General features: G+C 42.4%; 1 pseudogene; it reads right to left on the bottom strand.

Moving 5' to 3' along the window:
* Positions 1–38,874: 38,874 nt before the first annotated feature.
* On the bottom strand, positions 38,875–70,910 carry LOC147427893 (uncharacterized; annotated as a pseudogene).
* Positions 70,911–72,089: the final 1,179 nt, after the last annotated feature.

The raw sequence follows: 72,089 nt of genomic DNA, 5'->3' as shown, positions 1-72,089 counted from the left end.
TTGGTACTTTTAGGTATTATTTGAAAGTGCTGCAAAAGTGGCTTTGGTAGTTTTGGTAGTCTTAGGTACTATTTGAAAGTGCTGCAAAAAGTGGCTTTGGTAGTTTGATTTTGGTAGTTTTGGTAGTTTTAGGTACTATTTGAAAGTGCTGCAAAAAGCTTGTTTGGTAGTTTGATTTTGGTAGTTTTGGTACTTTTAGGTACTATTTGAAAGTGCTACAAAAAGTGGCTTTTGGTAGTTTTGATAAGGTTTGGGTAGTTTAGTTCTACATTGAGAGTATTTATATGTTTTTGGTACTATATGATTCTCGAGTTTGGTAGTTTTTGGTAGTTTTGGTGGTTTTGGTAGTTTGGGTTCTGTTTGGTAGTACAATACTTAGAGGTACCAATCTCAGTATGAATTCTTGGTAGTTTTGGGACCGTTGGTTGTCAACAGGCTCAGTATGACACTTTGGAGAAAAAATGGAAGGAAGGTAAGAGCATACCCTATTTGTGAAGGAGATGTTGTCTGATATCAGGCCTGGGAAGAGGTTCCTGCTATATCCTAGGCCCTAGGTTAATGATTCAGTAAATGTGATCCCGATGTGTGTTGCATGCGGTGAGCCCTTGGAGTGCGCACATGTAGTCAGAACCTTCATGCTAGAGTGCCGACACCAGTATCATCCCTTGTGCTTCAGTGCTCTGTTACAAAGCAGGGATCAATCTGTCAAGCCAGGTTGTAATATGGTAATCTCTGATTTGGCAAAGTTCTGGGCCAGTGGGCTTCAAGTTGTCAAGAGTAAGTATGTGTGCATTTTTGAATACATATGCGCACTTGCAACTCAGTGAGGTTTTCGTACAAGTTAGTATGTACTGTCTTTCTTTGTGTTTGCAGAGGAGCAGGATGTTGCAGTTTTGCTGACCAGCACGCCACAAATTCGGCTGCAAGTCGAATATGGGACGTGGATGAGGTGACAAGGGAGATATCAGATGTTCTCCATGATCTGAAGCAAGGTAATTCTGTTATGAAAGACAATGTGACGAGGAGGCTAGAGATGATAAAAAGACAGTTGACAGCGAAAGTAAAAGTGAGGAGGAGGCCAGAGATGGTAAAAAGACTAAGGACAAGGAGGAAGGTAAAGTCCCTGTTGTCGTGGAGCTGGATGCCAAGGAAAGCCAGGATGCTTCCAACACAAATCTTGATGATGCAACGGCCAAGAAGGGAGAGGAAGAACCCAAAGGGACAGAGGAAGAAGCCACGAAGGGGGGTGTTGGGTAGGGGGTGGAAACCACAAAGGGGAGTGAAGGGGAGGCCAAAGAGGGGTCGAAAGGCAACAAAGATCAGAGGGAGGCCGAGGATGAGCAGGAAGAAGTACTTGCGAACGATATTGTTGTGGACAGCACCGACGGGGGCGTTGACTCTACTGCTGCCGATGCTGTTTCGAATCGGAGAGGTGATTCCCCTGATTCCGTGACCCTGCAGGAACTTTTCGGTTTGGAGAGAAAGAAGCGCAATCACGCCCGTGATCAATTATCCCGTGCATGCAAATTGTAGCCAGTGAGAATCTGTTGTATTCCGCACTATGTGATTTTTAGTGACTGAGTCAACTTGATTTTTTGGCCCTGAGCTTTATCTGTTCTCTCTATCTGGTTCTGTGTTGGTATGTTACCTTTCATTACATTACTGTTTCAGTTGTCCTCACTATATGTGCATTAAAGTACCAAATTTGGTACTTTTGGTACTGTTGAACTTGGGTGCACGTATGTCCACTATTACAGTACCAATTTGGTACTTCTTGAACTTGCTATTTCGGATAGTCTTTATCACTTGTGCAATACAGTACCAAATTTGGTAGTTTTTGGTCTAGTTTTCTATTTTATATATGATGTTTGCACTGTGTATTTTTCCCCACTCATTATGTCTTTTGGTGTTGTAGTAAGTTGGTGGCTAGACAAGACACCGGCAAGCACATTGTTGCAGCCTGATGTGGCTGAGGCTGCTAGATGCGGGCGGATGATTGTACTTGATCTAAATGGCGTGCTAATAACCAGCTGCAGTGAGATCCCTGAGAAACTTGAGTGCCTACCAAAGGAGCACATGCCACGGGTAGTCTATCTCCAAAAGGATGTAATTTGTCTTGTAAGGCCAGATGCGGAGCAGTTCATCCTACGGCTTAAACAGAAAGCAAGCCTAGTGTTGTGGTCTTGCTGTAGAAGGGAAAAACTGTTACACATGGTGAACGCGTGCTTTCCCAACCATAGAAGGCAAAAATATTTTGCAGGTAAAGCATGCCCACTTTGAATGTTGCAAGACATAAGTTACGCATACCTCTAACCTCGGTTTTTGGCATTAGGAGATATTCTCTCCCAAGAGGACTGTGAAATATGGCGGCCCCGTATGTCGGAGGTGCCGGTTGTGCCCAAAGACATGGGCGATAAGCCCGTTTTCCTGAAGAAGCTATGGATGTTGTGGGCAAGGCACCCGAAGTACGATGCCAGCAACACTATTCTTGTAGATGATTGTAGATACAAGTCTCTTAAAAATGACTATGAAAACTGTATGGCAATCCGATCATACGATCCCATGGTAGTAGGAACCAATTACCCATTTTACTTGCTATATTTTGTTTTGCCTTGGTTAGGTGTTGTTCATTCAATATGGCTTCATCATCAATAAAATGAGAACTTCCATGAAACTATAAAGTAATGGTAGAACTTGAAGTGTTTGATAGTGTCAATGTATCCGAAATGCCCAAAAACGTAAAAAAATGGATGTCTGCTTCCTTCATTTAAATTTTACCACTAGTTGATAGTTCCATGAATTTTATAAATTTTATTAATACCCAAAGCTATATTGAATGATCAACACCTCTACCTCATAAAAATGACATTCACATTGAATGAAAAGGTGACCATTTTAAACAGTATGAGAAGTTAGATTCACTTTTCAAAATGTCTAGTTGTTTTCTAGACGTTCTCAATAAATGTGACTGCATTTTGGGAAAATGTTCTAGAGAGAGAAATAGAATTTCTTACACATCGCTCTAAATAACCTCCAAAATATCCTAATTTCTTATACCTCAGATGCCTGCATAAGATATACCAAGCGATTTTGGTCTCCCCTCACATTCAGTAGCGATCTATAATGCATCTAGAAAGGCTACTCTCTAAAAAATATCCTATTAGCTATCTCACTTAGATCAAACTCTATCTCAACCAAGGAGAAAAATGCACATCGCATAGTGCATAAGATGAACCACTAGGTAATGGCAAGCATACATCTCCTGCTCCTACAATATCAAATGCCTTACCTTGGCCAAGTGCACACGACCAAGCCTCCCTCTAGAGATAGTGTTAAACCATCCACAACATGATATTCTATAGAAGATTGCACAATTATCTAGTAATTAGAAGAAGTGTCACTTGTACCAGACATGTAAGATAGAGGAACACTAGAGGTAAATGTGACAGCACCTCCATCCGCATACTCAAGAACCTCTCTATCTTGTGACAAAAATTCACATGCATCATGCATATATCTCCATTGATGTCTCATATGTCTAAAATAGTGATGCCTAATGTGCCTCTGTGATCACAATGCAAACATCTCATATATCAAAAACTACAAAGCTGTCGTCTCTCAATCAATATTAATATCAACTCTGAATTGTCACACATGATCAATGTCCTACCAAAATAACACATATGTATAGAAGTAAGTGGGAGATCACCTAAGCAATTTACAATCATAACTTGATCAACTGTATCCACCGGATGCTCACATATGCATAATATGGCTCTAGAATAATTATACAATGTAAAATCCACAGTTCTATATAAATCTACAAAGTAACCATGCATAAGCAAGCACCCACATGAGATATACAAGAATAAAATAGCACTAGTAGACCAAGTGAGCCCAATCCAGGGGACAAACATCTCTCAAGCATATCTCAAACAATCATAAAGACCATAAATATGTATGCAAGTAGAGAGCAAGCACAACCCTCAAAACACATCCCCAAAACTGCATGCAATAATCTAAAAATGGTACAAAAGCCTATAGAACCTACAAAGGTTGTGACTACTTGTAAGCTATATCCATAACTGCAAGCATATGCAAATCACTCGTGCAAGAGTGGATGCAAGAATACTAATTCCATATACATCTCAAAATATGCAATCCACATATATGGATAGTCTTCATCAGTGAGAATTGATCCATATCTATGTCTCAACATGCTTTCCAATGCTAAAAATTGTGCTTCTTGTAAATCAAAGAGCAATCAACATTCTCCTTAGTTGGGGCACCAGAATATGGAGAGGGGTATTGGGGAGCAAACTCAAACAAACACAAACATTCTCTCTATAGCTTAGGGTATTCACAGCACCCATGTCCTCTCAAAAACACCTTCAAAATATACAAATTACACTAGCAGAACCTCGTCTGCACTTCACTCAATGCTTACACACCCGACAAGACCACCTCACAACTAAAACACATTAGTATGGTTCATCATAGCACTTCTGACACACACAGCACCTCTATCTCACTCTCTTTATACAAACATCACCGATTTGAGGGGCCACACATATCCGCTATTGACATTGTAGAACACAAGAGCATAAGAAAGAGGGGGGAAGGGGAGAAATAACACTGAACATGGTGATCGAGGATTGATCTTGCTTTTAAAAAATCGTTTACAACATCCCCAAGCACCAAAACTATGGCTAGCTCTAAGAAAAAACTCTGCTTTGCTCCATAGGCACACTTCTCTATCAGAAAGCCAAAAAACAACCCCCAAAATGATGAAAAAAACCCTCTTTTCTAGAGGTGTTGTTACATTTTTTTAAATTTCTCTCTCATTTCCCCAGTTGCTAGCTCAATTTAGCAACTTGAAAGAGTCAGTGCTCCATAGCAAGCTCTCGACATCCCTCACCCACTCTCATGATCCTGGGGGACTATAGCTAGTACTCCCACTTTCCATCAATTAGAAAGAAAGGAGGTCCCATGGTCTCCCCTTGTGAACAAGCCCTTATAGTCTCCACTTGCCACGTGACCACCACCACAACTATTGGCAACACCTCCACCAATGCCAACACATACGAAAAACACTGCTTGGAGCCGTCTATGCAATGGCCACACCATGGCTGAGCTCAAGGGATCTATCTCTCCCTCTCTCGGATGTAAATGGGTATGACACGCTTTACCCTATGTACTCCATCCTCCTTTGTTGTCAACTAAGCATGTGGGACCATTTTATGGCCATGTGGCAACCCCACACTGAATTTCCCTCAAAAACCTCCCAAAGCTCCCTCAAACTTTAAAGAGGAAAAGTTGACTACACATGTGGGGCATTTTATGGTTATGTGGCAACCCCACACTGACTTTCCCCCTAAAACCTCCCAAAAATCCCTAAAATTTTAAAGAGGAAAAACCTTTTCCGAGCCTCCATGTATCGAGCATAACCTGTTTCTCCCGCATCAGATGCTCACCCTGTAAGACCTAGGTGGAAGCTCATCTTACTAGCCTTGACTCCCGAGGACTTAGATCCATTTTGAATCCTCCGTGACCTCAAACAACAATCTTCAAAATGAAAAAAAAACATATGATCATCCACCACCGCCGCTAGGGCATATCTTGATTACCATAGTCCTGTTTGACGAGCCGTCTCTTTCGATTGATCCCACATGCTACATGCTTCCCTTGAGGACCCTAACAAGCTTAGAAAAACACTTGATGACACAATTTTTGAGGTAGTCAAATCATCCCCAAACCAACACCGGACAAAGCATAACTTGTCCGTCTGGACTTTGATTGTCAATCCAAAAAGACCGGCATGCACCACAATGTCACGCACTTCAGTCCTATCACCATCACCTATGCTTCAAGGCTTTGTTACACTCACCCATCCTAGTGAAGATCTACAAACCACCTCTACCTTCATATTGCAATAACTTGCATCTCGTAGCTCGAGCCTCTGATTGAGGAGCCATCTGGACCTGTTTGGAGAACACTTCAAGGGCCACACTCTACTACACAATTCCAGTTAAAACTTGAGAAATCAAACTAATTAGCCTAGCATGGAGCCTACCTGGACTACAAAAGCACCACAGTCATACACGTCCAGATCCCCTTAGCTGCACTCGACCTTCATACTTGCTCTAGCACACGCACCCTCACATGCACTATAAGAACACATACCCATGCATTTTCCCTCGTCTAGCTTCTACACTCTTTGGCTGCACGAACATGGAAGAATCAAATTTCACCAAAACCACATTTAAATCTTTCTCTCATCAAGGACAACAAGTATGTATAGCCAAAATGTGGAGAAGTTGGAAAAATAGAGAGGTAGATAATAAGCGTACTTATTATCTTCCTTCTCAAAATTGACCCAACTTCATGATTTTTTGGTACAGCTTGTTAGAATGTGTGATCACAAGATCACCCACCAGGTTTGAAAGAATCTCGACATTCAATGTGCTCCCATTCATCGTTAGCTTCATAGGTAGCCAATGTCCCGGGGTCTTCACCAAGAATTATCGTATGATGTCACGTGAGTGTACAATAGGGGGGGTTTATAAAGCCAAAAAGGTAGATTTTACAAAGGAAGGTCCCGTATATAGAGGTAGTATGGCAGTTTTGGTGCACGCAAGTGACGTCTTCCTAGTACTACTAGTGAATCACCTGTGGCCAATGTGCTCCCATTCACAGCTAGCTAGCCACTTTCAAAATCCTTCTATTCCAAAAATCAAACTAACTCTCACATCAATGATCCAAATTCTTCCAAAAGCCAATCAATGTCTATCATGATGCCCTTAACACTAGGTTGGAAATGGGACACTTTTATGTCCTGGGACATTTTTATGTCCTCTTAAGTGACCATTTTCCTTGAATTATGTCAAGAGTTTCGAAATGGATTTTGAGGTGCTATGTGTCTAGAAAGTTGTCTCATGAGCTGAAAAAAACTTGTCATTTTTTTGGAATATCAATTCCATCATTAACATTGTCCTTGCACAACATTTCACACCCTAAACTGTGTGAAAACACGGGTCCTGCTTTTGTCTTTTTTCAACTTTTTGCAACTATACCACTCTAGAATTCATGTTTGTGAGGTCTATAACGCTAGAGAACTATCTTTAGTAGTCCTCAACATATCCTGATGCTTCTAGGGAGGAATAAATGTTAAAGTTGTAAGTTATGACCAAATTACAAAAATTGTCAAATCCTGTTTTTTAGCCAATTTTATCTCTTCTATGATTTTTTTGGTGTCTTTCATGATATCAAAATGCAGTTTTGATTTTCTATGTCGCATATTGTAACATAAAGCTAATATTCTTTGAGTTTTGGGGCACCTAATACCCTATTTTGCATAGTAGACAACGATGGTTGATTTTTTCAGTTATAGAAGAAAACAAAACATTCTAGTATATCAAGTATAGCTTTTTCAATATTGTTAGTTTCTTGTGACAACTACATGCATTTTGTAGGTAGTAACCATATCTAGTCATAAGGATCAAATTTGGATAGATATTGAATAGTTTCTATGGGATTCTACAACTCATAATGTTGAGCCCAGTTTTTTCATGTTTGCTGTATTTAGCACTTCATCTTTGTCCCCAAGATTCCCCTTGGTAAGAGATGTATTATTCTTTTGACATGCTCCATGGCTCCTTATGAACCTAAAGGACAATAGGGAACTAAGAAAACATGAATATATTATTTGTATTGAGCGTGGCTATAGAAGCTTTGATGATAGGTTTGCAGAATGGTAAAAATTCAACTTTTTTGTACCTATTTCTTTTGGCAAAACAAAAAATAGTGAGTGAGAAGCAATCATATGTTCTGATCACCAACCCATTGAGGTTAACTAGGGAATTTATCTCAAGTCCTACAAAAATCCCTAATCTTATTTTTATGCAACAAAACGTAAGAAATGACTGTTTTGATGAAAATGTACTGGTCCATCAACTTTGGAGGCTTGGTGTGACCAAAAGATGAGAAATTTTACAAGTTTCTTATTTTTTCCATGTGTAGTAGGCCTTGAACTATAACCTCATGAAAGGATTTTACAAAATGAGTGGATCTACTATGGTTTTGGAGGTTTTTTTCAAAACCCTAAAAGGACACTTTTATGTCCTGTTAGGTTACCAACCTAATGTTAATCCATGTATGAAAAAGTCATAATTCCATTCAAAAATTTAGTCCTAGATAATAAGCATTATTACTATCTTGCTTGAAAGTTTTTGTCCAAATTGGGATTTTTTGAGTTGCATCATGTTTACATGGCTTTACTAACATTCTTTAAGCATTAGAAGAAAAATTTTCAAATTCGAGATTCAATTATGTAGATTCATAGATATTCCCACTTTGAAATGTAATTAAGATGCTAAATACTATGTATTGACTCCAGGATCAATGCAAAGTTTTCCATCCATGCCCAAGAAAAATATAATGAAGCAAAAGATACAAGAACTACAACCATACAAGTCAAACATCCATACGAGTGGCCAAGAAGACATATGTTGGAGAAGCTTAATTGAAAGAGCACAATGTAGCCATCTTCCATGGTAGGATTAGAAATACAGATAGCCAGGCAGTGGAGCTGCAAATGCTTTTGAAAGAAATATATAATGTGGACCAAACTCCAGAGTCAAAGAATCACACCAAAAACTAGGGCTATTACCTTTCTATTGAATGGACTCCCACGGTGTCAATAAGTACCCAGTGCGGCTAGAAAAGCGTTGAGCCAAGCAAATCACAATTTCAAAGCAAAAGACACTTACTAAAAAAGAATAAAACTCTAGCCATGAAATCTTAAGTCTAAAAAAGAACCAATATCAACTCAAAACTCTTGTGTGTTTGAGGATTTGGTGTAGCCTCAACCCCAATAGCATAGTTGCAATGCATGTTTTCCCTAGCGAAACACTTGCTTCGCCCTTTAATTATTTATCAAGGCCATTTCATGGAAGCTTGAGGACTTTCATAGACAATCTCACGCACCTTTTGAAAGAGAGGAAACCCTTAATGTAACCCTCACACGCTTGAGGAATTTCATAGACAATCTCACACACCTTTTTGAAGACAAAAAACCCTAAATGGAACCCTCACGTGCTTGAACACGGGGTAGGAACAGTGCAGGACTATACTAGCACACCATGGAGAAGCCTATGTCTCCTTTCACGGAGAGGCTTAAAGTGCTGATATTACCCTGTGTCCTAATAGTCATGGCACCATGAGTGATGTGGCAACCAATTGTGGGCCACTTTTTACCATTTTTAGCCCAGAAATGTCCTTTCTTGCTAGCCAAAACGAGCTGGGAAAGATTCCTAAATTTGTGGAAATTTTTTCTTGGTCTCAAATATCATTTCAAACCTTATTTTCAATCGGCAAGCACATTAGATGCATCTTTATAGTTGCACATAAAACTTGCTATTTTTGGACGAGATCATTTGCATTGAACTTTCTAGACAAGATGAGTGTCACATCCGGATGCACTTGACATATGTACATTTTAAAAATATATTATGAATTTTTTAATGTGTAAAACATTCCATAGCGCCATGTCAGGGCTTTACCACTCTGGTAAGGTATGTATACAACTACATGTCCATGGCAACTGTTTTCATGCATATGATATTATGTACATTGTAGCATTTGGTTCCACGTATCAAAAATCATAAAGAGTAAGGTGAAAATTTAAATTCACATTGTAAACATACCACAACATGATAGTCACCCCTCTAAATTTGCATATCCTCCTACATGTGCCACAATAGTTACAATATTCCACATATTGAGGTACATCTTTTACATTCCTTTCCACCAATATCTGTTTTTCAATTTAGCAAATGTTGCCCATACACCTCGATGACCATCCCATATACTCTCATAAAAATCCTTGATAAGCTTCATTTGAGTGTCCTTGTCACATACTATCCTTTTTGGAATTCCACCTCTTTGTTTTCACACAAGTATCCATTCTTCAAAAAGTACCCATATGCCTTCCTTCTTATCCTCTTCAATCTTTGTTCAAACCAATCTTCTTGATTTTGCAAGGTACTTAAGTAGCAATCAATAAGCAACCACTCACCCTCAATTGTATCCTCTTAAAATGGCTCAAGTGACACTATTAAATGCATTTGATTGCCCTTAGCATGAGAAATGGTGTAAAATTTTGTACCTACACCATCTCCATCAACAATCATGTTCTCTTCATCTTCATACCTTGCTTTGGATAGCACATCTGCATTGGATTCTCCTTTCCTATAACATGCTTAAACTCCAATTCAATGAATCTATGTAAGCAACATCATGTGATTCAATGAATCTATGTAAGCAACATCATGTGATTCATCTTAAGGGATGGAAGCATCAACCTATTTGAAAACAACCTTGGAAGTCTAAACGTTTACTATGAGCATAGCCACTATAGAGACCTCTGGTGGTTACTCATCACAAGTTTTTTGTAGAATATGCACTCAAAGAAGGTCATCTATAGTACCCTTAGATATGTGTCATATTTACAAAACCCTATCTTCCTAAAGTATAAATAAAAATTACACTTTTTTAAAAAAATTGTCTTCTTGTGGTTTAACTCACGTGATCAAGTGATTATGGTGAACTATTGAAGTAATGCCTTAGGGAGAATGTGAAAGGGACTTTGAACTTAACACGATCAGAAAGAAAATACTTTTTTTTGTTTTGAAAAACTCACAATGATGAGTATAGATAAATTAAACAAAAACCAAAAAAAATACATCACTTACCATGCTCAAACTGATCCATGGCTCCATAGCATCAAAACATAACAACAGAGTTTCGAGGGCTTTTGCAAGGAGCCCTCTAACCCACAATACAACCAAGCTTAACATAAGGAAATAGTATGACTGCCATTGAGACTCATCCCGTGTCATAGAATCAAACCCCACCCATATATAGAAACCAAAAAGAAAAAACTTACAGCCAAAAGCAGGGTGGGCCCCAAGTCCCCATCACCTCCAAAGAGCGTCTGAGATGTCAAAGAGTTGCAGCAAGTTGTGGATGGATGCCACCCACCTTCCGACCACAACCCGCTAAGAGTCATTCACCAACAAGATTTTGTAGGAGAGCCTAGCACCGTCATAAACCACCCTTGGTTGCCACCGCCAAACCCAGCCCTACCACAGCGAGCATGGCGCCCAAGGACCAACTTGAAGCTTCAAGCCTTCCAAATCCACAAAGACAGCTGAAACCAACCAACCACCGGGAAAACATCTTCTCCTACAAAGGAAGAAGGGCAGCTACCAAGCCGTTTGCACAAAAAATAGGCCTTTCCAAAATACCATACACCGCAAGGGAGGGTGTGGGTAGCCAGGAGCCCTATCCCAGGAGTTCCCCTATCTACAGGCAAGTCCGACCCCCACCCAATAGCCCCAAAGTTTGCAGAGCACTCTGATCCGAGAGCACGTCCACCTTCAGGCCTCCACACAGCCCACCAAAGGGGACCCCAGCCCGTTATGAGAACATTGGGGTTGCTCCAAAGCAAGCACGTGCTAGGGTTTGGCATTAGCTTGTGCAAGCATAGTGAAGACAATCTTACTAGGAATCAATTATATTTAGGATATAAAATTTTATTGGTTTAAGATTAATTTCCAATATCTCGCTATTTAAAGAAATTTGGCCTGACCAAAAAATTACTTTGTTTTATTTTAGTTTATGATATCTCACTATTTGAAGTAATTTGGCTTAACCATAAAATGACAATGTTCAAATGGTGCTTTAGATTCTTACAACTCTTGCCTCTATTTGAATTCACTAGAGGTGGAAGGTATGAGCCTTTAACACTAGGGTTGTGTGAGCATGAACCACTTTTGTGGATATAAGCAACATTTTTGTAAATTCTTTTTCTCATAACCACAAAAAACCTCATCAAAACCTTTCAAGGATTGGTTCTTAAGGCATGTAGGGAGTTGAAAAAAAATAGAAGTAATAATTTCATGTAAAACTATTATTTTTTAAGAGCCATCTTTTAGGTGCAATCGAAGATAAATCACTCAAAAAAATTGATATTCCATGTAGACCCCTTAAAACCCTTCAAAACACATTGAAACTTTTTTAAAAATACATGGATATGTATACTATGAGAATATATGCATATATTATTTTTTTAAAAATAACTGCTAGCTTATTTTATATGCTGTCAAACTTAAAAGCCAATTTTGTGGCTTCTTACTATTTTTAAAAAATTAAAAATTTTAATCTTACACTTTTTTTTAATAAATGGTATACTAGAGTTTTCCTCTATGTCAATCCTATGATCATGGTTTATTGAAAAATAGATAATCGTAGAAACATTTTTTATAGATAATCGCAAAGCCACTATTGTGGCTTAAACACAAACCTACTGAATAACAATCAGTTAAGCTCAAGGCTTGCTAAATCATCAACATTCAAAATCATGAATCAAAAAGTAATGCCATGGAACTGCTTCAAAAGTCAAGTTGCTATGCTTACACTTATATATCTTAGAGAGACGAAAATTCCAATTTGTGAGAAGAAACTTTCACCTACTATAATCTACTCACGATTGTGAGTTTCTGCAAAAAAAAAAAAAAACCTTCACCTAAGTATGTTTGGTGTCTTGAATATATGCTGATATTGTATTCAGATCCCAACCACAAGTGAAGCACCAAAATAAATTTAGGTTAGCAGGGCTAAAATTAGGTTTTTAACAGAGAAAATTATAAAAACAATTTAAACAAGGTGACAACTCACGTTGGCATTCTAATGTATTTAAGTCGGTTGAATTTGTAAATCCCGGTTAGATCTCCGTGCTTTAAAAAACAGGCGTGTAATGTATTTAAGTCGGTTGAATTTGTAAATCCCGGTTAGATCTCCGTGCTTTAAATATCCCTCAAAACTAAACTTTTTCAAATAGAACGTTGAGGCAAAATCAAAAACATATCAATGTTGATATCATCTAATCCGTCTTTTCATGAGGGATTCCATACACTCTTCATATTTCAAATCTCACAAGATATGAAAATTCGCCCCCAGAATTACTATTTTTTTCTTAGGTGGCCTCCGATTAACCCCTTTACCCTGGGACGTGGGCAAAGCAGCTCTTAGAAAGCCAGCAAGTTTATAACACACAAAAAAAGTAATTGTTATTCTTGACAACTCAAAACATGATGCTCATTACCTCATGAAACCAATGAAGATCTTCCCAACAGGAATCATACAAATAAAGAATAGATTAGCCTCAAGCGACTAGTGTCAAATAGCTCCATGGCCACGCAAATGAATAATGAATGAAGTTAGAAAGTATAGCAGGATGGGATCGAAAGCATGGGCTGCCATTAGTGTGGTAACGCAATGATAAGTATTAGCTCTTAAATATTGGTATTAGGATAAGAAGCTTTGGCTACAAAATGAACCAGAGACTTATATGAAGAGCTTGATGTTGGTATCTCAATGATGGTAGGACTGCATGAAGATGAAAGCCACCAATGAGAGGACCACAGGGGCGCACAATGTGAGTACGGTTGGGGGTGATGCACTCTCCGGCTGCATCGGTGCCGGTGCGGGTGCATCCACCTCATCTGTTGCATGCACCATGGCTACACAAAGAGATAGCAGGCACACCACCATGATTGTGAGCATGCGAGAGAAGGCTCTTGCTGAGGGGGTCTCCATCGTAGAGAGAGAGAGAGAGAGAGAGAGAGAGAGAGAGAGAGAGAGAGCGCTCCTTCTGTCTTTCCTGTTATAAGAGCTTGAACACAATACTCTCTTGCTTGATTAGATTAGAGGCAAGAAGAGCTGTAGAGAGGGAGAACGATGAGCGAGAGAGAGGTGGGGAGACTAGATCTATTTGTAAGTGTGTGTGCGGTAGCAAGGTGGTGGAGAGGACCCGGTATGATGACCTTTCAGGTGGGGCCGGGGGAGAGAGAGAGAGAGAGAGACACAGAGAGAGAGTTTTACTCGGTCACCTGGTAATGGAGGCACATCCTTGCCTTTGCCGCCTTTGACAATGTGCATGCCACTTAAAATTTGCATTCGATCAATGACTGTGTGCGCGCGTGCGTGTGTGTGTGTGTGTTTAACAGCTCAACAAACGGGTGGGTGCTAGGTAGTAGTAGGTAGGTACCTTGTTTATGCCGGATGGGTTGGCCTCCCGCGAGCATCCAGCCTTGTCCACCACTTTAGGGCAGGGCCCGTTGCCCTTTCCCACATGGAAAGCACACATAGTGACCGTTCAGCCATGCGTCCGATCAAAAAGGGGCTGCCACGCAAGCTAGGCCCGCCACGCCCCTGTTTCAACCAAACGGCTCTCCCACCGTCTTCAATGCAATGAACACCCCCCCCCCCTCACCACGTTCATGCGAACGTAGAGACGTTCGTGTGGCGGGAAGAAAGCTGCATTGAGCGCAGGTATGCAAAAGCTGTAGCGGGCTGAGGTGGCGTTCATTGCATCGCTCTGAACCTGACGCAGTTTGTCAGCAGGAAATTAGCAGCATCGATCGTAGCGTTCAGCAGCACATGTGCGCAAGCAAGCGATCAGTGGACTGCGTTCGTAACGCCACCGAACGCACCTCTGAACGTCTCATGTGCGCTTCACATCTCTCTCTCTCTCTCTCTCTCTCTCTCTCTCTCTCACACACACACACACACACACACACACACACACACACACACACACCCACACCCAATTCACACCACGCACTATTCTACAAACCACCATGAAAATGGAGATTGTCAAATCATTGGGATTTTGTCCAATAAGAAAAGGAATTTGTAGGCATTTTGTAACTTTAGAACAAAAAATTTGTAGGCATTTTACAACTTTAGAACAAAAAATACAAAAATATGCTACTCACTCCTTATTGAGAGCTTATTGTGCTCAACATTGCCCATCGCCCATCCCCAATAAATGATGAGTATTTTCCCTACCCCCCCTTTCTCTGTGTCTCTCCTCTCACTCTCACCTACGTGGCTACAGAGACATCTAGATGCTTTACAACCATATTGCACATATTGTTGGAACCTCGAAAAGACCAAAGCTATGGTGTTTAACACCCCAATTGCATGGGTAACAAGATCAATTCACTTTTGGGGCGGATGTTATCGTGTATGTGGTTGTGATGTGTGTGAACACACTTAGGACCGTCAAGGCATTTTTTCCTTGATCACCATGACATTTTTTCCCTCACGCATTGTATATACGCCCATCACCCTATGACTAACTTATCTATCTATTTGTGCATTAAGCAATACACTCTCTGTTGTGTGGCTTGAGCTTCTTCATCTTGTCCAAGCTGTGTGTGCATCCCTGCAACCCTAATTCCAACAATTGGTATCAAAGCAGGTGGCATCCTCTCGGGCATAGTCGCTAGCATCCTCAACACCCCTTGATCACTTTCCCCGCATCGGGTGAGATTTAGTGAGTGTTAGCAAGTTGAGTAATACTTTGAGTAGGCTCTCTAGTAAGCTCTTAGAGCTTGCTGTGCTCAATATTTTGATACAGACTCGTTTCAGCCTCCGTTTCCACTATAGGTTCTAATGTACATGCAATTTTCAGCGGAACTAGTCCCTTACACTCTTCTTTAGGTTGTGCTATATAGCATGTGTTAGTCCTACTTCGTTTTTCTGCTTTGGGGTGGTTCTCACTTTGGGTACAGTCACTCGCCATGGGTGACAACAACACAAATGTTTCAAGATGTTTGTTATTGAGGTTAACTACCAAATGTGGGCTTACATGATGACACATGTTCTTGTGTCAAAGGGCATCTAGAATGTTGTGCAAGGCATTGATGTACAATCGACAGTTTCTCTTCTCGCTTTGTTGAGGATGATGCAGGTTCCTTCTTCATTGATCCATATATTGTTTCTCTCCAAGCTTCCAGGGAAGCCATAGATTTAGCTTCCTGTTGGAATGCATTTCCTAATTACCATGGCTTTTGTGGACACTTTCTTGTATTGTTTTATAGTTATTGATTTGTATGACAACCCATATTTGAATTGTACACTCTCGAACAACTACCTTTATCTGGTAGCTACCACTCAATAATGCCTGGCTACCAACTAGCTACCAAATTTTTTGGTTGTAGAGTTGTGTGCTATGGATGTGCTATATAGCAGTAAGTTTACTATGTATCCTTTTGTTGAGCCAGCAGAGGATCACACCCACATTTTTGCTCACACTCATCATTTTGTAACCATTGATTGTAATAAATGTCTTTTCGACATTGATTTTGATTTGAGCCATTCATTAAGTAACGGAACTCAATTGAGTTTCCAGCTTGTAATCCCGAAGTAATTTCACTTGCTGATGTAATTAGTTAGAGATGTTCTCACCTCCAAGGCTAAGGTATATAAGCCAAAGTTTTTGTAACCTAAGGACATTCAGATTATTAATCAAAGTGAGTTTTTGAGCGCCGTGACTGTGTCTGAGAGAGAGAGAGAGAGTCTTATCTACTTGCTACGCGAGCTACGGAGCCTCCATTGGAGAAGTGACACCGCCATTGTGTTAGCAACGGCGAGAGCTACGCACAGATACCAAGAGTGCACGCTATCGGCTTCTATGTGTGGTAAGTTCCTACGAGCTTCGGTGTGAGTTTTCTTCCAACTCGTGTGTCGGAATGGAGCGTGCAGCATATCTATAGAACCATAACGAGTAGAGCTACACATTGGTACCATCGGGGTCAAGTTTCGATCACCTGTATTTTTCGGCCTGTCTTTATACGCGTTTACCGCACGGAGTGGTTATAGGTTGATTTTGCAGTTCAAGTCTTTAGGGTGTTGTTCTTACCTAGTGTATAGACTTCCCCTTGAGTTTGAGATCGATTCAACGATTCTAGATCCTGTTTCGTATAGCATTCGTTCGCAGTACGGATTTCAATCACTTGCGTGTTTTAGAACTTAGATTTGATTTCCTTAGTAGTGATTGTCATTAGAAGGTCGACTAGGTGATTTGACACCCACCTAGTTGTTTCCATGCGCCTGCGGGTCAAGCTTCGTCCTTGTCTGACAAATTCTGTTGTTGGTTGAGTTCTCGCTATTTAGCTTCCGCTAGCGGCATAACCGCCTTAACATTTGGCGCCGCTGCCGGGGACGAGAGCCCTAAGTAGGTGACCTTAGACTAATCCTACGAGGTGAGTCGTATAAACTACTTTGTATACTTTAGTTAGAAAAGATCTAGGAGTGGTGGACTCCGAAGATCTCGAGAGATACTAGGAAGTGGGGTATTCCTATGTCTTCCGTGTTGACAGTATTTTTAGTTTAGCTTAGAATTGTTTGTTGTTTTGTTGGTGTTGAGTAGTTGTTGCTAGAAGAAGAATTTGCTAGTCCGGGAGGGCAGTGGATCTCTTTAAAATCACAATTACCAAACCCATTTTATGATTAGGAATAGCTTAGGTAGGACTTCATTTGATCCTGATCTAGAGCTAGTAATCATTGGAGTATTTGCTTGATATGGTTGATTACATGTTAGATCACTAAACCGTCGAGTTAGTAGTGAAACTTGCAATAAACAAAAGTCAGAGAAATTTTCTGTGTATCTGGGAGTTGCTGAGCACTTGAGAAAGCTTTAGGAAGGATTCTGTGCCAAAAAACTGGAAATCTGCAACTTTAGACATCATACGCGTATGATGTCTAAATGACCAAACAGAGACCAAAACAGAAATTTTGACTTTACCAGAGTGTTCAAAAGGGGGATTATACCCTAATTTCAACTTAAAACAAGAGCATTAACACTCAAAGAAACCCAAAAAAACAAGTCAGAGTCCAAGAAACGCAAAGAATAGGAAATTTTGGATTCAGATCTTGTTTTTACATTCAAACCTGACAAAACACTTGAAACTCAATTATAAACATTGGAGAAGGCTTAAAACCAAAAATAGTCAAAATCTGGGACAAAAGACATCATACGCGTATAATGTCTTTTAGCACATCCACTGCTTATTTTTTATATCTGACCTGACAAGATTGTTACAAACACTGTAAAAAGCATAAATATCAAGTCTTGACCCAATTGATGAAAAAGACATCATACGCGTTTGATGTCTTTGACCTAATTTTGGACATATTTTGATACTTTGCCAACACAGATCCATTGTAATAGCTGTCTAGAGGTTATATTTCAAGTTTCATCCCATTTGGATCACAATTGACCCAAAACAAGTCAAAAGCGGAAAATTGCCAAGAAAAGCCTAAAGCAGGAATCTCCAGAATAACCAACCAAAACAAGGGGAACAAGCAAGTGTCATATCAACCGAGGGAAGTGTAAACCAAAGTTGGGTGCAACCATTAGAGCCGATCTTTGAAGGAAGTGTTTCTGATACTTCTTCGGAGAGATCTTACGAGATTTTCACCGAACACATGGAACACTTGAACCTGAACAACAGAGAAAATATGGCAGCAGGATCATCAAACCCTTCCGCCACAATGAAGCTATTGTTCATAAAATATCAGTACGACAATGAGCAAGGTGCCAAGATCTACAAAGATGGAATGGACCGCTATTGTGTAAAGATAGAAGAGAGACCTAGTGAGTTCAAGGACTTAGTGCCTGTGAGCTATAGCGGAGATAGATATCTAGATGACGAGGGCACCATGTACTTGGTAGTCCTAAACCCTAACATTGTGGACAAGTGGGGATTGATGGGCACCAAAGCCAAAGTAGATGAAGAACTGGAGGAGAAAGCACCAATAATGAACTTCCCTGATGCGAGGTTAAGAAGAGAGAATGAAACTACAAGGATCAACACTGATAACATCTATGTGGGGCTATACAAATATAATAATGGGGAGCAAGATGTCTATTATAGATGTGAAGAACCCTACACCGGAGAGTTGACATACCAAAAAAGACTTTATGTCTTTACCTACACAGAGGGATCGGAAGTGAAAATTGCCGCTTACGACAAGTATGGGAGGCAATACTCAACAATGGGCAAGATAGAATTAGAAGGATATACATACTTTGGGGGACCACTACATCAGTATTATGTTACTTCTAGCTCACAAAGACCAGCACCAACAAATGGAGTGCAAAACCCAATGACGACAGGAGGACAAAGAACTCAGGCTGCTGACTCTTTCAGTCAACCTCAGTACTCGAAGCCCAGGCCAATGGGATCATTACATTCCAGAGAGTCAATGGATACGAATCGAGGTAGTGCAGTTCCAATCCCCACGTATACCACTCCAGGTCCAAGGTTCGAAGCGGAACCATCACAATTACCTCCTAGTAGTAGATTCAGAGCAGGGGAACCGACAAGGGTAACCCATGAAGTCCATGATGCTAGAGAAAGCTTTAGCCGGGACACATGAGCAATGAGATTGGTAGCAGACCAGAGACGTATGAGACCATCTCAAGTAGCCAAGTGTATGCCAAAGAAGTATGGTGGTTCAGGAGATCCGTATGCACATGTGTCACTCTTTAAGCAAGTCTTAAGAGCTGAGCAGATAACCGATTTCCATACACAATACGAGGGATTTGGTCTTACTCTGGAAGGTACGGCATTGACATGGTTTCAACCACTGAACATAGGGGGATTCCATGACATGGTCCATTTGCTAAGAGAGTTTGCTGAGGAATTCTCAAAACGAGGGATTAAGCACAATACGGTCTCACAAATATATGCTTTTAAACAGAGAGAACACGAAAAAGTGAAGGAAGCTTCACTTCGCTTCAAACAATACATTGAGAGATGTCCAGTACGTGAACGACCACAAGATGACAGACTGTCTGTTCTCTTTATTGAAGGATTGAGAAAGGACACTCTCAAGAAGGACTTGCACTTGAAAGCTTGTACAAGTTTCGAGCAAGTAACGAGAGAGTCATTGTACTTAGTGGATAACTGTACGGTTTATGGAGAGGTGTCAACGGATACAGATTTTGCATCCAGTAGGTCCTCCTCCGTAGCGAGCGAGACTACCACTAAAAAGAATGTTCAAACAACAACCATGCCAAATGTAGAGCAAATGATAGAAGATGCTCTAAAAAGGATGGCACCATACCAAAAACCATTGCCAAAAACACTGAAATGGTGTGCTATTGAACAAAAATGGACAAACCATCCAACATAGGAGTGCTATTACAACAAAGGGTATGTAAGGGAGCGTCAGTATGCACCTCCTGCTCAATTAGCACCACCTCAAGTACGTCCAGTACCTCGATACCCAACGGGAAATGTACCAGGACCTATGGGGATAGAAAGACCGCAACCGGTATTGGGACAACAACCACCTTTACCAGGAGCAAGACTAGTGGGCATTAAATATGCACCAACCTTAGAGAATCAGGAAGAACAAGCCCTAGTGCCTGTTCAAGCCTATTACGAAGAATCTGGTGCACACATGTCTCCAACTGTGTATTACCCACCAGAAGAACCCAAACAACCAGAACCATGGGGCATGATTGGGAATGTTGGAATACCAACAGTTACAAGTGCTTCTGATGAAGAGAGATACAATTTAGATGACTTGAGAGTCAAAACGGGAAACGAGAGATGAGCCCGGAAAGAACGAAACAAAAGAGTATCAAAGAGACAACGAGCTTAAGCTCAGGGGGATCATTGCTAGTCGACAAAGTACACGAACCATTGGACGCACTGATGAGAGCTTACGAAGCTAGGTTAAAGAACAACCAAACACAAGAACAGAGGTGGATGACATACCCAAACGCGGAATTGAAAAAGCAGAGACTTGAAATGTGCCAGAGAATGATCGAGACTGCACAAGCCTTATTAGAACCACAAAGAGAAACAATGAATTGTGGAACGGAAAACCCAATTCAGCAAGAGACTATCATTTCACGGGTAACTGAAAAGACTCCCAGTGCACAAAAGCCTGAAAATACACACAAGGATGACCGCATAGTATTGAACACAACCGATCAGGAGATAGAGAGTTTTCATCCAGTCATACAGAGGTCTTACGGAAGAGATGAGGATTACAATGAATTTTGGAAACAAGTGAGAGAGGCAAACTTTGCAAACGAGCTAAGTTGCCAAGCTAACCATACAAATTGGGAAAAGGACATCAGGAATCCTCCCATAGTGGAATTTGAGGCAGGATCTCAAGTGGACTTGGATCTGCAATCTTATTGGGGAGATGGGGGCTCTGTTAGAACAATGGAGAGCAAACCTCACTCACTGAATACCTTACCTTCATACTTAGGAGAGTATGAAGCAAAATCCGAGATTAGAGCACTTCCCTCACGAAGGATCTCATCAGAAAAAATCATGGACTCGCAAGGATTGATAGAGATCTTGTCAACACCAGTGACATGCACTATCACTCTAGCTGAGCTTTTGAGGCTAAGACCACATATGTGGACCACTATAGGAAAATGCTTGGAGAAATTTGGGATAAAAGACCCAACATCGAGACTGCAAGAGGGTATATAAGAGCTGAGCAAACCACAAAAGAACGCTAAGCCTGTACCCTTAAACAAGGTCGGAGAGTATTGCGAAGGTGAAGAGGGGAATACAACCTTACCAGTTGAATTCCAAGGCGTGAACACGATGGCAATACTAGACAGCGGAGCTGGGGTAGCCATTGCTACAAAAAAAATCTGGAAAAAATGGGGGAAACCAGCAATAAGGAAGACTAGGTTGAAACTCCAATTAGCAGATGGACACATGGAGAAACCTATGGGGTTATTAGAGAAAGTCGTAGTGACTTCTTGCGGCATTGAATACGAACATACTTTTGCGATTGTTGATTTTGGCAAGGAGAATAACTATGATATCATACTGGGAAGACCATTCATGAGACAGTTGAAAATGGTCCAAGATTGGGGCTACGATCACATATACCTGAGAAATATGGAAACCACTACACGTGTGAACCTGAGAGACCATAGCTACAAAGATGTGGACCGAACACCGGTAGAGGAGTTTGATTCAGCTACTTTGGCGGGATCTGAATTTCCAGCTTGGTTAGGTAAGCCCAAGGAGTTATGGATGTGTGGAGCCTCGAAATGTGGAAGTCTGAGGCGAGAAGAATATGTTTTAGAAAGGGCTATCGCAGACAAAGCTTATATAGGAGAACCCTTTCCAGAGGGCACGCTTGAACCATTAGAATGGACACACATTCTAGCAACCCTAGATGTTTGTGCAATTCCGGATGGTCCCACAAGGAAATTTTGCGACAAGGACGGGTACGACGTGGTTCCGTACTTCATGTTGAGAACTATACTCGAAAAAGAAACTGAAAAGAATGATACACTGGAAAAGGAAGATGAAGAAGAGGTGTTTCACGACATTCCCGATCATCCAGAGTGGGGAAATGAAGCAGACAACGAGTCAACGGACAATTCAAGCGGAAACGAAGAAACTATAACGGATGTCCGATTTTATGATTTTCTGAACCAAACTAAACAACGCCAGAAACGCTATAGAGCAAAGAGAAAAACAAAGGGGGTTAGACCCAATCCGATGCCTAGAATAAGAGGAAAAAATCAATTCCTAATGCTAGTAAAGGCGGAAGATTGTGTTAAGGACAAGATTTCTGGAAGAATGAGAGGCAATGATCAAAAGAGCTTACGAAAAGACAAAAGAAGCTCAAGAAATCAAGTTCAAAGGAATGGAACGAAAACTGAAACAGAAAAATCAGAAAAGAACAAGTGCAACAGAGAACACACGGAGTCCAAGTTAGAACGTAGAAACAAGTACAGAGAGCTCAAGAAAACTCTGAAAGAAGTTTGGACGACAGAAATTGAGAGTGGAGAGGACGAAAACGCCAAAATCAAGGAAAACATGGATGTTCCCTCTCACTACAGGAAATTCACAATTGAGGATAGGAAGGTGGTATTAACCCAACCTATTCGAGAGAGAAGGGAGAACGAATCTTATGACGGACCGGAGGATGCAAAAAAAGTGGATTTAGCAGCTTCAGGTGAGACACCTAGACCGGTGTACATAGCCACAGATTTGTCTCCAGGCGAGGAAGAGAGACTTTTGAGTCTTCTCAGAGAGTACAGGGATGTTTTTGCATGGTCTTATAAGGACTTAAAGGGAGTTGACCCATCGATATGCCAACACACAATCCCACTAAAACAAGACGCAAAGCCTAGAAGACAGAGACCATACACATATAATGATACGTTTGCTAAGCGAATCAAAGAAGAGATAGATAAGCTAATGGAAGCTGAATTCATATACGAGATTGAACACACCGATTGGGTATCTCCGATTGTGGTGGTACCCAAGAAGAACAGAAAACTCCGAGTGTGTGTCAACTTAAAGAAAGTGAATGCTGCAACAATCAGGGACAATTATCCCCTATCGATAACTGATCATGTTCTAGAGCGTGTATCATGGAAAACAACATACTCCTTTCTTGATGGTTTTTCAGGATATAACCAGCTAGCCATAGCACCGGAAGATCAACATAAAACAGCTTTTGCAACGGAGTGGGGAATTTATGCTTATCGGGTTATGCCTTTTGGTCTAACCAATGCTCCCGCAACCTTCCAGAGGCTGATGACGCATGCTTTCAAAGAATACTTAAGGTTGTTTCTAGAAATATACATGGATGACTTATGTGTACATTCTCTTCTGAGAGATGAGCATCTAGAACACCTAAGAAAAGTATTTGAGAAATGTAGGACATATCGCATTTGTCTCAATCCTGAGAAATGTGTGTTTATGGTCCGACAGGGCAGAATTCTGGGACGTATTGTCTCACAAAACGGAATATCCACGGATTTAGAGAAGATAAAAGTTATAGTGGATATGCCTAGACCAACCAATGCGAAACAAGTATAGAGCTTTATGGGACATTGCGGATATTATAGACGATTCATTTACATGTACGCTATAATAGGTCAACCACTTTACATGCTAGTAGTGAACTTTGAATGGACAGAGGAGTGTGAGGAATCCTTCAAGAAATTGAAAGAGGCACTCATTACTGCTCCAGTCTTGAAATCACCAGATTGGGAGAAGATATTCCATGTGCATATAGATGCTTCGGCATATGCAACAGGATGCATTCTGGCTCAGCCAGAAGAAGGAAACATGGATTTTCCTATCTGTTACGCCAGTCGACAGCTCAACAATGCAGAGAAGAATTACACCACAACAGAGCGAGAAGGATTAGGAATGATATATGCTGTGAAGAAATTTTGGCATTATCTTCTAGCCAACAAGTTTGTGTTTTTTACGGATCACCAAGCCTTGCTCTACCTAGTGAATAAACCATGTAATACCGGGAGAATAGTGAGATGGTTCATTATCTTACTGGAATTCGACTTCACGGTAGTAGTAAAGAAAGGAAAAACACATCTTAGAGCTGATCATCTTTCGCGATTGACGAATGGGGAAGACCCTATAGGAGTAGATGACGACATGCCAGACGCGTACTTGTTCAACATAGAAATGATACCGAAGTGGTCTCAAAATGTCGTTAGCTTATTAACCTATGGAGGAGAGTTTGATAGAAGAGAATACAACCAGAAACATATTGCTATTCAGCAATCCAAGAACCTTCAATTGGTTGCAGGAAGGTTGTATCAATTGGGAAACGATCATGTTTTACGACTATGCATCAATCCTGAAGAATATAATATATATCTGCGCGAAGCACATGTTCAAGAATGTGCATTTCATTGTTCAAGAAGGAACACATATAGGAATTTGTTACAATTGGGAGTCTATTGGCCAGGAATGAAAGAAAGCGTACATGAATATGTCACTGTATGTATTGTATGTTCATCAAAACCGCCAGCAGAGTATTCGACATTATATCAGATAATGATCGCTCCGGAATGGAGTCAGTATATTGTTGAATATCTCACAAATAGAACTTTCCCAGAAGGAACGTCAAAAGCTCGTCAGAAATCTGTAGAGACAGAAGCTAGAGATTACGCTTTAATAGCATATCAACTCTATAAGAGAGGTAAAGACAACCAGCTTAGGATTTGCGCATCAGAGTCTGAGTATGTGATAATCCTGGAGCAAGCTCATGGAGGAGTAGGTGGAGGCCATTTCTCAGGTGATAAGATAGCAAAACTTGTCTTAGCCGTAGGAATATGGTGGCCAACATTACATTTGGACGCTGAGGAATACGTTAAACGGTGTGATGACTGTCAGCGGACCAAAGTACCACTTAAAAGAGATGATATGCCGCTTAGACCAATGATGGGGGCAAGAGCTTTTGCAAAATGGGGGATTGATTATGTCGGACCCATTTCACCTCCTGCATATAAGACTCATGCACAATACATCGTTGTGGCTACAGACTATCTAACAAAGTGGGCCGAAGCAAAGGCAACTCAAAAAGCAGATGCCAGGACCACGACACAATTTCTATATGAATACGTCTTTGTACGATATGGATTGCCAATAGAAATTGTGAGTGATCGAGGCACACATTTTATAAATGAAGTGATAGAGATCCTTCTAGATGAATTCATGGTAATCCATAGGAAATCAGCCCCGTATCATCCACAAGCAAACGGACAAGCTGAAGCAACAAACAAAACCATATGCACGGTCCTTACGAAGATTGTATCTGAGTCGAGAACTGACTGGGACCAGAAGTTGCATTCAACATTATGGGCATATAGGGTAGCATATAAAACATCAATAGGAACGACCCCATATAACATGGTTTTTGGGCTAAATGCTATCTTACCAATAGAATTCTTGATTTCAACCTTAAGGGTGGCTAAGGATCTAGAGTGGATAGGGCACGAGCTTTCTGATAGAATAGATGACCTGGAAAAGCTAGACGAGCTTCGCCTAAAAGCAGTAGCTTCTATCTACGCTCAAAAAAGGCGACAAAAGGAATTTTTTGATAAGCATGTGCGGACTAAAGAGTTTAAGGTTGGGGACTATGTCCTAGTTTACACTCTGAAACAGCATGCTAAGAAGCTTAAAAAGCGAGGGATGGGACCTCTGTTGATTAAAGATCTATCACCAAGTGGAGCCGTCAAGCTTGCTACATTAGACGGAGAAGAAATGCCCAATTGGATTAGTGGATGCAGAGTGAAAAAGTATCTGTTGCCGCTAACCCAAGACATGCTTCTCAAAATACATCAAGAAAAGCTGCGTGTCCAGAAAAAGAAAATGATTTTGGAGGCGAGGCGAAGGAAAGAATGGAGAAAAGAAGACTACTACGTCAGAAATAGCGCAATGAAGGAGTAATACGAATAAACGCAGTCAGTATAACAAAAATGGATAATGACAAAGAAGAACCCATCATTGAATGCAAAGTAGGAACCAACCAAATCAAAGCCAGAGCACTATTGGATTCAGGAGCTCAAACTAACCTACTTTCACTCAGTTTGTATAGACAATTGACAAATGACACTAAACTACAAACTGCCAACCAAGAGTTAAAGAGTTACTCTGAGAATTCAATCAAAACTGTCGGATGCACAGTTTTACATATACAGATTAACCAGTATGTGTATCCTCATATGTTTTACGTGGTTGAAGACCAAGCTACACAACATCCATTATTGCTAGGACAACCATGGCAGAAGCAATACAATGCAATGATTGACTGGAGTTCTAAATCAGTGCTTATCAAATACGAAGGTGAAAGTCAATCAGTGAAGTTCACCAAAGGATCAGAGACAACTCCAAAGGAAGAATCCAAGAACAAAGGTAAACAACAACCAGAGAAAAAGAAGAAGCAATGGCAACCAAAAGTTTCTATACAACTGGATTGCTCTTCGATGAGGAATTCTCAACATTGGATAAGGAAGACAAGCAATAATATAACAGCTCAACCTTGGAAAAAAACGGAGTCAAAGTTGGTATGGAGACCAAAAAAGGTTGTGCCAGAGAACACAAAGGTGGAGAACAGAGTCTTCAATACCAGACAACAGAGTGATTCCAGACAATCAAGGACAGTGAAACAGATCTGGATTCCAAAGAAGTTCATGACGGCACAAAGCTATAGCAAGCAAATTTGGATCCCAAGGATTTGTAAACAGGAACTCCCTTCAGTACAATCCACGGAAACTCCTAGGTATTTCAAGGCGAGGAAATCAACACAAAGAACAAAGCAGGTTTGGGTCGCAAAGAGTTTGTGGCAAGCACAAGCGAAGCGGAAGCAGATTTGGATTGTGAAAAAGAACAACAAGGTAAAGAAGAATCCATCTACTGATTCTACTACCGAAGTGCCAAAACCAACCCAAAACCCGACCACCAATCCTTCAATCAAACAAAGAGCAGCTTTATTGGAAAGATTGTTGTATCATCGCTCTGCAATTGCATTGGGAACTTATGACCAAAACAACTACAATGCTTTGACCACAGACACTTCATAGTCGTCCGGGAGGACTCAGACTAGGAGGGGGGGAGGTATACAGGTATACAGGAGCTACAAAGCAGCTACAAGCGACAAAAACAAAGAAGAACAAAAATTATATTACAAGGGCAGTGTCTTACATGATTGTGCAATTTTTATGTTTGATTGCGGATATTGATAATATTTATGCCCTTATATACCTTGTTTTGCAACAAGAAGAGATCAAATGATGAATTGGGTCTCTAGACGTGTAAATATCACTAAATAAGAGTGTGTTTGGAGCTAAAAAGCGGAAAAAAGTGGTAATCCAAGTCCAGAAATCACAAATAAGTGTATATTCATATACACAGGGTTACCAGCTATTTATTGTGTATGTTTGGAATTTTTTGGCTTCAATTTGCTATTTTCCTTTATTTTTTATGATTTTCTTAATAAAAATAAAAGAAAAATAAAAAAGCAAGTGAAACGAGATCAAAAAAAAAAGAAAAGAATAGATGGTGATGATCCTAATGACAAGGGCAACCCATGGTAAAAATTGAGTACAATTCGGAAAAAGTTGCGGAAAGCCCGAAATGACAGAATTTTGGCAAAGTGGACAGATTTCTCAGAAACAGGTCAAACGGAGTCCAAATTGAGAAATTTCAAATCCTACAGTGCATTTCACGACGAGATAGGAGCACATGTCAACTTTGGTAACAAGTGATCCGGGAAGTCCGAAGTTAAGTATTTTTCACTTCACTTTCAAGCTCATTTCCACTATTACCTTCTTGGAGAGAGCAAAGAGCACATAGGAGCATCCAACCTTCTACAACCTTCTACGACTGCTACGAGAGCTCAGAGGATACCAAACATGAGAGGTAGACTCGTTGCCATAAGCTTTTGATGCTTATCATTAACTTTTGTCGCGAAAACTGACCAAAACCAAGAAACAAGAGCAGACGGGGAATGCGGTAGAATGCTAGGTAGTGGCACAACCGCCTAACCAAACCTTGCAAGAATTTATAGGTGGGTTACCCTAGTATAGAAGATGGGTTTCTAACAATCAAAGCTCGAGAAAAAACGACTGAAAAAACCCTAGGTCAACAGAGCCTGCAAGAGGCAAACAGGAAAAAATTGTCGAAACGACACGAAACTTCACAGGAAGTTCAACCACATCAAGGAAAATGCAACCATAGAGTATCTCCAGGTTTGGACCACCAAAAGTAGGTCGGAACAACCGATTCGGCTGCGGACACACAAAGCGTCATTTTGGCATAATGGCTGAAATTGATGACCGAATGAAATGAAACTTCACAAGCAGCTTCAAATATACATGGATGACTTATGTTTGCAAGCAAAACCCAAAAGAAAGCTGATTCACTTACCGATGGTGAAAAAGACGCTTTCAGGCAACCAAATGGAGAAAGATGGAGAACGGGGAGCCAAAGTCAAGTTCAACCAAATAGATGGCTTCACAACATATCCAATGAGCTGGAAATGAAACTCTCGAGAAGAAAAGTTGAAGAAATTCAACTCCAAGGCAAGACGACTTCGGAGACTGAGATGCCTATAAGGGGGATTTTTAGCTAAACTGATGACTTTTTAAGTTGAAAACTAGTTAGCAGGGCTTAGGGCACTAGCACAAAGCATTCTTTGCACAAAAAGACCAACATTTCAAGAAAAGACATCATACGCGTATGATGTCTCACAGCATGAATTTCACATCCATTTCAACATTTGAGTGCATAGCCTCCTTCCACATGTTAATCACATCCTATGAACCAAGTATCATGAGAATTGGAGTTAGAAAACCCAAGGAAAACCAAAAAGACGCAAAGTAGGCCATAAAATTGATTTTTGGTCCTAATTTTGTCAAAGTAACTCCAAACTCATTGAAACTTTGTAGGATTGTTGATTAACACATCTACAAGCTATCTGGAACCAAAAAGCACCATTTTGACACAACAGACATCATACGCGTATGATGTCTATTTGCACTTACAGAGCCAAAACTGCTCATTTGTCATCATACATCCATTATATATATCTAATACATACTACATATGAAATTTGGAACCATTTGGTCAAGAGGATCACCCCAGTAGCCCAATTGAAGAAAATCCTTCACCTAAAGCCTATTTTTGGCCCAAATCCAACATACTCAAGTCCAAACCAAGATTTGAGTAGATATAGTCCTTCACTAGTACATGGGGAGTCCACAGAACCAATCCCATGCAAAATTGATGAAAAAGACATCATACGCGTATGATGATCCAGAGCCATATTTAGCCCAAAATCTATCCAAACTTCATAAATCCACTGAATAAGCCTATCTAAAGCCAAATCCAAGCTTATAGAGAAATTTGGTCCAAAAATACACTAAAAGATATCATACGCGTATGATGTCTCACTATGTGATTTTGGCACCTCAGGGCTTCAACCACCAAACAGAAGTGATCTACATGCCATTTGAAAGTGAACCACCAAGTTTTATCCAAGTTGGATCATAAAATCCAAATCCCTTTCAAAATTTTGCCAAGAGCCAGAACTGGACTAAACTGGCCAAAACTTGACCAAATGGTATCCAAACTCAAATCCAAGCATATGATACTCATGTATACACTATCAGCTACAAGCACAACCAATATAAAGTCATATTGACACAAAAGACATCATACGCGTATGATGTCTCCAGCATGATTTTGAGCCCATTTTGCATATTTTTTCACCTACCTTGCATCCTTAGGCCCTGAATAGCTCATGTTTCAATTTTCAAGTCATTTGGATAGTTAAAAGCTTCATTTCGGCTTTCAGTACTAAAAAGACGCTAACTTCTGAAATTGGAGTTATAGGATCCATGGATTCCGCCAAGTCATCGGCAACGAAGAGAAAAAGACCGACAATCAAAGATGCTCTTGCAGAAGCGGAACCATTTGACATTCCAGCAGAAACCCTCAAGTCAACAAAAACTTGGGTGGAGGAAGCAGTATTGGAGAAAGAGGGAATAAAGATCTACCAGGGGACTTTCAGAGATTCTCAAGGGCAAGCGGTGGATGTACCGATGATCCCACAGGAATTGGTAGATTATAGCAGGTCAGAAGACATCAGCAGGTACCTAAAAAGAGCAGACTTGCACAGTTTCTTCACCTCAAGACCATCAGGTGTGGATACAAGAAGAGTGTACGAGTTGGCAACATCCATTCAGAAGGATGGAAAAGCCACATTGACAGCCATGGATGGAGAGAAAGTAGAAGTACAGATCACTCCACAGCTCATTGCAGATGCATTGAAGCTGCACAACAAAGGGAGCTTGGTCAGGGAAAGAAGGGAGGCCATAGAGGTCTATGGGCCCAAGAAGCAAAATGCAACCTATGGAGATATGGCGGACCCAAGAGCGGCAACCCTTTGCCGACTGTACAACCAATTTCTTCATGTTTGCAGTAAAAGACCGCAAAAGTATACGACACCACCCCATGCCATTGCGACCACCATCACATGGGCATTAAAGAGCAATATGCCAAAAGAGGTGAATTACGCTCAACACATCCACGAGCAAGTAATTGCCATGCACAACGAGAAGCCAAGGTACATAGGAGGAGCGGAAATTCTGACAAGAATAGCTTATGAAGCTATTGGAGCTAGAGATTAGTGGCCAAAGGTTCCCTCCCAGAATGAGTGGCTTAGAGAAGCCGACGAGGAGGAAGAACAGCCCGAAGTATCCAAGAGGGCATCCACAAGAGCACGCCGGAAACTAGAAGTAGTTTCAGAACCTGCAGAGGATGTGGACGAGCCACTTAGGAAGAAAGTAAAGAAGAAGGTTGCTCCCAAGCAAACCAAAAGTCAGAAAGCGGCAAGAATGGAAAGACTAGTGGAGCAGTTTAGAGCGGAAAGAGCTCTAAAGGGTGACTTTGAAGAAAAGTGGGTGCCAGACCCCACTAAAGTTGGAACTAGCTCATCCAGGCAACATATTGATCAATACGATCAATATATTAAAGCTTATGAGGAGTCGGAGGCTATTCTGGAGTAGCAACCTGTCGAGCCATACACTGAAGAGGAGGTACAGCAATTAAAAGCTGAGCTGAAAAAAGACGACAAGGGGAAAAGGAAAGTAGATGAGTCTACTAAGCCTCAAGAGATAGACGGGCAAGCCGACAAAGGGAAAGCCAAGGAAGCTGAGGACAAACATCCCTCTTTTACTGATGTACCAAGCCCGAAGAAGACGGAAAAAATTGTGGAAGAGACCACAGTAGAGGTGGACACAGATGTTATGGAAAAGCCAGAAGCCGAGACCAAAGAAAGAAGATAGATCCAGTTCAGCAAAAGAGAAATGATTATGAGGATCTGGTAGCGATAGGATACACTGAAGAAGAGGCCCTTGAGGCAGTTTATGGGATCACCCTACAAAAACAAGATGAACGGAGAGGGACGGAGGAAAAAACAAAGAGTACAAAAGAAAGTGAAGAGAAACTGGACGAACCAAAAGCACTAGAAGAGCCAAAGCCAGTGGAGGTGGTGGCAGAAGGAGCTTTAGAGTTGACAGATGATGATGAAAAAGACATGCACATGGTGCATAAACTGCTCAGCAAGATAAAAGAAAGGTCCAAGGCAAAGGAAGTAGAGATTGAGACAGCCAAACAAAGGGAAGCGGAGTTGCAGAGAAAATTAGAGAATGCTATGACTGAATCTGAAAGTCATAAAGCATCACTCTATGACGCGGAAAACGAGAGAGACGGCTTGATACTCCAGCTAGCCGAGGCTTCAAGAGAAGTGACAAGTGCACAGGAAGCAAGGGAGCGGCTAGAGGATGAGTTGGAGGCGGCCAAGGATGAGCTTATTGAGCTAAGGGAGAGAGTCGAGCTCCAAGAAAGAACAATCACTAGACTCAGGACTACCCCTAGAGCTAGCAGAGCAGGAACCGAACAAGAGGGAGTTATCATACCAGCTTTGGAAGACCAGGTCCGAAGCTGACAAAGAGAGCTGAGATTAGAGCAAGTGCAAAGGTTGCACATTGCGGAGGGATCATTGGCCGCAGAGGAGAGGCTCACATTAGAAAATCAAACACTACGGACAGAGAATGAGGCCCTCCGCAAACAGCTCCAAGATCTACAAGAGCAACAAAGAAGAGAGACAGAGACACCACACGAAGAATCAGGTGGAGCAGCCATAGAGCTACCAGAAACTGGAGAGGCAACCACAATTGAAGATCCAACCCTAGCTCAAGAGGTAGCCTCGACTTCAAGAATGTCTGAAGAAGAAGAACAAAGGCTCCATGACCAAATAGAAAAGTCAACAGAGGAGAGTGCCAAGGTGGAAATGGAATGGGAGAGGAGACTCCTAATCTCCATTAGACTTCAGGGACTTGACACAAAAGTGCTCCATGAACAGTGGATGCAACCCAGCCTGCCTTTCCCTTTGATGAAATTTGAAGTGCTAAAGACGAAAAAGAGAATAGAGGAGGAGCAGTATGTCGCTCTTTACGAAGGCGACATCACAAAGGAGGAACAATCAAAGAAGATAGTAGATTCACAACCTAGATGGAGGAAAGGTTGGTTGAACAAATACCCACCCTATCTCATCTACTTGGTGGAGGCACTAAAGGAGATTCGGGAGGATGCAACCTTCTGCCCAGTGCCAAGAGTCAGAAACTGGAAAGAGCATGGCAGGATTGCAGAAAAGAAGCCAAATTGGCTTAATTATCCCAGGATGCCAGGACCAAAGGCAGGAGAGAGAATAGGTAAATCCTACATGGTGAAAACCCTAACGGGCACCATCAAGCTCTTTACTGGCTCTCCTGACCTTTCTTTATTGACTAGCAGAGTATTGTAGTTCCTACATGATGTCAATTGAAAGGTAGTCTTTAATATTAAAGTCCATAGTCTCTTTTGCATAAATGAACTCAAGTTTATTTATATGCACATGCCACCATTGACGGGATTACTTGTAGATTTAACTCTTATATTTTGTTCTTTCTTATAGTGTTAGGTTGATTAAGGATTGACAGTAAGGAAAATCCCATAAAGGTATATCGATTGGTGTAAACCAAGCTAAAATAACACACAATAGATTTTTACTACACCATAGTGTGTCCTCAAAGAACCATCCAAACCATATATGTAAGATATGGGTATAATACTTTTTTTCACAATAGCTCTTATAAATAAAAAGGGGGTATCATAATTACTATATACTAATCACAACTAGAGGGGTTTTCTAAAACCCTTCACTGGCAGGTGGCATGCCTATCTCTATGAAGAGTGGATCCTTTGGGGATGGATTTTATGCTAGTACCTCTAAAATACTCTTCACAAATAGAGATTTACTTTTACTCTCTCCAAATTTCTCACCTCATTCTTCTTGAAGGGAAATCTAGTGCTTTCCCTATGTATCAACACATCTTTCAAAACTTTTGGGTACAGCCCTCTGAAAATCCCTTTCATTGCAGCTTTGATGTTAACCTTTGAGTATAGAGACCATAAACATAGATTGAACACCTGACCGTATGCCTCAACAAAGTCACATCATCACCCTTGACAATGCATATGTGGACTGGTGTGCACATACTCACGGGCAAAATGAGCTACAATGTCAAAAGATTTTAAAACAAGATATTGTTTTGATGATACAAAAAATTCAATCTCTAAACTAAATGAGGGGCAACATAAAAAATGAAGAATTACATGTAACATCTTATGCCAATTATGAGACTTCAACCCATACAATTGAACGCTTCTAGCTTTCTAATTTGCCTTTGTGAAAGCTCCCTTTAGTGATCTCATGTATCATGTTGGTGTGCGACTAGAGGCAATGGAACCCTTCACTTGATCAAGCTCATACTTGGTTAGAATCCATGGGGCTTTAGGAAGAAAAATATCTCCATTTGGGCCTCATTATGGAATGATGGATGCGGAGAGACACTTCAATCCCCTCAACTCCTCCCTCAAGCCCAATGAGTCACTTTTTCCCGTAATGGGATCAATTTCAGTCCTAATAAGGGTTAATAAAAATTAGATTATTAATCATAATTAAAGATTAAGTGATCATCAATCTAAAAATATATAAGAGATTAATTGATAGTAAGGAATGGGCTACTCTAACTAATATGTTAATTAGAAAAATTAGACATAAATTAATGTCACTCGCTAATTAGTTGAAATCAACACTAATTATCTTGCTTAGTCACTAGATTTTTTTCTCTCTAAGTGATTTCCATGTAGTATCTCTCTAAGAATGAGAGAGTTTTGACCATCACTCCAAGTCTGAGTGAATTTGTGAATCATAGGGCCCTATTTATAGTTTTTCTAGGTCACAAGGGCTGAATCTGGCAGTTCCTTGTAGCCCAAGTAGACTCCCAACTGAAGGTAGTGCCACCTATTTCTATTTCAATATCTGGAAGGTCAGTGATTCCCCTCCCCAACTCTTGCCTGCTTTAAATTCAATACTCCTAATTTTCAATCCTATTTTTTGCTTATTTGGTAAATATCTGGAAAATATCTAGGAGGCCATAATAAAATTCTTCTGTTTTAATGATTACTAAAACCTTTTAGTTATATTACAAAATTAAAGTATCTGGTAAAAACTTTTTGGGGTTATAACGAGGTCAGTTTTTACCCAAATTCAGTTTTGAAAAATCATAACTATAGTATTGTAGTGCTTAAGATTCCAAAAATATTATCCTTTGCTATAATCGGGCAAGTTCTTACCGACGTTTTAAAAATCAAATGTTTTTAATTAAGCTTTGTACATTTCTCTTGGTCTAGTGCTCTTAAATACGAAACACAGTAGAGCATGCCACATTTTTTGACATACCTTGCTCTCTTCTTCATTTTGCCATCGATTTGAAAATCCGAGCCCTCCCACATCTCTCCCTCTCAAGGCTCACACCCCTCTTCTTCCCCCCCCCCCCCCCCCCCCCCCCCCCCCCCCCCCCCCACCCAATTGTTTTAAACACACACACACAAAGACAAGAGTAGACATAGAGATTTCTTGCCTCTTGCATGATCCCTCTGTTGCTTGGTTGCATTTTGCCTACTTGCTTGCGGTCCGTGTGTGATTAGTGTAGATTTGTGTGTGTGTGTGTGTGTGTGTGTGTGAGAGAGAGAGAGAGAGAGAGAGAGAGAGAGAGAGAGAGAGAGAGAGAGAGAGAGAGAGAGAGAGAGAGAGAGGACAAGAGAGGGAGGAAAAAGATTCCTTGGGTAATGTAGATTAATGCTTAATGGCTTCTTGATAAATGTAGATTAATGTCTTACTGAGTGAATTTTTTTTTGAAAAATGTTTAAGTTTGAGAAAAAAATTCAGTATAAAAAATAGACATAAAGTGTAAGCATTATAATGCATCAAACATTAAAAAGGGAAAATGAGAAGAGAGAGTCTAAAATAAGATTGGATTAAAAAAAAGTGGGATGTTTTAGTTGATCAAAGGAGGGAAAAGATAGACAGTGGGGAAAAGTGTTAATTAGAGAGAGAAAATGAGAGGAAAAGTGTAGAAATAGTGTAGGTTAGATTAGAGAGACGAAAAAAGTGAAAGAGGATAGAGAGACACAATAGAGAGAGAGAGAGAGAGAGAGAGAGAGAGAGAGAGAGAGAGAGAGAGAGAGAGAGAGAGAGAGAGAGAGAGAGAGAGAGAGAGGAGGGGGGGGTATAGAGAGAAAGAGTAGAAAGAGATAGTTAGAGAGACAATAGACAGAGAGAGAGAGAGTGGAGAGAGATATGTATGCATGTATTTATGTGATTATATATATGTATGGCATATATATACATGTATGTGTGTGTGTGTGTGTGTGTGTGTGTGTGTATTCACCTATTCTACCTCTCTTTCTAGACCCTTTCTATCTACCTTCATTAGGTAGAGAAGTAGAGATGTAAATAAGGTGTAGAAAGAGAGGTAGATAAAGGGATATAAATCTATTTACCTCTCTCTTTGCACCCAATCTACACCTCTGTTTCTATCTACCTTGAGCAGGTAGAGAAGTACAGGTGTGTAGATTAGGTGTAAAGAGAGAGGTAGATAGATGGATAAAAATCTATCTACCTCTCTCTCTATAACTAATCTTATATTTACCGCATCCTTGTTATTCTCTTTCTCTTCCCCTCAAAAGTTTGATGGCTACATGTTTTTGACAAAAATATCCACTTCTTTTTTAGTGAGAATTGGCAATGAGTTTGGACTGGAGCCTTGCTCTGATATGCAAGGGAATGTATTCTTAGGCCTAGTGCCTGAAAAAATCCAAGACGGCTCACTTGCAAGGCCCTTGGCCTACTGATGCATATGTTTCACTACTAGATCAGATAGTTTAGTGACATTCGAGGAATCCCAAAACTCGAGCGAGATTTTTCGAGCAATCGCTAAAACGAGCAAGACAAAGCAAGGCATCCTATACAAAACAAAAACCAAAAATGATTTCTTAGGTGACTTCAAGCACACAAAAAAAAATAAAAAAAATGCACCTATTTTTAATGGTAAATTGACCACATACTTTTGACAGGCAAAACCCATTGAACAAGGGTTTGGTAGAATGTTTCCTTTGAGGGGCTAAAGAGTTGGAACCATTACAATGGCATGTTGATATTCCTCTCCTTGAAACTTGCTGTCCCCATGTCCCCAGATATTGGAAGCTTATTCCTACCACCATTGATCCTTGTTGGGAATAGTGGCACCATGATTCCAATGGATATAAATCTCCTATTACTACCTTCCTTACACGTAGGACCTCATAGAGTTTGTTAACAATTTGGGTTTTTATACATTAAGCATCACATATGACACATTGGTGCATGTATAACATGGATGTAATATGTCGTAGTTCCATTGCTTCCATAAAAAGGGTGATGAAAAAAGGTTCCTAGTCTGCTGACTTATCCATCATGCCTCGACCCAGATTACTCACCCAACGCACGATGCCCCTATATTGAACACACCTCTTAGAGCCATGGTGTATGACTGTCATTGTAGCCCTCTCTATTGCTTTTCCTAGTGCGGCTCAACCCTCAATTTTTGTCCGTAATCTATCTGCTGTTTGGGAGTTGTAGGTTTATCAATGCCTTGTAGCAACTCAAATGGATGGTAGTCCAAATTTGCATCTATCTGCCTATAGAATGATGTGGCCCGGGCCTTGATCAACCATCCTTACATCGCCTATTGGCCCTTGGGACATCAAAAACCATCTTGGGGCAGTTTTTCACGGGCATAGTTCCACCCAACCTACGCACGTAAGCAAACAAAGCTTGCAAGACCCAACTGTGCCGATCTCGACAGAGTGGGAAAACCACGTCTTCTACCCTCGCCTTGTAGATGGCTGAAGAGTTCACACGCAAAGCTGCTTCTTGCCAAGTTTTTGAAGCATTTTTGTTGTCTCCCATCAAATGTTTCTTGAAAGCGTATGGCATTGTTGTATAGCACAACCTTGAGCATGGCTTGCATCTTGTCGTGAGACACCAAGCTTTCCACAATCTTTCATCAAGTGTAGCCAAAAGCGTGTGTCTTCCTTCTTATATGGCGACAATCCAACAATAACTTGCACCCTACGATGCTGTCTGTAGCCGAGTATCATCCCCACCTCTCAATCTGATTGTTAACAGCATCGGCGGGTGGTTGCCTCTTTTGAACAGCAGTATATAGAGCTACTTCTTCAGCATGTGAAAATTAAGACTGTATACAGCTTTCTTGCGAAGGGCACGCCAGCTTCCATGGACGTGCTGATGTAGGTGCTCAACTCTTCTTTAAAGCAGGGATCTCGTCCCTTTATTTTTATGTCTGTTTAGCATAGCCTGCTTTGTTATTCGTGATCAATAAGCTCTTTCGAGGAGAGAGAGAGAGAGAGAGAGAGAGAGAGAGAGAGAGAGAGAGAGAGAGAGAGAGAGAGAGGGAGAGAGAGAGAGAGGCGCCTAAATAATCAGCTTCACAGAAGGCTACGTGAAGATGGAGGAGGAGAGCGTCGACCTCTCTCTATCTAGCAAGAAATTGAGCACGAATCAGGATTAAATACACGGGTGTGCAGACTAGGTGCGAATAAATGCTTGGCATGGCGGCATGGCATGCATATGGGAATACTCTCAGCAAATACTCTCTCTAGCCATCCACGCCGGCGCGGATGGCTATAGAGAGATCGGATATCAATATTTGTACAGTGTGCAAACTAGATGCAACTAAATGATTGGCATGGCATGGCATGCATGTGCAAGTACTTTCTCTCTGCAAATACTCTCTCTAGCCATCCATGCCGGCGTGGATGGCTACAGAGAGATTGGGTTTCAATATTAGTCTAATGTTTTTTAAACGTAACTAGTGGGACTTCCTCTGCCGTGCTGCCTGCGAGCAATAAGGGAAAGATATTACAATTAGACACAGAGCATAGCAACATCTCTCTCTCTCTCTCTCTCTCTCTCTCTCTCTCTCTATCAACCCAACATTTGAGATCTATAAGCGATGCAATGAAGCCTTGATCCGCCACATAAGAGGACTAAAGGCCTTCCCTTCGATCTCTCACACTTGTCGTCTACCAGTTCTGCGATGCACGACTGGGTAGCAAGGAGCTCGGCAAGGTTGAGGAAGATGAGCGGGTCGATATGCAAGCTCTTATGCAGGCCCCTGCAAAATAAATAATCTCTCTTTTTCTCTCTCGTCCTGAGGATTCGTTCTATTCCCCTCGAAATGCGGGTGCCAACTCAACACAAAAACCGGAAAGAAACCTTTGGCAATCTAAATCCCACATGGAAGAAGCCTTTGGCAGACCTCTCAGCTCAGCATAAGCACTTTCCCAATGCATCAATATCTGTTCTAAGAATTTGTACACTCAGATTTAAGGTCCTAAACCTTGACTCTTGCCGTAGATCATAGCATTGCAGCTCATGTTGGATCCGTTTAAACAATGAATCTTGTGGAGATTCATCTGCCGCTCTACTCAGACCATCATCTTGGGGCTACTCTAATAGAACCACAATATTGTCAACATGTTCCTTTCCATGTGAGTGTTTTGGGAATTCGCTATCAATTGTGCTCAAAGAGAATTCAGCTATCATTGTTGCAAGAGGGGTGAGTTGCCTATTTGTAACATGTTCTTCGAGCTCCGTTGATAGGAGAACCTCGACTACCGGTGTTGGAGGTATTTTGACATATCCCCAATTCACAACATCCTTCAAGCCTCTTAGTTTTCTTATGATGGCAAATTTAGAGGCATAGGGTGCTTGACTTTTGCCATGTTGAACCCACTATTCTAGCACCACTGTTGGAATTCCCAAGAATCAATCGACTGGCATATCTCATAGATAAGATTTTTTTATCTGGGTCATCAGATCTTCTGGAGCAGTTAGGCCGAACCTAGAGTTCTCAGCTTCTTGTAGTTGACTGATGTCGGAGCCGCTTATAGTGGGGTAAAAAGCCAAAATATCAATCCATGCTTTGTTCTCCCATGGTTTAGTGACATCCCCTCCAAAACGCACCACAGCACCAACATTGCTTCAAGAAGGATGTCCAACAATAGCCAAGGTGGTAGCACTCATAATCATTGCAAAGGGGTGCATAGCCTCACTTGCAGCCTGGTAAAAAGTCCAGATGGTATGAGATGCATTGAAGTTTCCAGACATTTCAGTCTCCTCCCAAAGAAGGCTTCATGTTTGTACCTTTCTGACCCGCTGTGAGGTATTAAATCGGGTACCACTTTTGGATATACAACCTGCTTTTGCTTTACCAATGCGGGGAAAAGCAGCATCTGTGAGGTGTGAGCATCATGTTTTGTGCTTGTTCTCTCCTTAAAGAAAAGCACCATCTCTTCAAGCTGGTACTCATCCTTGCATCCTTGCTTCCTCAGTAAATCTCTGATCTCTCTATCCTCCATAGTGACCGATCGTGCACTCTTGAAGTATTTCCAGATGCTCTTTTCTTCTGGACAGTCGGCTGCGAAGAGATTGCATATGAACTTATAGCACTGACAGATCTTCCACACTTGAAGTATTCCTAGATGCTTCTTGTGTCATATAGGCTGCCAAGAGATTGCCTATGAATTTATTGCAAAACCAACCACTATCCTTACCTCGTGTTCGGCTAATTGGCTTGTGTAGCAAACCACAATATGCTGGAATTCATAAGGGTGCCAATAATGATTGGCAAAGTGTTGTCTTGCCTGAGTGTAATTGTTGATCCCAGTCTGCCCTTGATTCTGATACAATTTTAGTCAAAACAATGCGCATAGGGTTTTATTTGTGGCCTCACTCTGTCCATTTTCTTGTGGATGATATGGAGCAGATTTTTTATATATGACCATGAATTTCTTTAGCAGGTATTCAATGAATTCATTAAGAAAATGTGTTCCTTGATCACTGACAATTTCTATTGGTAATCCGTATCTTACAAAGACATTCTCATACAAAAATTGTGTAGTGGTCCATGCATCTGCTTTTTGTATATCTTTGGTTTCAACCCATTTTGTGAGATAGTCTATAGCCACGATGATATATTGGGTATGGGTGCGATACGTAGGGGATGAAATAGGCCCCAAAAAATCAATTCCCCATTTTGAAAATGTCCGTGCTCCCATCATTGGCCGTAGTGGCATCTCATCTCTTTTCATCGGTACTTTAATGCGCTGACATACGTCACAACGCTTTACAAATTCCTCAGCATCCATGTGCAATGTAGGCCACCATATCCCCGCGGTTAAGACAATTTCTGCCATCTTATCACCTGAAAAATGGCCTCCACTTATTCCTCCATTTGCGTGTTCTAGAATCAACAGGTATTCACTTTCACTTACACAGATTCTAAGTTGATTGTCCTTTCCTCCTTTGTAGAGTTGATTTTCAATTAAATTAAAGTCTCGAGCCTCCAACTCTATAGCCCTTTATCGTGCTTTTGTTGTGTTTCTGGGAAATGTCCTTGTTGTTAAGAAATCAATGATATATTGACTCCATGCAGGTGCAATGGTTAACTGAAACATTGTCGCGTGATCCACCAGTCGTTTGGCACTACATATAATACATTTGTTAACATAAGCATGTGTGTCAGCATACATAGTTGGCCAATATACTCCTAAGTGTTTCAATATTTGGTGTGTTTGCATTGTTGAACAATGAAATGCATAGTCTTGGATGTGTGCTTCCTCAAGATAACACTCAAATTCCTCTGGATCTATACATAAGCGCAGAATTTTGTCCGAGCCTAGATGGTACAGTCATCCTGCAATCAACTGAAAGTTTTTTGTTTGGCGAAATGTTTGTTGTGTGGGTCCTTCTTCCTTTTTATCAAAGCTACCTCCAAAGGAAAGAATGCTAATAATTTTCTAAGACCATTTGGGTATCATTTCAATATTGAAAAGATAAGCATCAGGTATGTCATCATCAATTCCTTCAAGAGATTCCCCATTGTGTGGCCTTGAAAGATGATCCGCTCGTAGATGTGTTTTACCCTTTTTTACTACCATTGTGAAGTCAAACTCTAGCAAAATAATAAACCAGCGCACAATTCTCCCAATATTGCATGTTTTATTTACTAGATACAGAAGATCTTGATGATCTTTGAAGAACACAAATTTGTTTGCAAGCAGATAAAGCCAAAATTTCTTTACAGCATATATCATTCCTATTCCCTCTCTTTCAGTGGTGGTGTAGTTCTTTTCTGCACTATTTAGCTGTCGGCTCGCATAACAAACTGGGAAATCCATTGTTCCGTCTCCCAATTGAGCAAGAATACTCCCAATTGCGTATGCAGAGGCATCAATGTGAACATGGAATATCTTTTCCCAATCTGGTGCTTTAAGTACAGGTGCTGATACATGGCTTTCCTTAAGCTTTTTGAATGAAGTTTCACACTCCCCAGTCCAGTCGAAACTGACTAATAAGTGATATAGTGGTTGTGCAATGACCGCATACATATATATGAATCTTCAATAATATCCGCAGTGTCAATGAAAGATTGTACTTGTTTGGCATTTGTAGGCCAGGGCAAGTCTACTATGACTCTAATTTTGTCTAGGTCAATAGTTATGCCATTTCTTGAGACAATATGTCCTAAGATGCGGCCTTGCCTTACCAAAAAAATGCACTTTTTTGGTTTGAGACAGATTCGATATGTTTTGCACTTCTCAAATACTTGTTGTAAATGGTCAATGTGTTCTTCTCGAATAAGAGAGTGGACACAGAGATCATCCATATATATTTCTAAGAATATTTTTAGGTATTCTTCGAATGCATGAGTCATTAACCTTTGGAAGGTGGCTGGGGAATTGGTTAGGCCAAAAGGCATAACTCTATATGCATATGCCCCATTCTGTGGCAAATGCGGTTTTTGTTGATCCTCTATTGCAATTGCCAATTGGTTGTGCCCCGAAAACCCATCCAGAAATGAATAGGCTTGTTTTCCCGCTACCCTCTCAAGCACATGTTCTGTGATTGGCAAGGGATAATTTTCCCTTATTGTTGCTGCGTTTACCTTTTTGAGGTTCATACACACACGTAACTTTTCGTTCTTTTTGGCGACAACCACAATGGGTGACATCCAATCTGTATGCTCGATTTCATAGATGAATTCAGCATCCTTCAGCTTGTCAATCTCTTCTTTGATTCGTTTAGAAAATGTGTCATTATATGTGTAAGGACGTTGTTTGCTTGGTTTGACATCTGACTTTAACGGAGTTGTATGTTGGCATATCGTTGGATCAACTCCCTTGAGGTCTTTGTAAGACCATGCGAAAACATCTTTATACTTCTTGAGAAGCTGTGTTAGCATTTCTTCTTCTTCAGGCCCTAAATCAGTTGCTATATAGACAGGTTGAGGTTATTCCCCTGGTGCAGCGAGGTCAATTCGTTTTGCATTTTCCGGTTCTTCGTAAGATTTCTGGTTTATTCTTTCCCTTATTGGTGGTGTCATTATGATTTTTCTATCTTGGATGGTGAATTTTCGATAGTGGGATGGTGATAGCCGACTTTCAAAAATCAAAGAAAAAAAAGGAAAAAAAAACTTATTCCCCCCCCCCCACCCTCATTACCCCCCCCCCCCCGGCTAGGCACAAGCTTTGAGCACTCACCCTTGACCCCTCTCTCGTGCTCTCTCTGTGTGAGCCGCATGGAAACCTCCCCCCCCCCCCCCCCCCCTCTGCTCTTAAGCTTACCCTAACCACACTGGGATTACCATAATCCAAGTAGCCAACACCTATAAATTGGCACTGAGAGGTCACTATCGGGGGGGCAAGTCATGAGGAGCCAAGCATTTGGTAGAGTGTAGTGGAAAGGATTGACACTATCACCATCACGAGGAGGGGGTTTGTGTGTTGGGTTTGCCTTGGGAATTGCACCATGCGAAGGGAACCACACCCATCTCTCGACTCCAATGGTCGATGCACACACATATACATGCTCTTGGTAGTAAGTATTCACAATCATTGAGTCGTCTTAGAGAACGCACCAAGTAGGTTGCACCACCTCCTCTCCCTACCTCTCTACGACCACGGCATGCCATTTTATAAATATTGCAAAAATAATTCACCCTCACACCCCCAAGGGTTTTCATCATTTGCAAATCTCTCTGTGTGTGTGTGTGTGTGTGTGTGTGTGTGTGTGTGCGTGTGTGTGTGTGTGTGTGTGTGTGTGTGTGTGTAAGTTCGTGGTGTTCCTATCATCGTGGTTTGCATCCTAGCCGCTAAAAGTTAGGCGGTGCCCCCTGTTCACTTTACCGTGGGCAAGCTCGAGGCGCGCCATTCGGCCCCCGGCGTTTAGAGGCCGTCGGGGTTCGGGGTTCGACATTTGGTGCCCCCACGGAGGAGGGCTTTTCTAAGACCCTTCAGTTTACAATGCTAGAAGTGACGCCCACCATCAATCATGGACGAATGGCTGAAGGATTTTTCTAACTGGAGGACGGAAGAAGAGGAGACGAAGGAGGCACTAGCCGCCTTCATTGAGGTGCTACTGCCAGGCTGCAGAGTCATCAGCATTCAAGAGGTAAATTCTCCATCTCGTGTTGCTCATTCTAACTATAAATCGAAAGCATCAAGTGGGAGGTCGTTGAAGTGCCATCACTATTGTCAACCAAGGCACACTGTCAATGAGTGCCAGCAACAAAGGTAGCGAAAGGGCTGAAGTCATCTACATCGACATTCATTGCGAAGAAGTCATTCACGTCAAGGAAGGGAAGCAAACGGTGAGACCTCTTTTCCCTAAAGAAACTGCAGTCAAAATTATAACTCCAAAGTGGCCTAAAGGGGCTGCTCGAGCCAAAGGCAAGGAGAAGATAAGCCAGTCTGGAAACACATGACCCCGAAGGGGGAAGCATCTGGCCAAGCAAGTGCTTCAAGCTCAGAAAGCCGGGTTGTACCCACTTTTTCAAGGAAGAAGTCATCCAAAGCTAAGCAGCGGAAGGTCACCTACCGATTTGCACGACGCATGCGAGTGTTACTAATCCACTTCAACAATCCAGAAGAAGAAGTGGTAAGAAGATTCACGTGTCCTAGAGAAGAGTGGTTCAGCTACTGCTCTCGCTGTTTTGGAAAGCGAGTGGAGGACCTTCCTCCTCTCCCTGTACAACTTATCCTGAAGAAGCTCTCTACCACGGGAGAAACCCAGTGGATTGGGGACGAGTTGCAACTGAATGGAGTGGAATTCATGCAGCACGCCGACTACGGACATTACCTGTAATTGCTCTTAGCCAAGAGGCTGGGAGTGGTCAGATGCGTCGCCATCACCCCGTACGTGCTGAGCAACAAAGGAAAGGTAGAGCCCATGAAAGGAGACAACCTCTTGTGGATGTGCCGACTCATGAACACTAGCACGGTAAGAGTATAAGTAAGTATTCCACCCTCTGTGCATGATGGAAAACAGGCCGACGGCATTCCCGTTCAGATTCCTACAGCATATGCATGTGAATATCTATGTAGATAGGAAAGTCTTCTACCAACAGAAGATCGTATACCTGTTCGGTGCGGCGGTACAAGGAGAAATCCTCAATTCCCCGAACCCCATCATTCTCCCCATATTAGATTACCATCATTCCTTTAATGTCTCTATCTTTATCATGTTTTAACCTATCCACCCACCCCTATAAAAAGCCGCTATTAGCCGCTACTGTTAATGTAATGTTTTTAAAAAAAAGGAAAAAAAAAGGTTTTGTAATTTCCTGAGTCACCACCATGGCAAGTGTTTCTTTCCCCACGTTCAGTGAAAGAAGGGAGAGGATCTCACCACCGACTTTTTGGATAATTTCGACATTGCTTGTGTCGTCTCCAACAAAGATGACGACGTTTCACGACTTAGAATTTTTCCTCTACTGATGAAAGTAGAGGCCAAGTCCTGGTATAATGAATTTCCCCAGGCTACCAAGAATGCATGGGATGTGTTAAGGGCTGCTTTTGTAAAGAGGTTTGGTGGAGGCACAACCTCGGAGAAGCTATGGCAGCTACTAACAGAATTAAAGCAGGGAGGCTTGTTGGAGTATGCCACCTACGAGTCCAAATTTGTGGAATTATGGGAGAGATGGGTTGCCTCACTGGAGGAAGGTGAAGGAGTGCTTAATTTCCTAAAGAAGGACCGTTTCATTGCTGGTCTATGGTCATCGCTTAGAGAGAAGGTGAAGGAAAGGTTTCCTGCAACATATGAGTTGGCAGTCGAAGTAGCCCGCCTTAAAGACAAGAAGCTGTGCATGCAAGCAAGAGTAAACGAGTCAGAGGAAACAAGCTTGGCTCGACCAACCCCAGTGGTTGCAACAGCCAATCATAGAGTCCAACCGCAGGAGGCATTAGAAGAGCAGCAAGACCTGCTGAGTCACATCACCACCCAACTAGAGAGTTTATATGTGCATCTGGTGCAGCATGGGCATGCATCTGGCAGAAACCCAGAACAAGGAAGGGGACAACGAAGGCAGAACCCAGAGTACCACTGTTACAAGTGCAGGGAAGATGGCCATGGAATGTACTACTGCCCACACCCGAGGAGGCAAAATTTCAATAGAGGGGGTAGACAGAATCAGATCTCTCCACCAAGAGCAAGACCACCACCACCTAGGCAACCAGGACCAATCCCACCGGTCCAAATCCTTCGACCACCTGTACAATAGCAACCACCACCCCAACCTCTCATTGCGCCACTACCCCCACCACCTGCTATGAACCAAGCAGTGAGTGTTATTAGCTTGGAGGCTAAAGGGAAGGCGAAGGTAGAAGAATCAGCTCGAGAGAAGCACAAAGGAAAAGAGAAGGTAGAAGAAGTGGATGATATGGGAGTGAAGCGTGCAAGGCACGAGGAGGCATCTCAAAGAGAAGAGAAGATGAAAGGAAAGGCCAAGTCTAGCAAGCAAACAACTAAACCACGGCGGAAGATAGACATCGTGGACTTCTCACTAGGTGAGTATGCAAAACCCTATGACTTAGTTTAGGATGTGTTAATGTAGGGCCCGAAGATAACTTGGCCCCAATTACTCCACCTTGCACCCAGAATGAGGAGGCAATGGACGAAAATGGTAAGTACCAGGAAATCAAGACCCAGGATAGCTGGGGCTGTCTCTGGGAGGGATCTCGATGACATCCTGCCAACCATGGATGCTCACATCAAGGGGAAACGAATTTCAAACGTCTACATAGATGGTGGCGCGCAAATATGCGTCATGAGTGAAAAGATGATGCACCATCTAGGTCTAGAGGTAAGTAGGCCGGCACACTGCCGAGCCAAGATGGCAAACAATGTAAGAGTGAAATGCGTAGGCATTGTAAATGCGGTCAAAGTAAAAGCATTCAATACAGAAGTGGAGGTAGACATCTTCGTCATGCCACACAAAGGGGAGGGCTACCCCATCATTCTTGGGAGGCCTTGGCTTATGGCTATGGAAGCTAAACAAGACCGGAGCACCGGGATGATCCAGATGAAGGATGCTAAAGGGAAGTCCATATTCTACGACATGAGGACTGGAAAGCAGCGCAACCATTAGGAAAAGTTTGGACTCAAAAATGGGCCTTGTAAGAATTGTTGATGTGGCATAGCTTTCAAAAAGTGGGGATCAGTAAATTTTTTTGCAAATAAGATCCAAAATTGTCGGAAGTTGGATATTTAGAATCTACTCTTCAAATCCTATCTATTGATATATAGCATGCATGTATCGGACATTGCCTTCCTGTAGATCTAGAAAAAGGTGATTTTAGATTACCGTAACGGTAACAAAACCTGGCTGATTGAAAAAAATTGGCATAAATTTCATAGAAGTCATCCAAACTTTTCGGACCTTGGCTCTTTAGAATCCATTTTTCAAGAACTTTCCAATGATAGGTCATATCATGGGGTTCTAAGCAATATTTAGAGGGGTCTATCGGGTTGATTTCTTTTGTACAACTTTGATGATGTGGCACTCTTAAAAGGCCCAAAAATGAGTTCAAAATTTTCCTAATGATGATCTTGGAGGCTTCAGAAGACGAGTCCACCAGCGACTACTCGTCTACCTCAGGAGAAGACACGACCACCACCGACGGAAGTGACAGTAGCATCGAAGTGATGGGGGTCATTCTTAAAGACCCAAACAGATTAACACAATCTGAAACAACCTCGACAAACCAAGAGGGATCATCAAGCATGCAGTCCTTGGAGGATGCAGGTAAGCTACAAAAAATGCTCTCAAATGAGTTAACCAATGAAGAAAGAAAGGAGTATGTCTCCATGCTAGGTAACTTCACTACTTTGTTCATTGATGTCTATGATAAGATCACAGGAATTACAGTAGTACAACACCACATAAAGCTCAAGGAAGGTAGTAAACCCGTAGTACAAAATCTCAGAAGACTTGGAGTAATCCAACAAGAGGCATTGCTTAAAGAAGTGAGAAGTTTGCTACAAGCAGGTTTCATCTATCCTGCCAAAGACTCTGAATGGGTCTCCCCAGTAGTAGTCAACCAAAAAAAAATGGTAAGTGGAGAGTCTATGTGGATTATAAACCTCTCAATGCAGCCACGAAGAGGGACCACTTTCCCCTCCCATTCCAAGATGAAATACTCAATGAAGTGGTAGGTCACGAGCAATACACAGTATGCGATGGCTACTCAGGATACTTCCAGATTAGCATTGTAGAGGAGGATGTTTTTCCTACAGAGTGATGCCGTTTGGCCTCACTAACGCCCCGGCCATGTTTCAACGCTATGTGACTTTTGTTTTCCAACCCTACTTTGGAACATCAATACGGGTTTTCATAGATGATTTTTGCATTTATAGCTGACGAGCTCTTCATTTAAGCAAAGTCTATGATGGCTTGACCAGGCTGCAAACCTTGGGTGGCCAACTCAACGTGGACAAGTGTCACATTGGTGAGAGCAAATTCACTCTCCTTGGTCATGTAATTTCAACAAAAAGAATCGAGGCAGACCCTAGCAAGATTCAGGCCCTGGTATCTTTATCGTCACCCACCACCGCCAAGCAGCTGGTTTCTTTCCTTCAGAAGGTAAGATACTTAAGCAGGTTCATTCACCTGCTATCTCAATGAAGGAGTACGAGCGAAAGTGTGATGCAAGAGAGAGTGCGAGAAGAAGAGCACGACGATATAGTGAACTCGCTCTACTGTAATGCGTAGAGCATAGTGAGTTCTTATTAGGTTTTAACAAAAGAATATGTGTACATACCTAGCAGCCCGCCCTCTTACCTGGGCGACCACATTGGGCTTTATACCCCAACAACCTCCCACTTAAAGTCCAATGTGGTACTTTAAGTATGAGAGAAGCTACTATACAAGCTAATATACAAGAGATGTAGAGAAGTGATGTACTACCCTACACCTGTTGCGAAAATGTGCAAAGCTCTCTGAGGGAAGTCCTTTTGTAAGTAGATCAGCAGGATTTTCTGTGGTGTGAACTTTGACAAGGTGAAGTTGCTTATCCTCAAGCATTTCCCTGATGAAATGATACTTCACATCCACATGCTTTGTCTTTGAGTGATAAACTGGATTGCGAGCCAATTGTGTAGCACTTTGACGATCACAATATAGCACAGGCATCTCTTCTTTGATTCCCAAATCTGTTACTAGTCGATTAAGCCAAATTGATTCTTTGCATGCCTCTGATGCTGTAACATATTCAGCCTCTGTAGTAGACTGAGTAACACAATCTTGTAATCTAGAACGCCATGATACAGCTCCACCAACCAATGTAAAGACATACCCTGACGTAGACCTTCGGTTGTCTAAGTCACCTGCATAATCTGAGTCTGTAAAACCCTTTACACTTAGCTTCTGACTCCCATAGCATATACGCATACTCTTTGTAGCTTTCAGGTATCTCAATATTCCTTTCACTGCCTCCCAATGTTTCTTGCCTGGGTTTGACATGTATCGACTTACTACTCCCACTGCAAATGCAATGTCTGGGCGAGTAGCAATTATTGCATACATCAAACTACCCACCGCAGACGCATATGGAATCTTATCCATTTCAACCCGTTCTTCCTCTGACACGGGACAATCTCATTAGAAGATTTCGGAGGTCTTTTGGAGGGCCTTTTGGAAGAGAGAGGAAAATAAGCTCCTCCAATGAGAGAAGAGCCTACGTTACGTAGAAAAATAGATTGATATTAACAAAAATATAAAAGGTGTCCCTCTCCTCATTTAATAATCTAGTGGTCCTTAAAGACGATCACTCTCTTTCATTTAATGCGAGCACTTTTTTCAGAAGGTAGATGCGGTGCATTTGATACGGCTTACGTCATCACTAGAATTCAAAAAGTTACAAAACTATCAAGTGGTGGAAGATTTTGAAACTTTTGATACTGTCAATGCGTCCGGAACGCCCAAATATCCTAGAAATGAATGTCCAATTGCCTAGCTCCGACATCCAAAGAGGCAAAGAATGTCAAAAACCCCTAAAAGAACATTTTACTAACGGCGCGCGAGGGGGCATTCCAAAATTTTGGAATGCCTCATCGTGCGCCGTTAGTAAAAAGCCCCTTTTTTCCTCTTTTAGAGAGCTTTTTGAGAGGAAAATGTCAAAAAATCTCTAAAAAGGCCTCCATCTATTACATAGGTTTTTTCTTCATCATCTTAGCCTTAGAGATCATAATTTCGGGTCTATAAGAGTGAGCACGCACACCCATTGTTACAATTCTACAAAGTGCATTTTGATCACACACACACACACACACACACAGACAAATATGACATACACACAAACACACAGAGACACAAATATAACATACACACAAAGACACACACACTCACAAACACACAGACACACAAATATAATATACACACACAAACACAAAGAGCCTCTCTCTCTCTCTCTCTCTCTCTCTCTCTCTCTGTGTCTCTCTCTCTCTCTCTCTCTCTCTCTCTCTCTCTCTCTATACTATAGGCGCGCGTAGAGAGGCACAACCGGTGTGCATGTCTCTATGCGCGCCTTTAGTACTGTGCATCCACCAGTGTATGTGTTTATGTGTGTATATGTGAGTGTTATAGAGAGAGGAAGTAAGGCGGGGGAAAGAGAGAGAGAGAGAGAGAGAGAGAGAGAGAGAGAGAGAGAGAGAGAGAGAGAGAGTCTTTCTGTTACCTTATACTAACGGCGCGAGGAGGTGTTTTTTGAGGTCAAAACATGCTCCACGCGCGCCGTTAGTAATGGGAGTCTCTCACTCTCTATCTCTTTAAATATGCTAAGCTATAGAAAGGAGAGGGAGAGGGAGAGGGAGAGGGAGAGAGAGAGAGAGAGAGAGAGAGAGAGAGAGAGAGAGAGAGAGAGAGAGAGAGAGAGAGCATGGTGCAAAAGTGCAATAGAGAAACATGGGTAGGCTTTCTTGAAAGATAATTGTCCAAAAATCACTAAAAGGAGCTTTGTACTAACGGCGCGCAGAGGGGCATTCTAGCATTTTAGAATGCCTCCTCGCGCGCCTTAAGTAAAAAGCCCATTTTTGGGGTTTTTTGACATTTTTTGCCTCTCCGGATGTCGGAATGAGACAAGTAGACATTCGTTATTAGGGTATTTTAGCGTTTCGGACGCATTGGCGGTGTCAAAAGCCTCAAAATCTATCACTATTCGACAGTTTGTGACTTTTCAACTTTCAATGATGACGTAAGCTGCCTTGAATGCGCCGCACCGGCCTCCTGAAAAAGACGCTCACATTAAATAAATAGTGACCGTTTTCAAGGACGATTGGGAATATAAATCTACTTTTTAAAGTGTCTGGTTGTCCTTTTGGACGTACTCACAAGGTGCAAGTGCATTTTAAAAAAAGTTTCTAGAGAGAGAAATACAATTTCTTACAAGGCCCTCCAAATGACCTCCGAAATTTTCTAATGTGTTTGCTAAGTTTCACATATGGTAGCAATGGAACACTCAATTCCTTTCCCTTCTCCATATTGAAACGTTGCAAAACCTTGTCAATATACTCTGTTTGAGATAACCAAATCAACTTATTTGATATGTCTCTCTCAATGCGCATACCAAGTATATGACTTGCCTCACCCATGTCTTTCATGTCAAACGATTTTGCCATCTTTGACTTCAAAGCTGAAATTTCTTCCAAGCGCTTGCCAGCAATCAACATGTCATCCACATACAAAATAAGGATCAGCCACTTGCCATCCTTAACCTTCTTTGAATATAGAGAGTGATCGAACTCACTACGTTTGTAGCCTTGAGAAAGCATAAACTTGTGGAATGGTACCATGCCCTCGGTGATTGTTTTAAGCCATAAAGACTCTTTAACAACTGGCATACCAAATCTCCCTTGCCTTTCTCAACAAACCCTTCTGGCTGCTGCATGTAAATATCCACATCTAAATCACCATGCAAGAACGTTGTCTTGACATCCATTTGGTGCAGCACCAATCTAATATGGCAACCAATGTAAGAAAGCATCTCAATGTAGTCATCTTGACCACCGGAGAGAAGACTTCATCAAAGTCAATGCCTTGTTCTTGCTTAAAGCCCTTGGCAGCAAGCCTTGCTTTGTACTTTGGCTGACTATCATGAGCGGTGATCTTATACCTGTAAACCCATTTACAAGGTAGAGCCTTTTTGCCCTGTGGTAATTTAACTAGCTTCCATGTCTTGTTTTTATGCAGAGCTGTCATCTCTGACTGCATGGCCAATTGCCAATTCCCGGAGTCCTTCATTTGCAATGCTTCCTTGTAACATGAAGGCTCATTGCAATCAGTCAACATGACATAGTTCATAGATGGAACAAACCGATCAGGAGGTAGTGAGATCCGTCCCATTGTATGCAAAATAGGTGGCTCAGGCTCAGGCTCAACCACAACCTGTGGTTCCACTCTATCCTGTCCTTGCTCCTGTTGAGCCCTGACATTTTGTCTTGCACGTGCAGTTTCATCTTCTTGGAAGACAACTCTTCTAATCTCCTCAACCCTCTCTGGTTTAGAATGATATTTGGCTTCATTAAAGTGAACATCATTGCTGCGGATAACCTTTCTGGATTCGGGATCCCAAAGTCTGTACCCCATCTCACCAGAATTACCATAGCCTAGAAAGATGCACTTTCTACTCTTTGGCTCAAGTTTGTTCCTAAATTCCTTTGGAACATGAGTATATGCCTCACAGCCAAAGACTTTGAGATGCTTGTATGAGGGCATTTTGCCTGAACATACCATCTCTGGCACTGAATCCTTCTTCAAAACCTTGCTAGGAGATCTATTTATAAGATGAACAGCTGTTGATATAGCTTCAACCCAAAACCCATTTGGCAGTTGTGCATTAGACAACATACTTCTGACCTTCTCTTGTATGGTCCTATTCATCCTCTCAGCAACACCATTTTGAGGAGGATTGTAAGGAGCAGTAAGTTCATGTTTTATACCTTTTGACTCACAAAAGTCCTGAAAGGCCTTTGAAACATACTCTCCACCATTGTCAGTGCGTAAGCATTTAAGCTTCTCCACAAGTGTCACAAACGTTTTGAAAACACTAAATGCTTCATCCTTGTGCTTGAGAAAGTAAACCCATACTTTCCTCGAGTAATCATCTATAACTGTCATAAAGTAAGAAGCTCCCCCTAGAGATAGGTTAGGCATAGGTCCACACAAATCACTATGAACAAGTGCTAACTGTGTATCTCTTCTACTGCTTCTATGCTTATGTGGCTGCTGTGTTTGCTTACCATATAGACAATGTTCACAGAATTCAAAATCATTAAATGGAAAACCAGGCAAATAACCAGAACGAGACAAGATTTCCATTCCCTTCTTGAACATATGTCCTAACCGGCTATGCCACAAAAAAGCGTTCGGCTGCTCGGCTATATTGATTACATTTTTAGAGACATTTGATACATAAATCATGTAAAGTCCTCCAGACTTTACTCCATGTGCTACTGTCATAGAACCCTTGGATATCTTCCACATGTTCTGTCCAAAAGTGGTGACGTAGCCAGCATCATCAAGTAAACCTATGCTGATCAAGCTCTTTGTAATTGCGGGAACATGTCTCACATTCTTGAGCGTGAAAGAAGAGCCATTCTGAAACTTCAATTGAACATCTCCAACACCTAAGATCTCACATGCCTGCCCATTGCCTAGCCGAACATGATATTTAGTGGTCACATAAGAGGTAAACCACTCCTTGTTTGGAGAAACATGAAGTGATGCCCCTGAGTCTATAATCCAGTCACTCATTGCATTTCCATCAGATGTTGTAAGAAGAGCTGAGTCCATTGTATTCTTCAAGAAGTAGATGTCTCTTGACACTAGACTGTCATCCTCTGCAACAGTGTTTGTCACATTTATTTCTTGAATCTTCACTGAGGACTTGTTCTTATCACCATGGTCTTCAACTTTCTCTTTGCCTTTTTCTGATTTCCATTCTCTGCAGTCTCTTTTCATGTGACCCTTCTTGCCACAATGGTAGCATTCTATGTCACTCTTGCCTTTAGCATTGCGGGACTTGCTACGAGACTGATTCCTCTTTCCACCTTTGTAATTTTCTTTCGTCCTTCCCCTGACAACTAAGGCTGTTCCTTTGCCTTTGTCCATTGTCTTTCTGTTGGTTTCTTCAGTAAGCAGACTGCCTTCTACACCTGCTATGGTCAAACCATGCGGAGGTGCAGAATTACTCAAAGCGGTGCGAAAAGTGTCCCAACTTTTCGGCAATGTGATCAACAGGAACATAGCTCTAACAGGTTCATCAAACTTGACACCTTGAGCTGACAACTGCTGACTGTAGATGGTGTTGAATTCATTCAGATGATTGGACATAGGTGTCCCTTCTTTCATCTTCAAGTCAACAAGCTTCTTAAGCCAGTATACCTATGAAGCTGCACTCTGCTTCTCATAAAGATTACTCAGCTTTGTCCATGCTTCATAAGCCGACATCTCGTCTGCTACATTGAAGTAAACGCTTTCTGCCAAAGTCAGCATAATGGTAGCAAGTGGCAATTCATCCATTTTGCTCCATTCATCTTCATCCATATCTTCTGGTTTTATCCCCTTGAGCTTTATAGGTTTTATCTGCTTCTTTTGTACCAACACGTGCCAAATCTGCTTCTTCCACAATGGGAAATTGGTTCCATCCAGCTTCTTGATATTGTAAAGAGCAGTGTCCTGTGATCCAGCCATAGCTACGCTTCACAATAGTTTACTTTCCCGGGAAAAATCCGGCAGAGTTTTCCCTATAAACTGACCTCTGAACCAATATCAACCTGTCAAATGAACCAAGAAAGCTTCAGATTCTGCAGAAATTTTGGCAGAGTCTCCTTTGTAAAATGGCTCTGGTGTACTCAAAAAACAGACCAAAATTAACTCAAAAAACCACTATCTCTCTAACACTGTAAGTTGTGGGTAAACCTGTCCTGCACCTGTACTGTCTCTCACTATCCTGTCACTGTCCTGTAAGCATAGACTGCGACAATGCCTCAACGGCAGTTAAAGCAAAGATGCAATCCCAACTATCTAACTCACAGTCAATACATCCTAGCTGCCTATCTAAGGGTGCTCGAGGGATCGATCCAAGACCTGTATCACCGAAAGGATCTCAACATTCGAGATTCCCCCAGCTCAATAAAACCTCACTCGACCCTCAACAAAGGCTACAGTAAATCTGACAGTACATAGACTTCCCACAAAGTCATACATCCACAAATTTCCCATTGTATGCTATAACCGTTGCGGCGGTTGTTTGCTACGTGACTCACATCCAGCAAACCCTCAATGTCAGGATGAAATCTGGAATATCAAGCAGGAAACACAAGCTACCTGATGAACTAGTGGATGTCGCCTACAGTCTGTGTGTAGGTGCGCCCGTGTCGTATGTGACACGCCTCCAAGAACTGTGGGCCGTTGTCAGGAGTGTTTTGGAGCAAGGGATTACACATATGTACATATACATGCATGGTGCATCAAATAAAGAATTTCCCATTTTTCAGAGCCAGGTGGTTACGTGGGGCCCACATGTGTACAGGTAGGACAAGGTGTACATAGTGCATCGATTTTCACTATTACCAATACCACTGTGTTTTTTCTACAATAAGGAGGAGTTGGTAGCGCGTAAAACTTCTCGAGGAAGCTATCCGCGGGCCGAAGACATGAGGTAAGCAGGTGCGTCAGATGGAATCGAGTGGCGTCAGGAGGTCGAACGGGTCAATACTTGCACGCGGAGAAGTATGGACACGACATGGGTGTTTTCTTGTGATACTTATGCAGAAAGTTCATCATGAGGACCACTTTTTGGGGCCACTTCACGTGGTTGCGGGATGCATTATTTGGAAAAACTGAGTGCCAGGTGTGCGGATGATGCAAAAAGGTGACAACTATGCACTGCGAGGTCAGTTTTTGGCCTGCTCGGGGTCCGTTTGAGGTCATCTAAAAGGCCACGGGTGCCCAACTAATAAAGCAAAGTGTGGGAACTGAAAAAACTGAGAGAAGACCAGAAAAAACATAGAGAAGAGAGGAGGAACAGCTGCAAGTGTGTTTTTGTTGTTTTTGGAGCATTTTTTGGCCCTAAACTACTCATCCGAGGTCGAATCTGAGCACTGTGACATTGTAGGGTGGGGTTTTTGGGCATTCCGGACGCAATGGTGCTGTCCATTTTGCCAAATTTCTCACAGGTTTTCTGTTGTTTTTTTGTGTAATCTTCTCCGGTGAGTGAAGCCTCTGCTTAGCTTTGGGGTTGTATCTGGTGTATTTCTTCAATACAATGTAAACTATTTGCCCGATTGGTGTTGGGCTGAGCTTCATTGAGTCTAAACAACAGCAATTTGGCTCCTTTGAGCTGAATTGAGAGTGTGTGTGTGAGTGTGTATGTGTGAGTGCTGAGTGGGCAAGTGGGAAATCTCTCTCTTCTCACTCCATCTGTGTGTTTACTGTCTCGGCAAGGCTGGTTGTGTAAGCCGAGTGGTGCCCCATAATGTGTGTGTGTATCATCCCAAGAGTGTGTGTCGGGTCATTATAGATACATTGTGTGTGTTTTCATTCCGCTCACATTCTTTTGGCGCCCCCACGGAGGATCTTCTTCGAGTACCTTCTGCTTCGAGCTTCGAGCTTCGAGATTCGGGGCTACAGATTACAGGTTACAGGGACAGATACAGGTACAGGTGATTCACTTAGGTACAGGTAGCTGGAGTACAGTGATATACTAGCAGTGATGTCACTTGCAGTTGTTGTGGGTATGCATCACTTGGCGCATATTTGAGCGCATTGTCTGTTGGATTGTACGTTACTTGTGGAAACTGCCATTGTACGCATTTGTGGAGCCATACTTGGTTGTATTTTGCAGTCCCAGCCATTTCTGAGACATGGTCTGGAAGATAGTCATTTCTGAGACTTGACTATACGCGATTTGCATTAGCCTTCGTGTGAGGTTCAATAGCGTGAGGTTTTTATTGAGCTGGGAGATTCTCAAATGTGGAGATCCTTTCGGTGATACAGGTAGCTGGAGCATCCTTTTTGTGACCTCACCATAGGCTATGTACTAGTGAGTCCTACTTGATGCTTGGGTTCTATTGTTGACAGTTTATGCATACGTATACAGTCTATATTTTGGGTTCCTACTGCTCTATTTCTGGGGAAACTCTGCCAAAATTTTTCCAAGTTATGATGGCTGGTTTTTTGGTCTTTTGAGCCATTTATGCTGTTATGCTGCTGAAATTCTGGCAAAATCAGAGGTTAAGTCAAGTGTGCCTTCTTGGGAGCTTCATGGTTGGCTTTAATGGATGATCAAAATGGCCCTCAATTCACTCCATTTCATTTAACTCAAAGAATCCAGATAAATGTTCATGTGTTCAGGAAGATTTTTTTCCAGCAGCGCATAGTCTTTATGTTCGGGCCAAGAAGATTACCAGAGATCTTGGAATGTCCTTTGCCTGTTGTAATTCCGATGATCAACTATGAAAACTCATTTGATGTGCATGTGTTTGTCCTTATCTAAAGTTGAGCTCCATTGAAGTTTCTGGGGATTGGGTAGTCAAAAGTTTTGGGTTCTTGCACGTGTGTTCAAAGGGGTTCTCAAAGCATTGTAACTTGGGTAGCCATGAATTTCTCTTATCCGGAGTTTCATGGAAGAAGTGATGAAGATGTGGAAGATTTTTTGGAAAAGATGGAGGTTGCCTGCATTGGCAACCAGATTCATGACCCTGCGCAGATGTTACGTCTTCTCCAAATTTGTTTGAAGAGTGATGCACGAGTCTGGTCCAAAACATTTGAAGAGGAGTTGCGTGTGGCTAATCCACCTGTAAGATTGAGTTGGGACAATCTAAGGCATGGATTGCAAGTGGAGTTTGTGAAGATAGAAGATCCTGACAAAGTCTGGCAAGAAGTACAGGCTTTAGTGCAAAAGGAAGGTGAGCCAGTAGATGCGTGCATACGTAAGTTCTCATTGGCATGGGAGCGGATGTGCAAGGCCTTAGCACCACAGGTACCCCCGCCTGACATGATGAAGAAGGACAGGTTCTTGGCTGGTCTTTGGGAGAATATACATTGGAGAGTGGAGCTAAAGAAGCCTAGGACATATGAAGATGCACTAGAGGTAGCAAGGAACAAAGAGTGGAAGTTGAGGAAAATGAGCCAGTTAGGGGTGGAGTCTTCGCCCATGAGGTCTGAATTTCAGGCTATAAAGTCTTTACAAGGTCGCATGTCAGGGGTTCATCATGAACCAGTGGTTCCTGTTACTACTCAGGTTATGCCAGCAGTGGTCACTACATCGGTGCAAGATGATGGGCTAAGGCAAGACATGAGGCAAGTGGTAGATTTGATGAAGAATCTCAGCCTAAACATGCTAGGTCAAGTGGGAAATAATCGAGGTCGAGGGAGGTTTGCAAATCAGCCAGGAGGTGAAGAAAGGCTTAGGAATGGTGTTGGACAAAGCAATGGTAGGTTTTGGAGGCAGACGCCCACATGTTATAATTGTGGAGAGTTGGGTCACATCAGCCCGCAATGTGATAAGCCACCAAGGATGGGGGGAGACATGTATCCATTGCCAAGACAGGTGTTAACTAGGTCAAATGATTATGGCATCGAAATTAAGGGAGATGAAGGAACCAGTGGATTAACCCAAGAGGAAAAGGGAAAGACAAAAGTGCTAAGTGTAGTCACCTTGGAGAAGGCATCAAAGCTAGAGGATACATTAGTGATGCCTATTGGGAAGAGGACCACAGAGGATAAAGAAGGAAGAAGTGCCCCAGGTCCTAGTAAGAAGAAAGGAAAGAGCCATGAAGGCGAGGATGTCAAGGCCAAGAGGAAAAGGAGAGCTCGTCGAAAGTTTCATGTTTCAGATTTTCCACTAGGGGGTGGGAAATTAAGCTATGACTTGAAGGAGGATCTGACAAGCAGGAAGGCAGATGTTACTTTTGGGCAGCTTATAGAGATGGTGCCTAAGCTAAAGCGATAGTGGAAGAGGATGGTTAACCCAATGGAGAAAGAGCCAGAGAGAGGTTCAGTAAAGGTGTTGGCAATGGATGAGCTACCAGACATTTGTCCAATAGTAGATGTGTGGCATAAAAGGAAAAATTTGGGACAAGGTTGTGTGGATGGCGGAGCCCAAATATGCGTCATAACACACTCATACGTTGAGAAGATCGGTCTCACAGTGGCTGGGGTGTCAGGTTTCCGGATTAGATTGGAAAACCATCAAAAAGTAAAATGCTTGGGTGTTGTAAAGATCTTAGAAGTGGAGGCATATGATGCAAAGGCAGTGGTTGATTTTCATGTGATGCTAGTAGGGTTGGGAGCATATCCTATTATACTGGGCAGACCATGGTTACGTGCAGTGGGAGCTGTTCAAGATTGGCGACATGGTACGATTAGCCTCTATGGAAAGACAGGTACCAAGAAGCTTTATAATATGGACACAAGAAACGATTAGAGGAGCTTTATGAAGATGAGGATGAGTCTAGTGATGAAGACTCTTCCATGGTGACAGATGAGGACAGTGATAGCACTACCAACAGTGATGAGGATGCTGATGTTGCATTTCTTTTGATGGACAAAGAAATCTTGGAGTTTGGTTTAGTTGCATTTGCGAATGAGGTTGAAGATGAAAGTGAAGGGCCTTATGAAGTGATTGAAGGGCTGATGCAAACCAAGGTTGAGTTGTCAAAGAAGCAGGAATTGATGACACAAATGATCAGTGGAGACCTCTCAGCTATGGAGAAGGATATATATTTGCACATGCTGGCTAGTTTTCCTGATTTGTTCATTACTTCATATGAAGAGATCAGAGGGTTCAAGGGCAAAGAGATGCATATAGAGCTGAAAGAAGGTGCTAAGCCAGTGCGGCAAAGGCTAAGAAGGATGGGTCAAGAGCAAATGGAAGCCTTGCGAGAAGAGGTGGACAAGTTATTGAAGGCAAGGTTCATAGTCCCTGTGGAGACCACAGAATGGGTGAGTCCAGTTGTAGTCAGTCCAAAGAAGGATGGGAAGTGGAGAATTTGTGTAGATTTTAAACCCTTAAACGCAGCCACTAAGAAGAACCCATATCCTCTTCTATTCATCGATCAAATCTTGGATTCAGTGGCAGGTTATGAGAGGTACAGTGTGTGCGATGGTTTTTCAGGCTATTTTCAATTGAAGATGGCTCTTAAAGACCGCACAAAGACCACTTTTATTACGCCATGGGGCTGCTATTGCTACACAGTATTGCCATTCGGGTTGTCAAATGGACCTTCCTTCTATCAAGAGAGAGAAAATTGGGTGTTGGAACCATTCATTGGTAGTTGTGTTAAAGCTTTTATGGATGACTTCTGTGTCTATAGCAGTAGGGCTGATCACCATGAGAAGCTGCAGATGGTATCGGATATGATGAATGTGGAGGACAACTAAATCCAAAGAAATGTCATCTAGCACAGCCAAGGGTGAAGTTATTGGGCCACACGGTGTCAGAAAATGGCATTGAGGCTGATCCAGACAAGGTTAAGTCTATTATTCTTCTTCCATCACCTACGAGTACAAAGAAATTGGCAACCTTTATACACAAAGTGAAGTACATGGCAAGGTTTATTCCATTGTCTTCTCAGATTCTTTATCCATTACAACAAGTGGCAAAGCATGATCCATTGCTATGGGATGACAAGTGTGAAGAAGTGTTTCAAGAGGTGAAAGAGGTGTTAGGGGGGTTGCCAGCCATGCAGGCTCCTGATTGGGATCAAGTGTTTTATGTAAATCCATCAGTAGGGGATGATGCCATTGGAGCCATGCTATTGCAAAAGGGGAAGGGAAGCCATTATATGAGGCCAGTGTATTGTGCAAGCCGAGTGAAGTTGGTAGCGGAGAGAAAGTTCTCGGAAGTAGAGCTAGTGATGGCTAGTGTAATATTTGCTTGTCGACGATTTCGTCATTACTTGCTACCACGACCTTTTGTTTTCTTGACGAGTTATGTCTTTTTGCCACAGTTAATTAATGGCACTAACATGTCAAATGTGGTGAAGAAATGGGTAATTGAGTTGCAAGAGTTTGAGTTCTCTTTTCTAGTGGAAGATAGTACAAGGGCTACCCTAGCTGATTTGTTGACCTACAAGGAGAATCCCCTTATTGTTAAGGAAGAGGTGGTGAGAAAGGTAGTTGAAGAAGTGCCACAGATCAGCAATTCACATGTGTTGTTCTTTGATGGTTCATACAAAAAGAGCCATGATGCAGCTTCAAGGGGTATAGCACTTTATGATCCAAAGGGGAAGCTAGTATGCAAGAGAGGGTTCAAATTGGACGCTCATAGTAACAATGAGGCTGAATATGCTACTCTGGAAGCCGGATTACACATTTGTTTGAAGCATGGGGTTCGAAAGTTGAGCATAAAAGGTGATGCCTTGTTAGTGGTGAAGCAAGCAAGTGCTGGGTGTGTGGAAGAGCAAGAACACCTCATTGAAGGAAATGTGCTTCAGAATTAAAGGCCTGTTAAAAAAGTTCGAAGCATGGATCATCAGACACATTGAACGTGCTCTAAATGGAGAGGAACATGAAGCAGCTCAAGGCATGATTGGGGAGCTATTTGTGTTGAGGACCAACTTACCTCTTTACCATGGTCGGGAAAGTTTGGCTCAAGAAGAGGAGTTTTTGCTAACAGGAATCGTTCCAAAGGAGATTCAGAAGTCTAAGAAGTATGGCTTTGTGCGTAGAGCATATAGGTACAAATTGATTGGTGATGTGTTATACATGAAAGGGGCTGATCTCGTGTTGAGACGTGTACCTTGGCGGGAGGAGCTTTACAGAGTGTTGGAAGAGAATCATTAAGGCGCATGTGGTGGCAATTTTGCTCTAAAGATCACCTTGCATAAGATTTTGCAAGAGGGGTATGTATGGCCTAGTTTGCACAAGGATGTTCACCATTGGTGTAGGTCTTGCAATAGGTGTCAAGCATTTGGGAAGAGAGTGTTGAAGCCAGAGCTACGAAAAACCATTATGGCGTTTGATGTGTTTGAAAAGTGGGGGATTGATGCAATAGGCCCGTTACCTATCACAAGCAGGGGCAAAAGCTATATCTTGACGACAGTGGACTATCTCTCTAGATGGGCAGAGGCTATAGCAGTAAAACAGATCACTGCAAAGGATGTGGCAAAATTTTTGTATGATGAAATATGTTGCAAGTTTGGGGTGCCATTAGAGCTACTTTCAGATAAGGGGCCAGGATTTAGAGCTAAACTGCTAGACTTCTTATGCACAAAGATGAATATTAGGCACCATCATACCACTCCTTATCACCCGCAGTGTAATGGCTTAAATGAAAGATTCAATGGTGAGTTGGTACAAATTCTTTCTAAAGTGACAGAGCACCAAGGAAAGAATTGGGATTTGGAATTGCCTAGTGCATTATGGGCTTACCGTACTTCGGTGAAGACAGGTACAGGGTTTACTCCATTTCATTTGGTGTATGGAAAGGAAGCACTATTGCCTGTGGAGGTAGAGTTGCCAGCGGTCAAGATGTTAGAGAAGTTGCTTGGGCCGCCTAGTGATGCATTCAAAGAGAGGCTCTTGCAGTTACAAGAGGTTCAGTTGGATAGGATGAGCGCATTGGCGCATTATGGGAAGATGCAGGATAAGGCTTTGGAAAAGATAAATGAAAAGGTCAAAAGTAAGGGTATCATGAAACATGACTTGGTTTTGCGCTACAACAGTAAGCTGGACAACACCTTCCAAAAGAAGTTTCAAATTAAGTGGGAAGGCCCTTTCAAGGTAGTGGAGTGTTTTCCAAATGGCACATATCAGCTGGCTAACCTGGATGGTGTTCTACATAAGTCAAGGGTAAATGGATTGCGTCTTAAATTGTATCATGCTAGATTGATGATGGTGGAGCAAGATGAGCTGTCTGTGGATCAAGCAGTGTTGGTGAGCGATGAGGAGACCTGTGATGCGGCGAGTCTCATATCTCTCTTTGCTGCTGCTGATCATGAATGATCTAGCAGGCTAGGGGATGGGCAAATTATGTCAGGAGTTTTTTGGAGCAAGGGATTGCTCATATGTACATATACATGCATGGTGCATCAAATAAAGGATTGCCCATTTTTCAGAGCCAGGTGGTTACGTGGGGCCCACATGTGTACATGTAGGACAGGGTGTACATAGTGCATCGATTTTCACTATTACCAGTACCACTGTGTAATAAGGAGGATTTGGTAGCACGTAAAACTTCTCTAGGAAACTATCCGCGGGCCGACGACATGAGGTAAGCATGTGCGTCAGATGGCATCGAGTGGCGTCAGGAGGTCGAACGGGGTCAATACTTGCACGAGGAGAAGTATGGACACAACGTGGGTGTTTTCTTGTGATACTTATGCAGAAAGGTCATCATGAGGACCACTTTTTGGGGCCACTTCACGTGGTTGCGGGATGCATTATTTGGAAAAACTGAGTGCCAGGTGTGCAGATGATGCAAAAAGGTGACAACTATGCACTGCGAGGTCAGTTTTTGGCCTGTTCAGGGTCCGTTTGAGGTCATCTAAAAGGCCACGGGTGCCCAAATAATAAAGAAAAGTGTGGGAACTGAAAAAACTGAGAGAATACCAGAAAAAACGTGGAGAAGAGAGGAGGAACAGCCGCAAGTGTGTTTTTGTTGTTTTTGGAGCATTTTTTTGCCCTAAACTGCTCATCCGAGGTCGGATTTGAGCACTGTGACATTGAAGGGTGGGGTTTTTGGGAGTTCCGGATGCAATGGCGCTGTCCATTTTGCCAAATTTCTCACAGATTTTCTGCTGTTTTTCTGTGTAATCTTCTCCGGTGAGTGAAGCCTCTGCTTAACTTTGTGGTTGTATCTGGTGTATTTCCCTCAATACTGTGTAAACTATTTGCTCCATTGGTGTTGGGCTGAGCTTCATTGAGTCTAAACAACAGCAATTTGGCTCCTTTGAGCTGAATTGAAAGTGTGTGTGTGAGTGTGTATGTGTGAGTGTTGAGTGGGCAAGTGGGAAATCTCTCTCTTCTCACTCCGTCTGTGTGTTTACTGTCTCAGCCAGGCTGGTTGTGTAAGCCGAGTGGTGCCCCATAATGTGTGTGTGTATCATCCCAAGAGTGTGTGTCGGGTCATTATAGAGGCGTTGTGTGTGTTTTCATCCCGCTCACACCGTGCTTCGTTGTGTAGACAGCCACAAATCAGCACTCTAGAAGTGTAGATATCCTCAGCACTTGCAGTCGTAGGCCGAAACCCCAAATTTGCAGAGTCGGATCTGCACCCGCCAAGACCACGTAGTCAAAAATGGCCTGCGCAGAGCTTTGTCGAAGCCAAACGGTGGCCAAGATGACCTCAGAATGAAATTCTGAGAACACCGAGCCCTTCGGGCTCGACCACAGGATTTGGGGCCGTGTCTTCGCCTGTCAAATCTCACTCCAATCTGAGCAGGTGACTCTGGCTACCTGCAAATGCTGCCCTGAGCCTCGATCTGAGCTCTGATACCAGTTGAAGGAGCACGAGCGGAAGTGCGACGCGAGAGAGAGTGCGAGAATAAGAGCACGACGATATGGTGAACTCGCTCTACTGTAATGTGTAGAGCATAGTGAGTTCTTATTAGGTTTTATCAAAAGAGTATGTGTACATACCTGGCGGCCCGCCCACTTACCTGGGCGACCACATTGGGCTTTATACCCCAACACTCAAGTGGTCCTTCCCCTACAACAACTCACCCAGAGCGATGTCTTCTCATGAAGTGAAGAGAACGAGCAGCAGTTTACTGAGGTGAAACAAATCCTAGCTAAGCTTCCCACTATTTCACCTCCTAAGTGGGACGAGCCATTTTATGTGAACCCTAGTGTGGAAAGTGATACACTCAGAGCAGTGTTAATGCAAAAGGACCCCAAAACTTCTTTCATGCGCCCTATTTACTTCTCTAGTCGTGTCATGACCCCGTCAGAAAAAGGATTTACCGAAGTAGAACACATGGTTTTGGCACTAATGTTTGCTACCACAAAGTTCCGCTCCTATCTCCTGCCTAGAACCTTTGTAATCCTGACAATGGAGCAGGTTTTCTCATATGTAATGCAACACATGGATGTCTCATCTAGGATCTCAAAGTGGTTAATTATACTACAAGAGTTTGACTACACCATGCAAGTAGAAAAATCCACCAGGGCTAGTTTAGCAGGAATTCTCACTCATCGCCATAATGAGAAGAAGCTCAAGGTCAACACGGAAGCAAAGGAAGAAACACCAACGATAGAAAGTCCTAGGCTAGAGAGATCTCACTCTCTTTTCTTTGACGGAGCATACAAGAGAACAATGGATCAGTCTGCAGCAGGCATGGTCATTTTCAATGAACGGCAAGAAAGAGTATTCTCCATGGGGCAGTTATTACACTCCCACTCCAACAATGAAGCAGAATATGAAGCCCTAATTCTTGGGTTGGAACAATGTATTTCACAAAGAATTCAGCGCCTGAATGTGTTCGGCGACGCTTTGCTTGTGATAAGGTAGATAAATGGCACCTGGGATTGTAAAAATCAGGTTTTACTTGGTCAACTTCGCCAAGTTAAGGACCTTCTAAAGAGGTTTGAAGCAGTGAAACTATTCCATGTCCCCAGAGCAGAAAATCAAGAGGCAGATGCGCTAGCTAAAGAAAGAATACAAGACGTTCCCGTAGGGGCGATCAAATTAAAACTACCCCTCTTCCAAGGTAGTGATGCTATGCCTGATGTCATCAGTTTTCTAGATACAGGAGAATGTCCAGCAGGACACACCAAAGGCCAAAAACAATGGTGGCTGGTAAGGAAGGCTACTAGGTACCGCCTTATAGACAACCACGTGTATTGTAAGGGCAAAGATCAAATTCTCAGGCGGGTGCCAACCTCCAGTGAAATCACAGAGGTAATTTCAAGTTGCCATGACGGCGTCTGCGGCGGTCATTTTGCTCTAGATATCACCAGTAGGAAGATTCTACAGGCAGGATACTTTTGGCCTAGTTTGAACAGGGATGTACACCATTGGTGTAAAACATGCAAGGATTGTCAAGTGGCCAGTGATCGCACGTTAACCTACGAGCCACAAACCCCTATCATGTCATATGGTCCTTTTGAGAAATGGGGAATAGATGCAATCGGTCCTTTACCAAGGGCCCAATCAGGTAAACTGTACATTATAGTGGGTGTAGACTACATGACTCGATGGGAAGAAGCAACGGCCACCACCCGCATCACAGCCCAAGAGGTGGCAAAGTTCATTTTTGAGCATATCATTTGCTGTTTTGGCACTCCTCTTGAGATAATATCAGATAGAGGACCAGGATTCAGAGGTGATTTGGTGGGAGAACTGATGAAGAAGTTAGGCATCACACGTCGGCATTCCACACCATACTATCCACAATGCAATGGTCTAGTAGAGAAGGTAAATGGAATGATTTGCAAAATCATCACAAAACAGGTGAACAACCACACAGGGGACTGGGATAAACATCTCATGGCAGCTCTTTGGGCCTACAGAATAACGTTCCGAACATCGCTAGGTGTGAAACCACATCTTGGATCTAGAGAAACTCCAACTGGATAGGGAAGAAGCAATCAATCACTATGCAGCACAGGTAGAACGAAGCCAACTCACTTTCAATCAAGGACTTAAAGAAAAGAGGCATGTTAGTACTGCGATACGACAACAGATTTGACACTAGGAAGGATAAGAAATTCCAACCCAGATGGGAAGGGCCATTCATCATCAGAAAACGCTATGACAACGGCAACTATAAGCTGATCGAAGCAGATGGGAGAATTCACAAGACTAGGGTCAATGGATGGAGACTGAAAAGGTATTTTCTTAGGTTTGACCCAGAATTGGTGCTAGACATTCCAGAAGAGGGAGAACCCTCTCACTCTACAGCTGAGGAAGCAGAAGAAGGGCTAGAAGCATGAATGCCTCTAGCCAAAGGGAGAGGTCTAATGATAGCCGACTTTCGAAAATCAAAGAAAAAAAAAAGAAAAAAACTTATTTCCCCCCCCCCGGCCAGGTGGAAGCTTTGAGCACTCACCCCCGACCCCTCTCTCGTGCTCCCTCTGTGTGAGCCGCATGGAAACCCCCCCCCCTCCCACTCTCATTACCCCGTACCTTGGCCCGCTAATATTCTTTCCCCAACCCCTACCGCCTCTTCCCCACCCGCTCACCTCACCCTCCCCTTGGCCTCATTCCCTCCCCCTTGATCCGCTAATATTCTCCCTCACTCCCACCCATTGACTTGCTCCCCTCCTCTCGTCCTTAAGCTACCATGCAAGACAGTAGATACTATTCCCTCTCCCTCTCACCCACACATCTCCCCTACCCCACTCTATTGCCAAACCCCCCCCCCTTCCTTCACTCTCTTGTCCAGCGGCCCACAAGGCGCGGCCCTCACCCTCTCTCTCCCTCACACTCTCTCTCTCTCTCACGAGCCTGTGGAGGCACAAGAAATACACACACACTCTCTCTCTCTCTCTCTCTCTCTCTCTCTCTCTCTCTCTCTCTCTATTATCCACACACCTCACCATCCCTTTCCCTCACAATCTCTCTCTCTCTCAGCCTGACGCTCTCTCTCTCTCTCCCTCTCGGGCGCTCAGGCCGTGCAGACCAATCTATCTCTCTCTCCTTCTCACGGACAGCAAGAGTAGAACCTCCATCTCTCTCTCTCTCTCTCTCTCCACACACACACACACACACACACACACACACACACACACACCATCACACACAAGCCCTCTCCCCCTCCGGCGCTGTGCACGAACCCGCAGCAGTAAGCTCTCTCTCTCTCTACCTCACGGGCGCTCAGGCCGCAGTAGAATCCCTCTCTCTCTCTCTCAATCCACACACACCATACACACACACACACAATACACACACACGCACACACACCGCACACACCCACGCTCTCTCTAACCCCATCTCCCCCCCATCCGCCTCGCGTAGTTTAGCAGGCAGCCGAACGTCAACCATCGACGAAATATATATATATATATATATATTAATAATAAGCCCCCCCCCCCCTTCCCATGCACGTTTACGCGCACAGCATACATATACATACACACACATCCGCCCTCATGCACCAATAAATACACACACACGCATATACGCACCGCACCACAAAAAAAGAGAAAAAAACCAAAGGTTTACGACTACGACATTGACGAATAAAGAAGAAGGATCAAAAGCACGCGCCGCCAACAACAAAAAGAGAAAATGCGCCGAAGGCACCGACCCCGAAAAGAAGTACGCTCGACATCAACGCACCGGCAGCACACCATTCGCCGGCAACACGCAACCACGACTTCATTCCAGTAATTTATAGGTTATTTTCATCATTATCTTCAGTTTCACCCGAGCCATTGTAAATTCCCTTTTTTTTGTAAATATCCTCTCTCTAGGTGATGGTCCCAAAGGTCCACCTAGAGATTCCCATCTTTTAATAACCTCCCAAAACAAAGCAAGGGTTAACCACACCGGGCCCACCACTTGCTTTGTCTCCCCGATTAAGCTTACCCTAACCACACTGGGATTACCATAATCCAAGCAGCCAACACCTATAAATTGGCACTGAGAGGTCACTATCGGGGGGGGGGGGGGGGGGGGCAATTCATGAGGAGCCAAGCATTTGGTAGAGTGTAGTGGGAAGGATTGACACTATCACCATCACGGGGAGGGGGTTTGTGTGTTGGTTTTGCCTTGGGAATTGCACCATGTGAAGGGAACCACACCCATCTCTCGACTCCAATGGTCGATGCACACACGTATACACGCTCTTGGTAGTAAGTATTCACAATCATTGAGTCGTCTTAGAGAACGCACCAAGTAGGTTGCACCACCTCCTCTCCCTACCTCTCTACCACCACGGCATGCCATTTTGTAAATATTGCAGAAATAATTCACCCTCACATCCCCGAGGGTTTTCATCATTTGCAAATCTCTCTCTCTCTCTGTGTGTGTGTGTGTGTGTGTGTGTGTGTGTGTGTGTGTGTGTGTAAGTTTGCCGTGTTCATATCATCGTGGTTTGCGTCCTAGCCGCTAAAAGCTAGGTGGTGCCCCCTGTTCACTTTACCGTTGGCAGGCTCGAGGCACGCCATTCGGCTCCCGGCGTTTTAGAGGCCGTCGGGGTTTGGGGTCCTCTTTGCGTCCGTCAATGGTACATCCATGTTTTCTCTTTCTGAATATTCCTTACCTTCACTTTCTACCTTAGTAGTCCATACCTCTCGTAACGACCGTTTAAGTTCTTGGTATCTCTTCTTACGCTCCATTTTGGTCCACTCGGGATCTTTTGTCTTTTCACATTTTGATTGTTGAGATTTTCTTGAATTTGTTTCCGTTTTAGTTTTTCGTGCTTGTTTTATGTCTTCATGTGTCCTTTTCCCTTGAACTCTTGAGAATCTCCCTGATATTTTGTCTTTTACACAATCCTCTGCCTTGGCTAGCATTAGATAGTGAGTTTTGTCTTTTATCCTAGGCATCAGGTTTTCTTTAGCCTTGTTTTCTGCTCTTTTTTCTCTATAGTGTTCCTGTCGTTTAGGGTGTTGATTTGCAAAATCATAAAACTTGATATGTGTGGTTGTTTCCCTACTCTCGCTTGAGCTGTCCGAACACTCGTCATAAAACTCTTCTTGTTCTGGTGAGTCTACATTCTCATCTCCTACTGGTACAAGGTTTACAAGGTAATAGGGTAGCACATCATAGCCGTCCTTATCACAAAATTTTGTTGTTGGGCTATCTGTAATGGCACAGACATCCAACGTTGCTAGTATGTGTTCCCATTGCATAGGTTCTAATGCATCTTCGGGAAAAGGTTCCACAATATGCTCCTTGTCTTCAATAGCTCTTTCTAAGATGCATTCCTCTCTTTTCAAGCTCCCACAATGTGAAGCTCCACACATCCATAGCTCTTTTCTGTCCTAACCATGCTAGAATTTTGGACCCTGCCAACGTGGTCGAATCAAACTCTTCCACTAGTGTCTGGTTCACATCTTTGTAACTATGGTCTTTTAGGTATATTTTGGTTGTAGTCTCCCCATGCCTGAGGTATATGTGGTCATAACCCCAATCCTGTACCATCTTTAATTGTCTCGTGAACAGTCTTCCCAAGATGATCTCGTAATTGTTCTTTTTGCCGAAATCAACTATTGCCAATGTATGTTCATACTCGATTCCGCAAGAGGTGACAATTACTTTTTCTAAAAGTCCTAGAGGCTTTTCCATGAACCCATCTACCAGTTGTAATTTCATTCTGGTTGCTCTCAAAGCCGGTTTTTCCCATTTTTTCCAGATTTCTTTTGTGGCAATAGCGACTCCCACTCCACTGTCAAGAATAGCCTTGGATACTACTCCCTAGTATTCTACTGGTAGTGTGGTATTTCCATCTTCTCCTTCACAATATTCTCCAACCTTGTTTAAAGGTACAGGCCTACTGTTCAGTTGAGGCTTGTCCAATTCGCTGATCCCTTCTTGAATTCTCTAGGTAGGGTCTTTTACTCCAAATTTTTCTAAGCATTTGCCTACTGTGGTCCACATGTTTGGTCGTAACCTCAGGAGTTCAGTTAACGTGATTGTGCATGCCACCGGGGTGGACAGTAACTCAATAAACCCTTGTGAATCCATTACTCTGTTGGCAGAAAGTCTCTGAGATGGGATTGCTCTCACTTTAGATTTAGCTTCATACTCCCCTAGGTAAGAGGGTAGAGTTTTTAGCAAGTCAGGTTGGTTGTGCCCCGAGCTAATTGACCCCTAGTCTCCCTCTTGTGAATGCATATCAAAGTTCATTTGTGATCTTACCTCAAATTGCTCAATGGGAGGTAAGATCTCATTTTTCTCCTTCTCAGCGCGATTTAGTTGGCGGTTCACCCTGTTAGATTCATTTGCTTCCCGGATTTGCTTCCACGGGTCATCTAGACTGTCACACTCTTTATCCATCCCCTCCAATGTTTTAGGTTGGAAACCATCAAATGTCTCATCAGTTGTATTTGGCACTATGATAGGTTCCCGCTTAGACTCTGAGGCAGTCCTGAGTCCCTCCATTCTGTCCGCTTGTTTCTCTAGAGTTGGTGTGATAGGGGTTGGAGCTAGCACCTCGTGCCAACTTGCAGGTTTACTAAGTGGGTTTTCTATCAAAGATTAAGCTGTTTCAATCATCCTCCTACACATTTCCAACCTCTATTTTTCTAGTTCCGCATATGGATAAGTCATCCATTGTTGCTCTTGGTTTTGGTTGTTTTTGAGTCTAGCTTTGTATGCTTTTAAAAGTGCGTCAAGCTGCTCATCTACGTTTTCTACCAATACTGATCCTCCCGATCCTGCACTTTTGGGTTCCACTATCTCCTTGGGCCCTATGGTTGCAGCAGTGTGTGAACTTAAACTAGTTAGATCCTCTAATCGCTCCAATCTATCCTTTGTGTGTTTTAGCTCCTCGCATAGAGCGGTTTGCTCTCGTTCCTTCCTGGCTTTCATACGAGCCTTTCTAGCTTTCCAAGTGCTTTGTTGATTTTTCATTTTTGCACTAGGGGCATCAGTCTTTGGATCTTCAATGATTGGTTCGTTTGTCCTTCTTTGAGCTTGTGCCCATGTGACTACCTGAATAGGTATTACTGTTTCATTTTCTGACCCCCCACTGGATGGCACTGCTTCCAGCATGTTTAAAGTAGTTTTTGCTCCTTTGCTTGGGTTCTTAGGGAATCAGGAATCAAGTGAGTAATTCCACACTCGGTGCAATACGCATTGACCCTAATGATTTCATCGTGAGGACAGTCCCTTCGCTAATGATCTCCGCCACACTTGTAGCAGGGTCCCTTAGGCTGTTGAGATGATCCTTGAGCTCCTCTCTATTGGTAAGCATGCCTCTACCCGTCCATGCCTCCGTTGGCTATGAATAACAATGTTCGTTCATCCAAGTTGTATCTTCCTTCTCTTGAAGCCTGGGCAGCTGTTGTTGGTCCCGTACTTCCAATCATGCTCTAAGGTTCTTGCATCTTAGGTTCTTTAGGTGGATAATAGACAAGATTTGCTGCATGTCCATTGGGATCTTCGTAATATTCATGCATGGGTACCAAAGCCTTCTCTTCTGGTTTGTTTACCATTGGTGCATACCTTATGCCG

Source organism: Adiantum capillus-veneris, chromosome 23 (assembly GCF_014529385.1).
Source record: "Adiantum capillus-veneris isolate H3 chromosome 23, ASM1452938v2, whole genome shotgun sequence".
Lineage (NCBI taxonomy): Eukaryota > Viridiplantae > Streptophyta > Polypodiopsida > Polypodiales > Pteridaceae > Adiantum > Adiantum capillus-veneris.
Note: the sequence above shows the minus strand (reverse complement) of the source record. Positions and strands in the feature narration are given on the sequence as shown.